The following is a 72,089-nucleotide window of genomic DNA, read 5'->3' on the forward strand; positions in this document are numbered from 1 at the left end:
TTCAAGACCCCCATGAAAAAACGGAAGAGGGAAGGAGTTACCCGGCCCGGAGGAAGCCCGGGGCCCCCATTTGGAGCCAGGCCCAGATGGAGGGCCCGACAGCGAGCGTCTGGTGGCCGGGTTTACCGCGGAGCCCGGCCGGGCACAGCCCGAAGGAGTGACGCGGCAGCCCAACACTCTACTCCCCATGGGCTCACCACCTGTGGAGGAAACCGATGGGGTCGGGTGCGCTGCTACAAGGGTGGCAGTGACAGTGGGGGGTCTAGACGGAACAGACCTGGGCAGCAGATGCTGGCTCTGGGGACGTGGAACGTAACCTCTCTGGGGGGGAAGGAGCCGGAGCTTGTGCGGGAGGTGGAGCGTTATCAGTTGGATCTGGTGGGGCTTACCTCTACGCACAGCCTCGGCTCTGGAACCAAACTCCTGGATAGGGGGTGGACTCTATTCTACTCCGGAGTGGCCCATGGTGTGAGGCGCCAGGCGGGTGTGGGGATACTCATAAGTCCCCGGCTGAGTGCTGCTACATTGGAGTTTACCCCAGTGGACAAAAGGGTCGCCTCCCTACGCCTTCGGGTGGTGGGGGGGGAAAACTCTGACTGTTGTCTGTGCATATGCACCAAACAGCAGCTCAGAGTATTCGGCCTTTTTGGAGACCCTGAATGGAGTCCTGCATGGGGCTCCTGTAGGGGACTCCATAGTCCTACTGGGAGACTTCAATGCGCACGTGGGCGACGATGGAGATAACTGGAGAGGCGTGATTGGGAGGAATGGCCTCCCTGATCTGAACCCGAGCGGGTGTTTGTTACTGGACTTCTGTGCTAGTCACGGATTGTCCATAACAAACACCATGTTCGAACATAAGGATGTTCATAAGTGTACGTGGTACCAGAGCACCCTAGGCCAAAGATCAATGATCGATTTTGTAATCGTATCGTCTGATCTGAGGCCGCATGTTCTGGACACTCGGGTAAAGAGAGGGGCAGAGCTGTCAACTGATCACCATCTGGTTGTGAGCTGGGTCAGAGGATGGGGGAAGACTCGGGACAGACCCGGTAAACCCAAGCGTGTAGTGAGGGTGAACTGGGAACGTCTGGAGGAGGCCCCGGTCCAAAAGATTTTCAACTCACACCTCCGGCGGAGCTTCTCTCACATTCCTGTGGAGGTAGGGGACATTGAACCAGAGTGGTCTATGTTCAAAACCTCCATTGCTGAAGCCGCGGCGGTGAGTTGTGGCCTCAAGGTCTTAGGTGCATCAAGGGGCGGTAACCCTCGAACTCCGTGGTGGACACCGGTGGTCAGGGAAGCCGTCCGACTGAAGAAGGAGGCCTTCCGGGTTATGATATCCGGTGGGACTCCAGAGGCAGTTGCAGTGTACCGACAGGCTCGAAGGGCAGCAGCCTCTGCCGTGATGGAGGCAAAGCAGCGAGTATGGGAGGAGTTCGGGGTAACTATGGAGAAGGACTTTCGGTCGGCACCAAAGTGTTTTTGGAAGACCATCCGGCACCTCAGGAGGGGGAAACGGGGAACCATCCAAGCTGTGTACAGTAAGGATGGGACCCTGTTGACCGCGACTGAGGAGGTTATCGGGCGGTGGAAGGAACACTTTGAGGAACTCCTGAACCCAACTACTACGCCCTCTTTGGTGGAGGCGGAGCTGGAGGCGGAGGAGGGATCATCGTCAATTAGCCTGGTGGAAGTCACTGAGGTAGTCAAACAACTCCGCAGTGGCAAAGCCCCGGGGATTGATGAGATCCGTCCAGAGATGCTAAAAGCAATGGGTGTTGGGGGGTTGTCTTGGATGACACGCCTCTTCAACATTGCGTGGAAGTCTGGGACAGTGCCAAAAGAGTGGCAGATCGGGGTGGTGGTACCCCTCTTCAAAAAGGGGGACCAGAGAGTGTGTGCCAATTACAGGGGTATCACACTACTCAGCCTCCCGGGTAAAGTCTACTCTAAGGTGCTGGAAAGGAGGGTTCGGCCGATAGTCGAACCAAGGATTGAAGAGGAACAATGCGGTTTTCGTCCTGGTCGTGGAACAACGGACCAGCTCTTCACTCTTTCCAGGATCATAGAGGGGGCTTGGGAGTATGCTCAACCAGTCTACATGTGTTTTGTGGACTTGGAGAAGGCGTATGACCGGGTCCCCCGAGAGATACTGTGGGAGGTGCTGCGGGAGTACGGGGTGAGGGGGTCCTTGCTTGGGGCCATCCAATCCTTGTACGCCCAAAGCGAGAGCTGTGTTCGGGTGCTCGGCAGTAAGTCGAAGGCGTTTCCGGTGGGGGTTGGCCTTCGCCAGGGCTGCGCCTTGTCACCAATCTTGTTTGTGGTCTTCATGAACAGGATATCGAGGCGTAGTCGGGGGGAGGAGGGTCTACAGTTCGGGGGGCTGCGGATCTCATCGCTGCTTTTTGCAGATGATGTGGTCCTGATGGCATCTTCCGTCTGTGACCTCCAACTCTCACTGGAGCGTTTCGCAGTCGAGTGTGAAGCGGTCGGGATGAGGATTAGCACCTCTAAATCTGAGGCCATGGTTCTCAGCAGGAAACCGATGGATTGCCTACTCCAGGTAGGGAATGTGTCCTTACCCCAAGTGAAGGAGTTCAAGTACCTCGGGGTCTTGTTCACGAGTGAGGGGAAGATGGAGTGTGAGTTTGGCCGGAGAATCGGAGCAGCGGGGGCGGTATTGCACTCGCTTTACCGCACCGTTGTGACGAAAAGAGAGCTGAGCCGGAAGGCAAAGCTCTCGATCTACCGGTCAATCTTCGTTCCTACCCTCACCTATGGTCATGAAGGATGGGTCATGACCGAAAGAACTAGGTCACGGGTACAAGCGGCCGAAATGGGTTTCCTCAGGAGAGTGGCTGGCGTCTCCCTTAGGGATAGGGTGAGAAGCTCAGCCATTCGCGAGGAGCTCGGAGTAGAGCCGCTGCTCCTTTGCGTCGAAAGGAGCCAGTTGAGGTGGTTTGGGCATCTGGTGAGGATGCCCCCTGGGCGCCTCCCTAGGGAGGTGTTTCAGGCACGGCCAGCTGGGAAGAGGCCCCGGGGAAGACCCAGGACTAGGTGGAGAGATTATATCTCTGCACTGGCCTGGGAACGCCTTGGGATCCCCCAGTCAGAGCTGGTAGATGTGGCCCGGGAAAGGGAAGTTTGGGGTCCCCTGCTGGAGCTGTTGCCCCCGCGACCCGACCCCGGATAAGCGGTTGAAGATGGATAGATGGATGGATGTTAAGAACAGGAGGGAGATCTCAGTCTGTGATTAAGGCAAAGACTGTAAGACTTTTTTGTAAAGACTGTTTGTATAGGCAGGCATTAACTGCACCATGCAGATGTTACTGTAATATGTAAAATGTGTCCATGTATAATGCATATATGTATGTATACACATGTGTAAGCAAATCTGAAAAGCTTTCTTTTCGACACAAACAATACAACAACAATCCATAGATATCTCAAGGACAATTTCAGAAATTAACCAAAGAAGTCTTTGCAATGGCATGACACAAATATGTTTTCCATCATTTTAATGTTTATAATTAGATCATGCTTCAAATTAGAAACAGTGAAACTATAGACCTGTTCAGCATGACGAGATGAGAATAGCAGAGAGGAAAGAGACAACAATCTACAGTATATTCAGACCACTGACAATACATTTTTTTCCTATTTGAACCAGTTGCTGAAAATTTGCCAACTGCTTGATGCAAAGCTTTCTGATCTCTTTCTCATCAAATCCAACAATTAACTTATTGCGGAGCTTGGGGAGTATTTATTTTGGTAACTGCCTGCAACACAACTCAGTAACGTGAGTTCAATTAAATTCTGAAGCCCAATGACACTTGAAACAAAATACTTTACCACAATAACTTATTATTTATTTCCTCCCTCTACACTATACTGAAAAACCTACCATTCATTTTAGGAAACAAATTGATTAGTTTGTTTGCAAATGCTTATTAGAGGTGCCACAACGCCATAACAAAAGAGGGGAATGCACACAACCAATTACGAGTATTTATTTGCATAAACAAACCTAGACGGCCTCTTATTTCAGTCATTTCAGTAGTGTCGTTGAGTCCATGATTGGAATTATGAGTATGAAAGGATCAGAAACACCTTGCAACGAGGACTTGAAGCTTAAATGTAATGCAAATTACCTGCAAGGTACGTGAGGAGTGCTCAAGATAGCTGATGATTTGATCACCAAAAGTCCTTTTCCCATATTGAATTGATTCAAACTGACCAAATATGAATGGTCGCAGCAAATGTTTGAGGTGAGTGGTTCATTGTATTACTCAATGCAAGGAAAATGTTCCCTTTCCTTGTCCCTCTCCACATGACTGGGTCCTAGTCATGAACAGAGAAGTCAAGCAGGACCTGGTATAGAAATTCCCTGTCTTTGTTGCGGACACTTCAAGGTCCTCTATTGTTGAAAAAACTTCCCTGCTCACCATGAGAATATAATGCCGCACCATTTTGATGGCGACAGACACTAAAAAGGTCAATAGAATGAAGTCAATTAATTTGTGCCATTAATATTCAAAGTGCAATGACATTGTTTGCTGAAACTGAATTCCTGATGAGTTCACATTGAACACATTTATTCTCCCCAATTTTTAATGAAAGACACAAGCACTCATCTTAACGGAGGAGCCGTTTTACACCAGCTAAACCTGCACATAGGCGACTTTTGACCTCTGTAGTCCTATTATGTCACCATAGGCACATGAAACACATTGCATTTTGTTTCAACCTCATGAATATCAATTGTGGGCATTTCTCCTTGTGTTGCTGCAACACGTAAGCTCAATGACATGTCAATGACATGTCTGACAATGCAACAATGTACCTGAAATGAGCATTGTTCAGCCTGTAACGTGTGACAGAACATTTATTAATCAAAGTCATATTACCAGCTCGTAGTTTTAGTTTGAGGCCCTTTTACTGGAAGGGCCTTGGAATTAAACAAACATGTTTCTTGTATGTATAGAGACAATTAAACATATGAGGAATGAATAATTAAATCAATCTCAAGAGAGCACATGGGTTGTATTGTTCTCAATTCTGTTTTACCGCCCGGAAAGACATCACTGTAGCAGGGTTTTGTTCCCCTTGAGCAACTATTTACCTCCAGCCTCCATCTATTTGTTTTCCCTCAAGTTGGATCATTTGTTGTCTCTGTTGTTCTAAGTGATACACATGAGGGAGTTGTTTAATTTGCAAATGTGACTTTATAAACCTTTGAGAAAAGATAATTACTAATGTTGTACAGTCACTAAAGATAGAAGTACATAGGGAACGGCCTCATCTTGTCTTTTTAACTTTTTGTGCAAACAAATACTTTTTGATGAGGTCAGTTATTTGCGGGTAGATGTGAGCTTAGCAGCTCTGTAATTGTTATTACTGATTGTGCGGAATAGTTTCTTCAAGAAATAAAGGAATTACATTTAAAAGCCATCGTCCTACCCAGTGCTATTTAATTGAGTGAATATAATGATAAGAGACATCGCACTGTGGTGAAGATGTTCACATGAAACCAGAGCAGAAAAGGAGGACACAGTCTCTGAATATTTAACGACCGTCACACTACGCCATCCTAATGAAACGATGTGATCAGCACTTGTTTTTATTCACAGTTTATGCATGATGCACTTCTCCCAGGAAAATGAGACGATCCATCGTACATTTATATGGATCCTCAGAGCTGAGAATGTTTCCAGTGAAGTAAAACCCAACGGGATCATGTGACATGCACGTACAAGGATATCAACTACGATGTGTTTTTTTATGTCATTACTGTAAAACATGAAACATCCTGTCCTACCAATGAAGATTCTGTAATGCTTCCAGCTTTAAGGAGATATTATATAGTTTTCTAGTAGTTCCTCGCCAGCCCATATATTAATTTATAAGAATATAGTGATCAAAACAGGATGGATAATTTTCACATTCGCCCCCATCTAAAATTCCTCTTGGCAGAACCCACAGAAGTATTCATTCACATTTGTCTATGTGGAGTATATGTGTGTGTATGTAACCATGTATTGTGCTTGATGAAAGGACGCTGGGGAGCAATTAGCTTTAATCGGGTTTCAACGGGGTCAGTAATTCCAAAAGCAATCACAATACTCTCGACTTTTTGACATTAAATGTAGACCAGGATCCAACCTCATTTCCTGGGGAACTGATTTGTGTTTGTATTCCATGACAATCGTGAGTAGAATTAAATGTTTAGTCATGCTTTATTTTACTTTTAAATGGCATTATATTAGTTTGAGAGAGAAAGGGCTCTGAATTATAAACTCTCAATAAATATAGATAACGTTTTTTCAATCGATAAAGACAGATGTACAATTCAGCCCAATATTCTGAATTGAATACCAATAACATGCCGACCACCACTCTTGTTTCCCCTATTTTGGCAAAATCTCCAGTTTTTAAACCTACTATGCATTAATTATATTGTATCAATCGCAACCACAATGTTGCCTTTACTTAATTAACATGGAAATGTATACTGTAAAAAAAGCGATAATTTTCTGAAAGTATTTGCACTGAACATAATAAATAAATTATGTATTGGTCCTACATTTATTTATTATATATATAACACGTTAAGTTGGAGCTGGTGCGCAGGTGGGCGAGAAGGTTAGGTGACCTGAAGCGGAGGGAAAGGGGTTATTGCATGGCTGGTGGAATTGGCTGAATGTGGGACGAAGATGTGTTGAACAGAAGAAAAGGTTACAGGGCATATGGTGGAGGGAAATGGTAAATCGTGTTTGAAAAGGTGGGGATGTGCGGTATGGATGGAGAGTAAGAAGGTATCAGTTATTAAATAGATGGATAGATGTATACTTTATTCATGCCCCGGGGGAAATGGGTGTGTAGTAGCAGGTACGGTTACATTGTAAACATAAAAGTATTCCGTATAGAATTTCAAATGCTCTATGTATACACAATACAATAAAACGGCTGAACATTACATTAAATGTAAGAATTAAGTAGGAACAAAGTGCACAAAATTCAAATATATACAGGGTATGGGAGTATATATGTATAGTAAATTATGTGAAATCAAGAGGAGTCAAATAAAAAGTATGTACATTGGAGTGGTATTAAATAAAGGATTCAACCACAGGCGATTTGTTGTTATTGCAGTTGGCAGGAATGATTTTCTGTATCTGTCCTTGTGACAGCACGGCTGGATCATCCTGTTTGAGAAAGTGCTCTGCTATTCCTGCAATATGTGGTCCGGGTTATCCAATATGGACAACTCTGTGCTCCACCTCGCAACCATCACGGCTGCGGCTACTGTTGTGCAGAGAATGTTAGCTCCACTTTGCCTTGAACCTCAGTGTCTTCAGTTTAGAACTTTTAAGCTTTCCGAGAGAAATTGGAAAGCCACTTGGGATTTTATTGAACTATTTTTGCAAGCTGCCCGAGGATAGTGATCTTGAAAAGCAGAGTTCACCAAGTTCCCCATTTCAGCAAACATTGATGGTTTGGACTTGAGCGTGAGAAAGGTAAATATATGATAGCTCTTTTTCTTGTGTTTTCTCGTTTACATTGTATAGGTCAAACACGTCAAGATAGGTGGACCAAAAAAGATACCAATTGATTGATTATTTACAGAAAAAATAATTAGTTTTAACCCTATAGTGAAATAATTCAGTCTGTATTCAAGGACATCTTAACGGCTGCTTTTTCACCGGTTTTCTTTTTAGCTCTGAGTTGTGTGTGTGCATTTGTGTGTGAAGTTCTTGTTTTTCTGTTCCATTGCACCGGGTTTATTGTGATTGAGCATTTATTCAATAAAGGCTTAGAGGGATTGGAAAAGAATCTTGATTTCTCTGTCGTTTTCTGTTCCCTATTTGATTTTGGTGTGACGGCTGAGATAAAGATTATAAAGAGCTGTGCAACCTTGCAAAGAAGTGTCAGGAGCTGTGTGCCTTTCATTTGACCTCCCTGCTGATTCATATGTAGCTCAATCTGTTTCTATTTTGATTCAGACGTCATGTGTCTGTATTCACTTTATATAAACGTGCCCTCAGGTTTCAAACATCTGATCCTGATGTCTTCCGTATGGTACTGAAGTCAACATCATCCAACTGTCCTCTTTCATTTATGTCCTAAGACCCTGGACTAATTCCAAATTTGCTAAGTAGTCTGATTTCACACATACATTACAACAGATTGTATTATATATCAACAGTCAAAGCTGGACAAACCTCAATAAAAAGCGCGATGTTCTGCAAATGGATGTTTGAAGCAAGGTGACAACAAACTTCATCTTTCACGGACATCTCACTGTGAAGGTTTTGGATAATCAAAGTTGTGAGTGAATATCACATTGTACGGTCTGCAGGAGACTTCCATCGATATTTCAGTGCTTGAAAGCAGTAAATACTTGAGACAATGACTCTCCAAACAGATGGGCTGCAATTTACGTGGATTTGTCATGTAAGGATAGGTAGAATGACTAAAGGCTATACCTGTCTGTCAGATTGATAGTTATTACGTAACTTTACATGCTAGCTTCCTGCTCAAGCTTATCTGATGGAGCTTGGAGATGACACATCACCCAGAACACTGTCGTCCTTATTAATATTCACTCTGCAGCCTTACAAACACAAACAGATGGCTTTGCTGCTCCTTTTTTTACGAAAACCCACAAGAAGTTGTTACAACTCTTGCATACGAAACACAACGAAGGCTCGTATAATTGGGTGTCACTCTGCATAAAGTCTGCATCTCTGATGGACTTTGGTTTTGAAAGGCGGCGATGCCTGAGCAAATTAAAAGGCTTTCTAACCAACCCCCCCCCCCCGGCTTTTGGGAGTCGGTGGACGTGAACATGGTGATGATGACGGTGATGATGTATAAATTCCTTTTTGTCGGAGCAGGCACCAGGGTGCCACTCATCCATCTGTGACGTTGTAATTTTCTGGAACGTGGGCCGAGTGCATCATTTGTCTTAAGTGTCAAAGGTACTTGACATCAGGGGCCCTCTAGCTCACATCTCAAAGAGAGCTTGACAGGAATCTGTCAGCCGATTTGGAGCCATTTGAGACAGGACTAATCAATCGTTTTTTATTGCACTTTTTTGCCCATGAAGATGACTTTTGGAAAACTGGAGCTAAGAGCAAAAGTAAACTACTACTGCTGCAGAATGCTGGAATGAGAATATGCGAAAATAATTACTGAAGCATGATGGGCTTTGACCAATTTAGTCCAAAGCCAGTTGAGAAAGAAGCAATTAATTTGGTCCGGTGTAAATCTTCATTTTGCTTGCATCTAAAATCTGTATCTAAAATGACAATTCTGCACACTTTATGTACCACCTTAATGTGTACATACGATTGGTGCTAATTGCATTGAGGTACAGCCTGTTTCCATTCGCTCCCCTCTTGGTCAAACCAATCTGGGAGAGAAACTTGCATTGCCGCTATTTCTGATAATTTATTTCCGTCTGACATTGTAAACATTCTGTCAAATTCGTTCACTCTGATCAAGTAGCAATTTCAACACATACATAAAAGGGCATTTTATTTAGTTTTTTGACATTTGTGCCAATATATCTGACATGCAATATATGCAAATTGACCTCTCTAATAAGCGTTTCGGTTGGTTCAATTGGTTCAGACTTTTTTTTTCTTTTCATCTGACAGTCTGCGCATCTAATTCTTTCCTCATTATGTTACTGATAAGGGCATGCCTATTGAGATGTCACCATACTGTTCTTGCGCTGCAATCAACCCATCCATTCAATTTGGATTCAAAATATCACATTCATTTCTTGAGGGAGATTGTTTCCTCTCCACGGCATGTGGATGCATGCACGCGTACACATATATCCGACTACCTCATCATTGTCATTCCGAATAAGACCTGAATGATTGATGGTTCCGCAATGTATTCATTCAGGGCCAAATGACAACACTGAGGTCTCTTAACAGCTCTTCTAAATGTCTTGCCCTCTGCTCTGCCAGGAGGAGGGGCAAAGTGCGTGAGCTGTTGATATTTTCTTCTTTTCATGTGACTATGCGACAATAGGTGGTTTGAGTTGGGGGTTGGTGGAAATCACATTAACAACCTAACGCAGAACAGGATCAAAGACCTATAACACCTTGCCTTCTGCCCCAGGGAGACGCTCATTCCCCACAGTTTGTGCACCCTCGATGTGTTCTCCCTGAGAGGTTGAAGAATGAGCTGCAAAAGCAGATCTGAGAAACTGTTACAGAGCAGCTGCACTGTGAAATTGATAGTAATTGAAATTGATTATTCAATCTAGGACACATGGGTCATTAATTATGTATCTCTCCCTTGAATCAATAATAAATCCCTCTCTCCAGAGCCTTTTACACTTTTTAAATCTTGTTTATGAATAACAATCATTACATTAAATTCCTTAATTAAAAATGTGTCGTCCCTGCCTAATCACTATTTGACAGAAAGTCATGCCTGCAAAACAAAAAATAACAATTAACTATGTATTTGTTTTGTGTCAATGTCAGAGAAAAATGGTCTGCCTAATCTACTGTATGGGTCCGTATTTTTCTCATAGTAGGGGTGTAACGATTCATTTTAACAACGATTCGATTCGAATCGCGATTCATGGTTGCTGATTCGATTCATGGACAATCTAGAATAATTTAGAACGATTCGATTCAATTCAGTGACTTGAATTCGATTCAGTAACTTTACTGGACAGGCAAACTTTCTATGATCCCTGTTGTTTCTTGTAAGGAAATCAGGTTTACATTAATTATGGATATTATAAACAAGCAAACAACAATTAATGGCAAATGTATTAACCTTTTATTTGAATCAAGTGCCATTTTCAATGTAAACATTACACAATAATTACACAATGTTTGGATCAATTTACAGAGCCCCGGATTTTCAACCTCATTGTAGGGTCGCACGTCTTTACAGCTAAACTTGGCAATTGTTACTGTGATGTTGAGTTTGGTGCTGGCGAGGCCTGAGGTGTCTGCAGAGCTGAGTTACCTGCTGCTGCTGCTGCAGCGGTGACGCTGCTAGAGGTCCTGACTGTCGGCGTTGTTTAATCCCACGGCGCCTTAGTAGATGGCCGGAAAGATTCGTCGTGTTTCCGTGTTTTTTATTTGGCTTCTACATATTCTACAAACAGCGACCGACTTATTTAGAACACCTCCGTGTTTGCAAAATCCCAAATGTTTCCATGCGCTGGATCGATAAGTTAGTTTGTAAATGTCTCACTCGCAGTCGTCTCTGCCACGCTGTGTTTTGTTGTTGTTCAGAGTTTCGCGCGGCTGCCGCTGCGTACTGATGACGTCACAGACAGGCAGACTGAATCGAGTAACGAATGCCGATTTGCGGAGCACAGATCGATTCAGTTGGATTGCAGGAATATAAATTGATTAATCGATTCAGTGAATGAATCGTTACACCCCTATCTCATAGCATTCTTTTTTTTCCCCATCAGTGCAGCATTTAGAGGGGATAACACAGTGCATGACGTAAATTAAGCTCAGGTCCTTTAATACACCCTTTGGCAGCCACGTCCAGGTATTCATGGCAAGCTTCATTTTCCGACCTACACACTGACCATAATATAGTTATTTATATATACATATATATATATATATACACATTGCGTCCCAATTCAATTATCCTGTACCAGTAGTACAGTATATGGCTTGCTCTCTATATACGTATTGTTATGGAACTTTTATCTACTTACATACAGTATAAAATGAGTATCAGTGTACTTTTTTCATTATTTACCATGCATGCCCATCATATATGAAATAAATCATCTATTTCCTCCTATAGCGATGCACTAATTTTAAATAAAAATAATGTTTATATTTCTATTAAGGCCATATACTTCAGTCGTTGTTGTTTTTTTGAGCTGTCTCAAAACAATTGCCCAAATTCCTGTTTTTCCTCGTTTCTTTTTCACATCCGATACCTCCCCCGTGTCTTTTGCACATTGTAATGGGAAATAATAGTATATGTCAAGAGTAGACATATTTTCTGGCTATTGACATCTTTGAGTGCACTTCATTTTGTCACCCTGCAGTGGGAGCACAACACATACTCTCTTTTTGAAATGTTCCATGGAATTGGGACAGAGTTAGTTTTTACATCCCATGGGTTTTTCTCAGCTTTTCTCTGAAACAAAATAGTTAAGATCTCTACTGCGAACTGCTCTGTATCAGGAAAAACACTGCATTTTAAAATGTGACATGTTGTATATTTCATTTGTTTCAGACAGAAAGTGAGAAAACGTTTTAAAGGCAGTATAAAGACTTATTTACACATTAACCATTCATATTGTTTGTCTTTCCGATATTTAAGTACTAGTACTCTGTCCTACGGAAGGGGGGGCATCGCTAGTAATCACGGGAGGTGGTGGTCCTGCAATCACAAACATAGTATTGCAGATTGAACAGGTTCTTCGTTTGATTAGTGTACTGCATCCTTCAAATGTTTTTTACATGTACTTAATGTAGTAATTTTTCCACTCTGAACACAATATCTCAATGAATATGTAGCTTTCGACAAAGAAGACGCGAACGACGTCAAATTACTCGTGGACTCTGGCCACGTATGTTATGCCCACCAACAACCACTTGGAGAAAATTACCACAAGCTTTTTTAGGCAAAGTGGTTTGCCACAATATGGCCTGATTGCGCGTTGATTACGTTTGTTGGTTCAACCTTAATTATCTCTGCTGTTTGGTACGCATTTTCTCTCTCTGATTGCTTACGCGTGTCACCAAGAGCTCCCGAGGAACAGCATACTGAGCGTGTCAACAGCGGCATTTCAAGTGCCACTAAGGCTCTTAAGGATCATTTCCCAGCACTCCAGGCTGCTCGGCATGTGTGTGTGGGTAACATTTGGATGGGGAGCTTTCTCAATAAACACACACAAGTGTACTTTTCTTACATCATCCTTTTTCAGTACCTGTTTGGCTCTGATAAATTGTCTATTGTCTTTGAATTTAATTGGACCCCATTTAATGTCTCTAAATAGATGATTAAAATCATTTGTTTGCTTCATATTTAATGACTTTTTCTATTTTAATATGGACGACTTAAAGCATAAAATGAATGAAATGAAAAAATCATAATCTTCAAATATATTCAGGGCCCGAACCTATTGTTGTCGTAAGAACCACGGATTGTTCACACAAAATGGGGAAGGGGAAAACTTTGATATCTCTCAATTGAAAATGACTTCTATGGAAAGGTTTTCTGTCAATGAGCTGTCACATCTCTTTGTATCTTGACCATGAAAGTGTCAAACGAGAGAACAAGACAGTGAATGATGTTGAGAAGGACCACGATTATGACGCCTTCTACTCTGATGAAAATGAGAGTGTCGACCCTTTTGCTGTCTCTCAACCACCACCTCTTTCAAAAAATGGAAGGTTATTAGGATCCGTGTCCCCACTCTAACAACAGGGTAGACTCAGTGCTACTAATGTCATCGAAATGGTTCTAGGCCCCACCGGATACGCTCTCAGCCAAGTCCATGACATCAAATCAGCATTTGAGCTCTTCATAGCAACATCAATCGAAAAGGATATACTCGAGATGACACATTTAGAGGGGAGGCGCATATGTGGGGACAGTTAAAAAGACTTGGATGTGGCCTACTTTGGATCACTCTTTTCGGAGAGTACAAGTTAAAAGGCAAAGCAACAGCAAGCCCTTTGGGCTAGAAGGGCTATATTTCGACCAGCCATGTCTCTAACTATGCTACATGTCTTTTTCCTGTTGTCATGCGCTTTGATGACGGAGAAACGAGGCAGGGCCGACGAGAGCGCGACAAACTCTCACTAATACGGGATGTTTGGGACAAGTGGGTTCAGCGATCAGTGGATGAATGTCTGGTTGCATTTCGTAGGCGCTGTCTGACAATACAAGATGAAAGGAGGGATGACAACTTGGACAAAGTCTCAGACAGATACAGCTAACCACGCATGACTGCCCGTTGGCACCTTCATATTCACATTTTTTTTATTGTTTTAGGTTTTTTGTGTGTTTATTTAGTGTGTTTACTCAGTATCATAGAAGAATCGCTGACACAATGTTCAGATGTACTTTTTAATGTTTTAAAACATAACGGTAACGGTTATGTGTTCCTCACTGATGCTTGGATGATGATGATATTCCTTTTTGCAAAAAAAGTTGTTTAAATTCATTGAAATTTTATTTTTTCTTGGGGATAAATTGACCCAGAAGAGAATACATGTTATTATTCTTAACAGATTTATTTGTGATTGTGTACCTTCTAAACCGCCACAGATTTTCAACATAAATAGTGACATAAATCATTACACAGTCAAAGTCAAGATTTGTGATAATGAACCAGAAAAACTCAATACATGCATATCATCATCTCATTTGATTTTGAAATACATTATTGATTTGTGGGCTTTTTCAATTAAATTGGTGTCAAATGAGGAGCACAGGAACCCCAGGAGGGATAAAACCTGCTATCTTGTAATATCATAAAGATACAATCAGCATGTAGTATCAAGCTCGATAAGTCAAGAGGCATGTCCTCACATGGAGATTAATTAGAGACTCGTCTTGATACCGTAGCTCCACACACGTAAGTAGTTCCTTTAAAAGGTAGTTTTCAAAAACAGAACTGCAAATTCACATTGCAAAAATACAGGTTGCTCCTTAAACATAATCATTTATAAAAAGAAAAATACAAATCAGAAAAAAAAAAAACAGGATTTGTTTTCATGCCAGAACTTGTTCTCTATACTACAACACTCACAAAGACACCCCCATGTTCACTTGAAACTTATTCATTAAATTATTACCATCATTGTAGTGCAAGTTAAGTAAATGTATACACCCCATAGCTAAAAAATAACTAAGTGCTATGAGATGAATTTAAAAAGGCATTTGTAAATAAATGCATTAGAGGCTTCTTAGTTGATTTAATGCAGGGGTCTCAAACTCGCGGCCCGCGGGCCAATTGCGGCCCTCGGGACGATATTTTGTGGCCCCCGCCTTCATATGAAAGTGTAATGTTAGTGCGGCCCGCGAGTTCTATATTGTAGCAACCTCGCTGTTAGCAGCCACTTACAACCTCCACCCCAGCGCCGACCGTTCCGTTCGCCGGTCGGACCGTCAGTGTCATCCCCCCCGTCGGCCATAATGGTCTGGCCCGCGTTCGGTCGAGGTGGGCTGCATCTGGCCCGTACCTGACTTGAGTTTGAGACCCCTGATTTAATGGATCACAGTGTCTCCCTTTACAGGCATAACATCAACTACCGTATAACCCGCATTATATGCGCAAGCGCACTAGACTGCCGTGTAAGACAGCATTAAAAAGTACAACACATACAAATATATTTTTCAACAATAACCGAAATCTGACAAAGCACGAAATATATACAAGACAACAGATTGAATGGTCCAAAAGAGGCGAGTAAATAAAAACGTGTCTTAGTCTTGCGAACGGTGTACGGCTGTTATTAGCGAGCTAACGCTAGCTTGATCAGCTGGATGACGAGTTAACCGCAGTGGAGGCTCCTTACGTTCCTCACTTCAAAACGGGACACCGTGGTGCTCCCGTGGCAGGTTACGTTGACTTTGCATATTTTGCCATTGACACACTTTCAGGGCTCTCACGTGTCACGCATTGAGCGTTTCAGCTACTCATTTCAGTCTTTAGTAACGCATTCCCGCCACGCAAAAAAAAAAAATTGCAGTTCGGTTCCTGTTCAACCTCCCCGTTGGCCGTAGGGTCACATCCACCCCAATGCTCGCACACCTTGGACGAACAGACGTCTCTGCCTGTGTCATGTGACTCACAACAACTGCCAGCGCTGCTGGCTGCTCTTTCCTCTACGTCGGCTCGTATGTGACGTATTAATCGCGCGACACAACGAATCGATAATGAAATTCTTTGCCAAATCTTTTAATAATTGAATTTTATCGATTTTCATCGATTGGTTGTTGCAGCCCTAATTCTGAGAAGATCCCATTACGTTTTTCTCAACCGTCTCTGCAATTGGTTGAAATTAGCTTTGTCCTTCCACATTCTGATTAATTAATTGTATTGTGTGTATTGTTACCCCAGCTTCTTTGTGGTTGTTCTACTATTTTAAGTTTGGCTATACGAACACAGTAGTGCACGCAAGTCCTTGTTTGTGCGCTCCGCTTTCTAGCTAACAGGCACCACTGGCCTCTGTGCTCGAACAGCAGCTACAGCAGATAACGTCCTTCAAACCGGAGCGCCCGTCCTCCTGTTCCTTCTCAAGAAAACACCGTTGAATCTGCCAGCAGGGTTTCTGGTGTTTGCATTGTGAAGGGTGTTGGTGCCGTTAGCTGCCAGCAAAAGTGCAAGCAGCTACCATTTTGAGTGCAGTGTGAAGGTAATCCCTCAGAGATTTAATTAGGATGAATAAAGGTCAAATTAATAGGCATTATGTTTTCGTCCAAGTCTTTTTACAACTGATTTTCCCACAATTTGAGTCTTCCTACCCTCATTTCCTTTACGAATTACTACAGGGTGAGCTCACTTCAAATAATTGCATTTGAACACAATCAGGATAATTAAGTCTAATGTTTGATGAAAATTGGTTAAGTAATATAATAATAATTCTATTTGAGCATCACAGCTCTGCATGACCTCAGTTATCAAGAAAATAAATAGTGCCAAATCCAGGTTCCACACAGACAGACTCAGACATTAACTGCAGAGTCGCGTCTTTGTAAAAGTGTGACACAAATCCAAATAATTTATAAATGACCTTGTCTAATGCCGGTGCCTTAGTGCTCTGATGAGTACATGTCACAGCAGAGGATTGTCTCATAAGTGATGCATTGGAAAGCCTGGCAGGAGGAACCTTAAAGCAATTCTTTTGTAATTGATGTTGCAGCATAAAATGGCTCTCAGTGGACCAAACTGATTAGGTTTTTTTTTTCTGCTGTCTAGCCAATTGCCTTCACCAACAGTCCCTCACCAGGTGAAATGACAGTTTCTCATCCAATTATCCCATTAAGCTTAGCCGCATTCTTGTGTGTCTTGTCATTTGTCTTCCATCTCATCTCTGAATGCGTGTTTGGAAACCAGAGCGGTCTGTTTATTAATATTAAAGTCTGAATATCGACCATCAATTGCATGATGCACAGCGGTGGAAACAAATACAGACAAGCTGCTGGAGTTATTCCAGAGTATTCCATGCAATCAATAATTTATCGGGATGAAAATGATGGGAAAACTACTTTTCTCTCCCTCCACCACTCCATATTTTCTGAATGCACTGCCATCGGGACTCTGTGGACTCAATGCAAATGTCGTGGTGTTCCACTTACTCCTCGATCCAACAGGGCTCATCAGATCTAATCAGCTGTGTGCTCGTGTGCTCGGCCGATTCCCCTTACTCGTAATAGATGCGGAGAAAATAACAGACATATATTGCTTTGTGTACGCAACCTTATTATTTCTCTTCAGTGCATGAACTTTACATAGATCTCAAGCCTAATAATCATTAATGATAGTTTAATATAATGTGCTTTTGATGATTTGTGAGCAACATTTGAAGTCAAGCGTGATGCAGTAGGATTTTGTTGGACTGTGGTGGTGAGGATGTTGGGTTCGATGTTTGAATATTTCCAGAAGCACAGTCCAAGCCGGTCTCATGCTTTTCTCCAGCTTTCCACACTCTGTGTGCTCGACTTACAGGGACACTCTCGTCTTGTGTTTACCAAGAAACATCTTCTGTTTGCTTTACAAAAAGGAATGGATAAATATAACCGAGCCAAATAAAACATAGAGGCACTAGATTCTCAACCTGTGGACTCTCACTCACTCTGTCTGTCTGTCTGCAGATCCACAGTCGATGCAGACCTTCTTCCTGATGGATAGCATTCATCCAAAACCTTAAGTAATGTCATTTTGCAATGCCTGACACTGGCTAATTAACTCAGGATTGATTTGTGTTTGCACCAAAAACACATCAGGCGGAAACCATCATCACATGAGTACTACATTGATGCTGCTCTGGTCTGGCCAGGAGAATTTTATTTATTTACATCATCGGAGGCTTCGAGGTGATCGAGTCAATCGAACCCGATGCACAGCCTTTTGTTCTCTGAAGTAATAAAGCAGCATATTGATTTATCGGCAGGCAGCAGTTACTTTTTTGCTGCTCTTCCTTTTTTGTGTTTCATTCCACTGCCGGGTCACCTGGGAGGAAAAGTTTGGTCTGTGAGCGTGCATGATTGTGCAAATATGAGAAGTAATTAATGCAGGAAAACAAAAAAAGGGACAGATGCGAGAGCAGAAGCCATCTCACAGAGTCCAACACTTTGTTTTTACATAAACACTAACAATAAATGGCTAGTTCACTAAAAACAGCTCTGCCTGTTCATTTTCAAAGAGACTAATTAGAAAAATGCTTAAAATGTCTGTCTGTTTCACCAAATAGTTAATTTCCCTCATTAATATTCACTGTGAAAAATGATGGTTAAATGGAGCCCTGGAGTTTCAAACAAAGGGCATTGACCAAATCACTGATGAAATGTGCCAAGTGATTACGCTGGTTCCAAAGACCACTGGAAATGCATTGTACTGAAACGTCTTACGGCAAATCCGTCTGTTTGAAGTATTTTACCGTTTCTAAAGTATTTCCCATTAACGTATTTGAGTAACTAAACATAACCATAATTTTAACAATAGCGAAATGTCCAAAAATGGTCTTTCAAGGCTGGTTTGCACATTTTCGGAAAACTTAATTAACTTAAATTTATTTAGTAAGGCATTATCGCATAGTTCCTTTTGGAGATTAAAACAAAAAATGTTGTATTCTTAGTGATACATTTAAAAAACCTGAAAGTAATTGCACATATTTGCTGGAAAAATTAAGTAAAAGATCTAAAATGATTTTAAGACATTAAGAGACAATTATTCATTTGATAACAATTCAGATAAGTTGATGTTTGAAGAAGTTACTGGAGAACTAATGCAACCCTTACTGGAAGCCTGCTCTGCTTCAAGGAACTGATTTTGAAATGTACCTCTTCATTTTTAAATATCTAACCTACATTTCTGATTGTCTGATAGAATATGGCTGTTTGGCTATTTTAATACAACCATGTCAAAGATGCAACAATGCTGAACAGATCTTGACCGAACGGATTTCAATATGTTTGCTATTACTTTCTGGCAAATAAACATTTGCCAGAACGTAATAGCTAGTAAATTTACATATTAATTCATTTTGGTCTAAGTCGTCTGAAATCTTGTATTGAGGAATTACACTTTTCTGGCCTCCATTTTTCAAATTTAAGTTGCCCAAGAACATCATTAGCATAAAAATTCTGCCTTTAGGAGACATTTCCCTAATAAGCTCACTCAAAGTTGAAATAAGAGACTACAACCAAAAAACTAATCACTAAGGGAGACTCAGATACTTTTGATTGACAGACAACTAAATGTCAGAGCCTCTCTAATCCGAGCTCGCTTCTCGCAACCCTCTAACACCGCTGCATTGAAACAAGGGTGCAATGAAGCAGTAATGCCTCATGGCTCCTCACGTTTGCAGGAGAGGTTATTAAAACTGAGTCTGGTAATTGCACCATGTCCAGAGTGCTGTTAAACATCACAATTCTGATCATTTTACCTCAGGATTTTCGGGATTGTGCTTGAGGAGGAACATGTAACATACAGAGGGCAGAATTATTTTCTCACATCCCTAATAACTCATACTGTGGAGATGTTTCCTGCTTTGACCTGTTCCCCTTTTGTGCATCAGTTTTAAAAGTTTTGCAAATTAGTCCTGAGAGACCTTTTTTTATTGACATCACAAGTTGAACTGATGTCACACAAGATTCAGAAACATAACATGTCGCTCAATCTTTTTGACATGCTCTTTGGATGCTTTGTTGAAGCACTTATTTCCCCCTTGTAGCTGAAGAGGCTGTAACCAGGAGGTGACGTACTGACATTTGGTTATACATTACAGCACTCGTACATCTCATCAAACACGGCTCATCCACGTACAGCCCTTCCCTAGTAGCTTTTGACATAAGTTGGCTTTGAAGGGAGGAACAGAGAAATTGAGGTGATGATTATTAACCTTCAACAAATGTTCAACTTCCCTTTTATCTGCAGGGTCGCTAAGAATTGTGAATGTTAACGGATCAGAGGTGGCATCTTATGTCTGACATTAATAATGCAGGCAGACTTTGACCTTTGGCACAGAGGCACATGGTGTCTGATCAGTGATCAAAAAAGAATCTTTATCACCCACCAATATATTATCATTAATCTGGTGACATCAGTATAATTAATGCTAAATAAAAATACCTAAAGTCTGAGCCTGCTCCTGCTTGGAATTGAACCTACACAGCTGAGGCGTTCTGATTATTAAACCTGAATCCTTAACTAACTCATTAACTGATCTCACCCACAGCCTCATCAATTTGCGATGCCTGGGCAGTGGCTCTGAGCTTTAAACTATGACGCTCTGGGTACCTTTCTGAGCATCAGTTTTTTACCATTCCGTCACAACTTCTAAAATGCATAGTGTCTTTTCAAAATAAACTTCAATTCAACTTTTAAGAAAAGAGACATTTAACTGTCAGACAACTACATTCCTAAAGTAAATTTGCAACATTTATCAGCTGTAAGGAGGTCAGAGTCCTCCCAGCCTCCCAAAGTGAGTCAAGATTCAAGCTTTTGAAATCATAGTTGAGGAAGCCACAATAAATGTCTGGCTTAAGCACTGAGCTGGTTAGCTTGCTTCCTATTTGAATAGTATATTACGTTTAACTTTTGAAAAGTTATCTTTTGGAACTTATAGTGGTGGCCTCCAAAATCATCTTCTCAGCTGTTGAGTGTAACCGGTAAATAATTGTGTGTAATTATTGGCAAAGCAAGTTGCAGTAAAAATGTTTTTCTTAACCGAGTACCTCCCACACAGTCTTTCACACAGTTCAACAATAGTGACATGAGATGCTCTGCACTTGGAAATAAAGTGCTGTGTGCTGCCTGAGCTTAATTGGTATATGGTCCGCTACCTTGTCTGAAGTAACACGTCAGCAGCACAACAGCAGCAGCTGCTGTCCCGTGTCTCTCTCTGACTCTACTCTGGATGGGTTCAGATCTAATCCTGCTGTGCACTCGAGATGTGTTTGACAAAGCTCACACCCCAATATCCAAGCATATGTGATGGAAAAAAAATAATGCTGAAAGAACTGTAAAATGTCCAGGTGTGTAGTTGTGCAGCTGTGCTGGTCCAATTGCAATTGCAGTGGAACTGACGTTCCATCATATGGAAGACGGGAAAAGTTGCAACCACAAAATCCACTTTAAAACCTAGTTTAAAATCCTGGTCTGTAGTGGACTTCTGCCCTGTAGCCGCTTCCAAGCTGCATTTTGACTTGTCCAGCGCTGTATTAGTTTTAGCAGAGAATAAACTTATTGGCTGTACATTACTGGTGAGTAAAACTGCAAATAACAACCAACTAATATTCTAACTGCATGGACTTCACCTTAAAAAAAGGGAGCAAAATGGATTCAAAATAATAGCATCCACAGGAAGCTTGTTATTAAAAGTGCTCTTTACGAAATGCAGACAAAGACAAGATATTTAATTAATTTAATTTTCTTCTCAAACATACATAACTCAATATAAATTTAAATTGCAAATAGTCTTCAAATCATTAGCACTAACAGGGTTTTCGTTCCCTGCGGAATACTGTTTAGAAAGTTTTACAATAACCGAAGAAAAGGTCAATTCATTGTTTGACGTTTGTGCTTGGAGCAGATTTCCCCCTTGTTAATGTCTTAGCATGAAGTAACTTGAAAATGTCGCGGGAAATTGAAGTGATTGCAGAAATAAATTCAAATCCAAAGTTGACTGCATGGATGTTACAATAATTTCATCAAATTTGTTCACCCAGATTCTAATTAGTCATCAGTGAGTGAGAACACTTCAAACAAAGTTTAATAATAACCGGCAACAGCTGTAATCTGTTATAACATCATCATTTAATATCAATGTATCTACAAAATCTGGACTGACACCACTGTATTCTTGTCTTCATGGAAAGTACACAGTCACTGAAGCAAAGAAACATATAAAAGTTACAAACAAACAGACTTAACCATTTTTACCATAAAATGTCAATTATTTTGGTGTTGGTACTTACAGTATAAATGGGCAGGGTCATATTGAAACAGGATGGTTCAACTTTATTATATTTGAATTTTTACTGTTGGATTTGTTGTCAAATAGTTTTTTTTTTTTTTTTGTCAAACAGTTGTGCATTTTCCCGCTGGTGCATTCTTTATCATTTAGCACTGAAGGTAGTTGCCACGAAACAGAAGCAAAAACAGCTAGAGGAGTACATTCTTCAGCTGTCCACAGCGGGTTCTCTCCCGTTTTACCATACAGTTTGATAATCCACAGAGAGCCAGTGTCATCGTCACCACAATGGGGCCCCATTCTGATGTCCAGAAGTTGAGGACAGTCAAAATCTCCCTTCAGAGCAGCTGTTAACTGCACAACTTGGTGGTCTCATAATCCATCGCATTGGGCAGACGTGAGCTGAAGGCCTGTAAGGAGGCGTGGATGCGGACGACGTCACTGGCAGTAAGTTTCAGACGGTGTCGTAGAAGACAAGCAAACAGGTCCAACCGCTGTTGTCCCGTAGGGGACAGCCGGTTCACGCGGTCTCGTATTTCCAAGAGCTGAAGCATGGCGGTGTCCTGCGACCCCTGGGTGTACGGGTAGTCCAGCTGCAGAATCAAGTCGCGGATCGCCTCCGGGTCAAAGTGCATGCTGTAGCCAAAGACCTGGATGCTGTTGATCTTCATGTAGCCCAGGTTCCGAGCAGGGTCCGTCACTTCTAAAGGCTCGTAGTATATGCTGTCATTGGCTCCGTCTTGAGTCTTTATCCTGCTGCGAAGGTAGATGTGGATGGTTTCAAAGAAGGTTTTCCACTTGTTGCCCAGCGTCAGAGTCCAGTTATAGCACTCAAAGGGTAGGTCCAGCTTGGTGGCCTGCCAATCTGGAAAATTGTTCTCATTCACAGGGATGAACCAGCTCTCCGAGTGGCTCCCCCCAAATGGGTTGATGTAGAGAGTGAGGACGGGCTCCAGGGTGCTATTCTTGGTAAGGCAGATCTGAAGGGATACTCCAAGCAGCATGTGGACCATGTTGGACTTGTACTTGTTGCTCTTCAGCGTCAGAAGCATCCTTTTTCTCCACGAAGGGTCAAACCAGCTGTTTAGTCGCATATCATTGCTGATGAAGATCGCGTGGACCTGTCGGACACACAGATGAAGGCAGTGTAGATGTACAGCACCACACATTGAGATCGCATTGAGTACATTCATGAAGTGTAACATTTGAACTTTATTAAGCTAAAAAGCCAGATCACAATTAATTGTTTAAGTTTCAATAATTCGCTTTGCAATAGTCCAACATTGAGTTATTTTCAAGGAAAGGATGATTTGCTAATAAAGGAAACTAATGAAAGCAAAAGCTTATTGAAACATGCCGTCCTGGTCTCCCAATGCACACATGGGCTAAGATGGAAGCACAATTATGTTGATGAACATTCAAAAGGTAGGCTTGGTCATTCTTTGAAGAAATGTTTCAATTACCATTACATCCTGAATCAAAGGACAAAAAAATAAAATGATAAAAATGAATGAATGAAATGTGTATTTTATATATATACAAATGCAAAATGTGTCCAAACTTGTATGTACTGTATAGGTAATCATTCCATTTATCAACTCGTACTGCACTAGGCAACATACAACACACACTAAATAGTTTTTCCTTCTTCCACATCCAGTACCCTTCCAGATGGTTCTTTAAAATAAACTCAACCTACTGAGGATCTACCATTTCCAAGCTCAAGAAAGAAACTTTCAGCCAAACGATTTTTTTAGTTATATCAAATATTATGTTGAGTCAAAGTTTTATTGTATGAAACACATCCCGCCAGGTGTTGTCAAAAAATTCTTGTGTAGCATTAAAATAAATCTGTACTAACCGTATTCATCCTCGATACTTTGTAATACTGAGTGGCTCCCACGAGTGAGTAAATCCTCCCCTAGATACTGCTTTGAAACACGGCCCGGCTCTCCTCATACATTAAACAAAAGGCCAAAAGAAATGTGTACCTCTAGCCTGCGGTCACTTCTCTGCAGTAGGTAGCCCAGCTCCAAATCCTGAAGGTCCATCTCGAATCCCAGGTAGTTCTCTGTAGAATCCGCCACCATGGACCTGCAGGCCCCTTGCGTCAGAGAGAAGCCCGGGTTGCAGCTCCCGCAGCGGGTGTGGTTGTCCGTCGCGCACGCCGCGCAGGCCGCGCCCTCCCCGACGGAGCAGGGCGGCGGCAGTTGACAGGGGCTGTGGTCGTATCGGCAGCTGCAGCTCCGCAGCTCCTCGGAGAAAGCCCCAAGTTGGTTGTTCTCTGAGCAATACAGGAGAGACTGCAGGTGACTCAGCCAGTAAGACTGAGGCCTGCTCCAGAAAGGCAGCAGAGAGACAAAAGAGAGAGAGATTATTGAACAGGGCTTATAGGGTGACATGGTGATACATTAAGAGCAATGCATCCAGCTCGCAGACCGCTCTGTCAGTCTGAATCTGAATATCTTGCCAACTTTACCGAACTATGGAGGAGCCTGCGCATATCTTGTATATCACATTCACTACAACCTCATTTTTTCAAAAAGTCGATCCATATTGAAAGTTGGCAAGATATTCACAGATTCTGAATTTCTCCCCGGTATTTTACAAATACGGACCGGTCTGCGACCTGGACGCATTGCTCTTCATGTGCCGGTAATGATGGTAAATGATGGTTGTAGCTGGTTGTCATCTACGGTCCACTACGATTTATCTCATAATTTCAAATTTCTATCCCCTTTCTTTAGTGCGGAAATGGGCTTCTATAGTTGTGTGAATGCATCACTCCAGCCAATCCAAAGTCGGGGTTTGTAACCAATCAGGTGTACCGACCATGGTGACTGGCTCCGCCCCCTTACTGTAAAAAAGAAAAAAGAGAGCGCGTAGAAAACTCCTTCGAGCGCGAGCAGAGACTAACCTCGCGAGCGAGGAAGTTCACGCTCCGCGAGCGAGCAAATATCTCGCGCGAGATGGGCTTTTTCTCACGGATGTTTGTTTTACGCGCGCGCATCAACCTGATTTGCGCTCTCGAATTTTGACAGTGATTTGCCGCCATATAAGAGATTGTAGGGAAGTGGTGAAATATCATGAAGTGCCCATTGAGTGTTGCTTACATATGCAGAGAGATATTGGCGTTTTGAAAAGGACCAGAAATTTATCCTCCATCAGTTTGTGACTCAAACATTAGAAGTGCACTCCAGCCTTAAGCTTTCCGACTCTCGGAGATGCATTAAATTCCCCCACGTGGGCCTGAGTCTGATTACAGTCTGTAGCACTTTCTTGACTGATCCATTTGTGCTGCTCATCCTCTTTGCTAGCTGAAGAGAAGGGCTGCGCGGTGCATACCGCTGGCTTTCCTTTCACAAAAAAAAGAAGCCTTTTTCTTTGATGAGGGTTTATTGTGGTAAACTTTATGCTAATCTGAAAATGTTTGCCGGATTACATTTGGGGCATACTTCCTCTCTATCCCAATCTCATTGTGTTTGGCAGTTGGAAGCAGCTTTAGGTAAAGAAAATCACTGATTTGAATATCAAAACCCCCTTATGGAAAAAAAAAAAGCGTTCATGGGAAATGATGTGAAAGGGTTCTTCCTTTCCGTCACGCTCCACCTGTAGGCGAGGCCTTTCACCTCCGACAGCTTCAGCTGAGCAAAGCAGTCTCCAAGACAAGACTGCAGCTGTATTGTTGTTAGGTCCCTGGTGAGATTACAGCTATCCTGCTCCCTGCAACCCTTTCTCCTCTACGGAGATGCGTTTGAAGTTTCTGCGCCACTTTAAAAAGTAGCAGAGAAACAAGTTGAGCTACACCTACTGTTGTGATTATCATATTGCGATTCAGCTTTCGGTCTTTTAATTCTTATTTTATAAAATGTCTAATATAAGTTTCCTTCTCCTCTTCCATCCACCATTGTTAACTGTGCATTAGATAAAATGTAATCATTACGCAAATCATCGTCAACATGTTATTCATTACCGTTGTTACCGCTCATCATTTTCTTGGCAGACTCCCATTCATCTTCTGTCAGAGGTACTGTATGCACGCTATTTACAATAGCAAATGTGCCAAACCAGTCGATTTGCAAATGAAAACCATGTGGACAATGCTGATTAAGAAAAGAGTGCTGTCATCATGTCTTTGCCTTCTGGCAAGTTTTCCTCGGTGTGAATGCGCGTACTGTACAGTAATTGAAACAGTGTGAGGCTGCAAGAATGAAATTGGTCAGATCTACTGAATCCCTTGGCTAGTTAATTAAAAAGCTATTCAACATTTGAGACGATTGTACTCTCTCTTAGTAGTAAAGCCACGATGTGAGGAGCAGCATATAAAAAAAATCCGGCTGTTTGAAGCCCACGCACAAGAAAGGAATTTTCTCACTAGTGAAAATCATTTAAATGACAATGTGCATCAGTATGCCTAACGGCAAAAGTTCATGCAAGTGTGCTGTGCAACTCTGTGATTACCCGCCTAATAAAAGCCAATCTGACTGCTACTTAGACGGCCTTATTTGCTCATAATTGTCAGCGCAGAGAAAAAGTAGGCCCCAGGACACAAAATAAATCACAAATCTCTCATCTATCTCAAGTGCCTCAAACATGATGTTAAATGAAGGGTGAGGTTTTTTTTTTTCGAGAGCCACCGTTCATCTCCTGAACAAATATTCCCTCATCAATCTCCTTCCACTGAATATGGACGTTTTTGTGGAGAGAGAAAAGTAAAAGGAACGCTGCCCTCCTTCACGCGGCGTTTGTAAGACAAATACTGCCTGGATGAGAGTGAGGATGCTCCCACTCTTTTTCCTGGCAAGTGGGTGGGAATATCAGCTGCATTGATCTGTGATTAATGTTGTGAAGAGGATGACGGAGAAGAGAAAGAAGAAGAGAAGAAATCGAGAGAGCGACTGGACATTGAATAGGTCGCTGGCTTTATTTATGTGTTATGGTCTCTAGCATCAGTGCCATTACTCTGTAAACTCAGTTCAATCTGAGAGTAGTGTAAACGACAGTAATGGTTGGATTCATCACCTTTGACAATCAGCCCTTCAGAAGGAGGAGGCAACCGGGGGGAAAAATCAATCTTATTTCGGTCTTAAAACATAACCTTGAAATTTCTGAAACTGACCTCACCAGCATTGGCCAAACACTTAAACTCATCTATGGGCTCGTGTCTTTTTACTGACAAGCGGTCTCTTGCGAAATTGTGAAAAAAGTGTCCTCGCTCAGCACCACAGGCTGAGGAAACTAGAATTTCTTTTCTTTGTGGCCATGAAACCAATGCATGCTTCAGAGGGGTTTCATGGGGACAAAGTGAAATAAAAATGAAAAGATTCCATGAAGATTTCTCAGCCAAATACATTTTTGATGGAGAAGTTGAAGATTTATGTTAGAGCACCGATGTAAGCAAAGTAAGCCTGGTATACGGCTACTTATGTAGACACATTTGCATGTATGAAAAGAAGTCTCTTGCAGTCAAATCGGCAGGTTGTTTTGCATTTTCAGGAGGATGTTATACAAAAGAGATGTACGGTATGTCACTAGATTACCGTATAAAGAGAACTACATTACAGGAAGGCATGTTTGCTGCTGAAGGGTTACATAGGACTCATCAAAGACATGCGATTTGTGTTCCAGCGGCCGGTCTCACCGTTTTCCTGGTAGGTGCACTTGGGGCTGTCGATGACATCTTTTGCTGAGACTGAAGAGCTTGAAGATGACTCTCTGCGCTCGACTGGCGAGGAGCCGCATGCTGTTCTCCAACTGCTCGTACCGCCACTGGAACAAGTTGTCCATCGACCATAAGTGTTGGAGGCCTGACACGTTCAGAAAGTAGTTCTGGGGGAGCCTCGCGTAGAATGCCTTGAATTCATCTGTAACCACAGACAAGACACGGCGACATCTTAACATTTCGTCAATAAAACAGCTTTGGCATGTTTATTCTCATGAGTATTCTCTGTATCAAGTACCGAGACTTTATGAAGTTGCCAAATAAACTTTCAGAATTCCTTCAATGGTTTTACATTTAACATTTATATCTGCAGTACACTTGAGCAACATTAAAGAGCCCGAAAGTTCATATTCTTCTGATAAATTGTAGCATTGAATCTAGAAAGTGTAGTGTACATTCTGACTGATGAGAGTTAATGCAAAGACAGTGTGATAGCCCGGTGACTCCACCTAAATGCAATTATTTGGTTTCAATAATTAACATGAGTATGTATTTTATTACCCGTTACACCCCCTGACTTAATTCTGCCTCTTTAGAGTGGAGAGCTCTCTTTGTGTTTCAGGCCTGTCGCACCCAGCTTCAGTTCCGTAAATCCAAACCGGAGACTCATCAAGCAATCAGCAGAGAAATGTGGATTTTCGTGATGATTTGCTGGTTTGTTGATGGTAGCCAGCCGGGATAATCATTGGAGAAGTTTTGTCATTCTTGTTTTCTCCTGTTTTGTGGCTAGTTGGGGATTTCAGTGGTATTTCTGTCGGTCAGCTGAACCCGTAACTTTCTTGTTCACGTGGCCGTTTTGTTTTGGCTTTTGGCCTTGAATACCCCGATGTCACAGCTTTCGTTTTGTTACACCTTTTTGCCAACGTAATCTAGCACTTGTTGTGTTACATCCCGTGTACCCGAAAAATAGGCCATAAGTTAATTGGGAGCTGGTCCAAGATTTGTATCTGGGACCCCTTGCGTGGCATGAAGTAGATTTAATCAAACATACACATCTCTTAATTCATGATAATACAACTGGATGCGGATATGGCCGTGCAAATCTTACATTTTTGCACCAATTAAGGTGTATTGAGTATAAATACAAAAAATGTTTGTGTATATTAATACATTGCCAGTAAAAGTGGGTTGCTATAAAAGACAGCAGGTACAGCAGTTATTTTCCACTGTTGTAGTCGAAAGATGGCTGTATTTTTCAATGGCTTTTGAAATTGGACATCCCTTGGCAACCTGTTCTATTTTGATGTATCAAGTGCCTTAAATTCGGCATGTAGTGCCTTAAAAAGTCAGCTCACACACACCCTTTGGATAGTGCTTGGTAAGGCACAAAGGTAAACTCCAGATTGACACTATAGATGATAAGAAGTGATTATATATAGGCTACACACACGCACACACACACACTTCGAAAAATGTGTAATATATATTGATGGATGCAGTTTTGTCATCTTCATGTCATCGTCTTCTCCTAAACGACACATATAAGCCCTGCCTAAAAAATAAAAAACATAACTGTTTAGACTTCTGATTCTGTCAAGTCCTGTTTTGGCTCCACTTGGTCAAAGGTCTACAACAACATTGGTATTAGGGAGAATTGCCTGTTTGACCTTGTATTTCTTTTTTTTTTTGAATTTCTGGCATTTGTGTTATGGCCCTCGGGGAAGGACGCATTTATGACACTTGTAGTCGTCTTCATTCTGAGCACGCTTCTGCCCTCACTTCACAGCAACCTATTAAAACATAAACTTTAAAAGTAATTGCACTTAGGGATACTCCAGCCAAATCTGAAGAGTGGAGGAAAAAAAGAAGACTATTTGGATTTCACCTGAGTAATAATCACTAAGACAGGGTGACCGAGTACAGAAATAATAACCAAACATTATGCTAAGAGCTTCCGCTGAAACGCTGTTTCCCCGGTGATGTGAAAAGGTGGTCTGGCAATAAATGGCTTTCATTCTTGATTAATCTGCTGCAGACATTGTAAACTACCGATCTTTCTTTTTTTATTATTCGGCCCTGTTGCACTGTTAATTTCCTTCATGCAGATAGTGTTCCAGGACAGGATTCACAACCAGCTATCATAGATCCCCTATGAATCATAGAATAGGGAGGAATAGATTTAACGGTGCGGGTAAATGTTGAATTCATCGTCCCTCCCTCTAATGATTTATTTTCTAAAAGTTAGATTTTCTCTCCATGAGGTGGTCAATATGAGAAAACATAATCTATAATTTTCTCGACGTGTATCGTACCGGATTCCTCAAACTCTTGATATAGCGTTCCCCATGTCTCTGTGATCCGTTCCAGGCTCTCCTCCATGGCTTGGATGTCCATATAGGGGCAGTTGCACTCCGGAAACTTGCGGTCACAATGGCACCAGCAGTCATTGTCCTTGCAGAAAAATTCACCCTCTCCATTGCAGGCAATGTAGCTCAAAGCAGCCTGCACAAAGCTTTCTTTCAAGTAGTCTGGGAGGATCACCTGCAAGCCTGTGAACAAACAATGAAAGTATAGTAGTAATTTAATTGGGCTGAGCATACTCACTTTAAACAATCTGTAAATCCGATGTTCATCCCATGTGCATAAACTTTTCAGGTTAATTTAAAATGAAAATCCCCAAAGTGGTGAAAAACGGACAAACCTTGCAGCTGGACTTTATTTTCAGGGCTCTGAACCAGCACAGAGCTTACAGAGTCGAGGTTGTCATAGTTACTGCATCCAAGAGGACCAGTGCGAGTCTCTGTCACCTGGGCAACAACAAATGAAAGATGATTTATATCTCGTTATTTTGAAGGTGACTAAAATGTGCCTTTGTAACATAATCGGTGTCCTGTCTAAAAAGTTTTTTCTACATAATGCATTGAACTTGTGAATGTGATAGAATGTAAACCTGGGATGAGCTTATTTACCAGTTAACCCAGTGAGTGGGTGTAGGAGTGCTTCCCTGAAGTCATTTATGTGAAGTAATTCTACACGTTTCCTATTTTCTTTAGTCACTGATTTGAGACATTTTGATTGACCGTTGCCTCAAAAGCAGCTCCAGCAAAGCATTCTATTCGACTTAATTTGCAAGAGAGCAACGCTCTCCTTTTTCTTCGCAGTGACACGGGGCTGAGCATCTTACTGATTCTCATTTTTCTCTCTTTGTGGTTCTAGGATATTTTGTCCAGCAATTTGTCCTGGTCAGGCCTGTTCGGAGGACAGTTGTTGTAAAGTGACAGATGTGGCGAGACAATGAGGATGAGGCGATCAGTAAAACAATCAGAGGGCGGATGGGCTTAGGAACCGCAGATGGATAGATACTTTATTGATCCCTCAAGAGGGAAATTTTGGTATCACAGCAGCATGTACAGGGAAGAAAATAGAATAAAAAGATACACATTATATATAATATAATAAGATAGAAATATTAAATTAAATTAAATAAAAGGCCGGTGGAAAGGGGAAGAGAAAAGTCAGTGTGGGACTCTTTAATACAAACCCTAATACAGAGGAATAAGTAAAAATAAGTATCCTCTGTGAATGAGTAAAGGAAAAGATGGACAATTCAAGTTATTCCATGACAGTGATATTTGCATCATATTATAAATCCCTTGTTTCCATCATGAGGGATTTTAATGCAGATATGAGTGTGAGGAAATGAGAAAAACACCCCGGGTTTCAAAACCACATGAAAAGTGAATCTTTTTGAGGAATCATTTGATATGCCATACGGAAAAACATTGAGTGATGAGCAAAGCATTCAATTTCCGCTTAGCATAGCAGCTAAGGTATTCACTAGTAGATACATACGAATACTCAATGGACCAAGGGGGAACACTGGCCACTACAGTGTTAAACGTATGTCACTGATTTGTTCAGCCAGCCGAGAAAAGCAAACAACAAAAACATTTCAGAGGGAGCTGAGATGTGCTCCAACTTCATGGAATGCATAAAATCAAAATGGTTTGGTGCCACTAAATGCCAGTTGACACAATTACAGGGCTTGTGTAATGAAATAATGTGCAATATCCTGTGACCTTATGCCATAGGGTTATATCCGTAGGTCAGGTCATGTTACAAGCGTACTTATTTTAGGCTGAAGAATGCCATTTTTTGAACCCCAAAAAATAATCTGTTGCCTGTCTGCCATAACTTGCTATTAAATTAACTGCGATATTACAGAAGGCGAAAATTGGCAAAGTGGGAGGAGTTATTCTTTCATTTATTGTTGCATTTACAATGTTACGTGGCTGACATTTGGAGCAATTTCACATCTGACTGGACATGAAATACGTGAAAAATATACTATAAAACAACAGATTGTTGGCCCAAAGTTGTCCAGAACTCCGTAAGTGCATTTTGGTAAGAAAGATTAAATCACTGAGCATAAAACTAATCTTTTTAAGCGGCTTGTTGTGTGGGCTGCAAGCCAAGATTCACATCTTCAAAACATTTTCTTTCAGATTTTGGGTACGTTTTGGAACAAAATAATTGGCGACTGTATTGTGGGGTTTTGATTCCAACCAATAATGAATAAATAAATACAACTGACTCACATCTGTTGTATTCTCTGAGGGGCTCCAATGTTCCTACTTTAGGAAACCTTGAGACGTTTGAAATAGAAATTATTAAAAAAAAAACAGAATACACTTTTAAACTTGAAGCTACTTTAACTCCCAAATTGACACATCACATATTTATCAAATATAGTATCAGCCTATTGGTGTCAACTTGAATGCAAGAACTATGTCTAATTTCCTTTTTGCCTCTGATTTGGTCTCCACCAGCTAAAACCACTTCGAATGTCTTCTGTTTACAATTGAAAAGTAAAGTGTATTGCTTTCCGCAGCTGCAAACAAGTTTGATGAGAACAATGACTCTAAACCACACCTTTGTGAACCAAAACCACTTAAAATAATGAGAAATGAGGCTGCAAATATGGGCTGACAAACATATATCTAACAAAGAGTCTGACTCAAAAATAGGACTTCCAATTAAAAAAAAAGAAGAAAAAAAAGACAAGTTTTATTCATAGGTGATCTGCTGCTGTGGAATATTTGAATGTGTGGGCAAAACACGTGCTGTTCAACGATGTGACTGACAAGGCATGAATCACGGGGCGTTCACTGCTGAGGGAGAACAGCAATCTGCCCGGTGGTTTAAGTGCCAGAGTAGATATACGGCATGTTGATAAACTGATGAGAAGCAGGTGAGACTAATCTGCTTGATGAGCAGATTGCAGATGGAGAGGACGGGTGAGTGTGATGAGCACAGCTGGAGGGGAGGCCACGCCCCCACCAGCAAAGGCAAAAGTGCAGACTATCACGAAAAGCAGTCGAGAGACGCCAAACTGTAGGCCATTGCTTGGCCGTGATGATGACATAATACGCTATCACTGTGTGCAGGCAGATAAACAAGGCCGGAGTCAGGTGGGGGTATCACCAAGGATTCGCTCCATGAAATTGTAGCAAAAATGACCCTTGATACCAAAACAACTGGAGTCAATACTCGTTGTACATGCAGCTTGCTCAGGCTTGGTACTTCTTTAAGCGAGACAAAATCTCCCAAGCTATAAAAGTAACAGGATTTTCCTCCAAAAATGAGCTTAAATGTCCCCTTTTTCACGGCGCCAGCAGGGGGATCTTAGCCTGGCTTTGTCTCATTCATTTCTCCAACTTCTTTTATTTATTTTTTTTAGATTTCAGAGAGCAGTGCTTAGTTGTATCTCTTCTGATGCCGTGTGGGTCGACGCCCTGATGAAATGATGCACAAGTGTGGACCGTATCACCCCTTTGAATCCCTCTCCACCAGTGATGGAGGTGAATCATACCCCCTTTCTACTTCCCACCTGACAGTCACGCCAGATGACTTCCTTTGGAGCATGAAAGCACACTCTCTATTATTCTCTTTCTCTCTGTAGCTACAGGAAAAAAAGTATTCCCAAGAAATGAAAACGGACAAAAGTATATGCCTGTGCTCCTCTGATGCACCCACGTTAACGGCTAAAGAAATACCAAACCTTCCCTGAAAGCCATGTAGTGAGAGGACAGAGCTTTGATATAAGTACAGGAAGTCCGATTCATGTTCTGCTACAACAGAGGACGCTACACTTCACAAGCAAACTACCGCTGTGCTCTGAGGGGGAAAAAAAAAAGGCAGAAAGGAGGGTCATCCTCCACTCCGTGGCCCTATTAATCCCATACTGCCTCAAGGTGACAACTGGAGGCAGAAACCTGTCACGTGCCGTTTCTTACAAGATTCATTTATCTTCCCCTCACCATATGCACTCATCACCCATCTTCCTCCAGACTAGAAGTGCTCGCGGTAGCTGGAGATCATATCTCATCACAAGCAGCCTGATAGAAAACCATTATCTATTTTAGTGGCGTTTTCATAAAATAAAAAAAAGGTAATCATTCCCATCTTGCTTTTTTTTATGACTTATCCTATTTGCATATGACACCTGGAAGTAACAAACATTTAATATTGAAATGTACTAGAAATTAGGATCTGGGACTTGTGTGCACTGCGCATAGAGATTAATTGGTGTATGTCATTTTAAAACGTTGCTATGGAATTTAACCCCCTGTGACATTGCATGGCGATTACAAAAATATACCCCTCATACTGGGCATCACGCGTCAATTCATGCTCATTACTTCCATGCAGTCGTTTCAAAAGAAATTTCTGTCATCACAGAAAACAGCTTTAATTTTAATTAGTTCTAGGATACAATTGACGTATGTTTATAATATTGAAAAGGTTAAGAAAATACCTATACATAGGTAGGCCTATGTATTTCAAGGCTATATTCATCCATTACAGTAGTGTTTGATATGTATCATTTTGTTAGTTGATTGGAGGCCTTTCTTGATATTTGATTTGCGTGTACATATAATGTATCTATAATTAGCCACTAAAAATTATATTGCAGTTTAGTCATTGTAATTTTGGGCAGAATTCCCAGTGAACGTGTAAAACTAAATTTGGTGCATTACTGCACCATGGTTTTTCCCCACACACTGCTGTTTTTGATAATTATTATTTTATTATGTTGATTGTACGTATGGGACAAAATATCAAATTCCATAACTAGTGATTTGCCTTGATAGGAAGCTTCTCTGGGCAGATTCCCATGCTAGCGTTTCCAGTTGGCAGTGAGAGGCAAATCTTAAATCCCCCAGAAATTATGTACTGTGATTTAATGCCGGCTCGTGTTGACAACCATAGCCGGTTTGCAGCCTTACAACAAATTATTTTAAAAAAAGAGGCAGTGAATAGAGTTCTTCCTCTCCGCTGCTGAAGAAAAGAGAATCTCTGACGGTCATCGTGGTCTAACCTACTTCAATTATACTCTTTCCCTAATTTTTTAGAAAAGGAACATGATCTTACTGGGAAAGGGTAAAAGAAGGATAACAATTTCCTGAATTAGTACATAAACAAAGGCAAACTGTTTTCATTATGTTGTTTAATAAAATTTGAGAGAAAATGCTGTAGGAAGAACAGCATTCAGTGGAAACCGTAATCTTACAAGATTACCAGCCTTCTAGCTTTTTAATAATATTGGGTTTGGGCTGACTGAAGATTTTGAAGAGGATTTGAATCTTTTAATAATCAATGAATTGGTGTGTGAAATGTGCCCCAAGAACTCCAAAACGGAGGCAAAGAAGGCCTCACCTTAATGGCAGACGAGGCGATCTGGATGTGGTGCAGCTTGCGCAACGTGCTCTCCCTGTCGATGAAGTAGGAGGCAGCCAGCTGGTGCAGAGCTTCCAGAGTCACAGTGGAGGAGTTACTCGAGTAATCGCTCGCCTCCGCCTTCTTACTCAGTTTCCTCTTGTCAACAAATATCGTTAAGGCCTCTTCTCCTGCGACGAAACGCAACATTTAAAGAAGAAAATGACATTTCTTTTTAAAGAATATAGAGGCCGAGCTCCACGTCTCTGATAGAAAAATGAAAGAGTTAATCACGCGATGTGCTGCATCTGCCGCAAATCAATTGTCAATCAAAAAGCGAGTCAGCTGTACTGATTTTACACTTTTCTCTCAACTTTCTATTATGCTTTGAGTTTCTGCATATGGCAAATCTCTTCACGACAGCTCATGTTGACTTCATTGTTTGTTCACAATTCATTTTACACACATTTTCAAAACCTGCCACATACATGCTTCAGGAGACACACACACACAGACACACAAAATTCCAGGTTGTAAAGAGAACGTGAGCAACAAGGGGGCGTCTGAAGTTCAGACATTTGACCACGACTAGGATTAGCTTTTGTCACCCTGTAGAGCTCCAGATCGTGGCAATCAACTCTCCATCGGTCTGGGGGCCACAGTGCAGTGCCCTCTTTCTTTAAGAGTACCCAAGACACTGCAGATCATATTCCTCATCATAATGCAGTGTTAATGACTCGGGGCCATTTTCCTGCCCGATTCTTTTCTTGCTCAGCGGCTGAGGGGCAACTTCTTTTATATATCAATGTATTTATTCATTTCATTAGGTCCATATGTTACTGAGCGGAGCAGCCATCCATTCAGAAGCACAGAGGCATTTCTCTGGCAATAATCCAAGGTAAACTCCTCATTCTCCTCTCTTCATACCACTAAGTGCTGGCTGAGAGCCAGCGTTTGGGCTGCATCGGCTCAGGCAGCTGGCAGCGTTGCATTCAATGCAGCCACTCACAATCGTGACCTTTTTCCAAGCAAGAAATCAGGTCTAAAATAATTGACAAGTGTTGCTCTGTAAAAGCAAATTGGTTACACAAGACTTGCAGGACATCTCTGCCATTTTTTTTTCTTTACCATTAATGCTTCTCATCAAACTCCAGGAAAGCAAAAGGGGGTGACTGACTGGTTAGAGTACACCGGCTTTTATTACAAGTATTCATACTGTACACCTCTTAAGAGCCATTTATGTGCTGCCAGGGGCAAACTATTATGCTGTGATGTGTTATTTAGTTACTTACTGTGACTGTGTCCATCTGTTTTCATATGCAATCCCCCAGGGAGCAGACTCTAAAAGCTTTTATCAACACACGTACTTCACTGAAGCCTACATCATCTCAGAGAAAAGTCATTCCTAAAAAGCACCTCTCTTCTATATCATAAGAAAAAAAGTAATTGCTAAAAACACCTGTCCCAATACGGTAAAACTGCAATAGTCGACCCAATTGGCTCAATACTGGAACACAACCACACTGGTATCATCTAAATGACCGACCAGCTGAATACTATAACTGAGGATTGCATAATAACTCCTGTCAGGTGATGAGGGTGGCCATTTTAAACGGCAAAACACAGGTATTCAGGATTTCTGTGGTTTTAGAAATTGTCCTTCTGTTATTGGGAATGACAGACAAGTCCGGCTCGAAGGCAATAACTTTTTAAATAAAAACAAACACTCAAGCCACTGTTTACCTCCTAGTGTAGCTGACAACAGAAAGTGAGTCCCATACTTCCTGATCAGATTGTCAGTTATCATCTGGGTGGTGGGCCGGCGGCCCAACAATCGGATGTTCCTGATGAACTCAGGGGTCAGAGGTAACGAAGACTCTAAGAAATCTCTCCTCTCCACTGCTAAGTTGTTCACCTTCCATCTCCCAAACTCCCTAGAAAGAAGGCAAAAAAATGAAAAAGTTACTGAATTAATAGTGGAGTTTATTTACGAACCAAAAAATATTAGCTGCTTTTCATTACTTCAATCATTAACTGTATGTCATAAATAAAAAAACATAATTGGACATTGTTTGAGCACAATCATTATGCATTAAACAAACATGATAGCTGATTGTGTAGAGGACAAATTCATCTCCGGTACCTTTTCTGTTATCTCTTATAGCGAGATCATATACGCACTAAAGCTGAGTACGTAAGCAGAATAAATTGTCAGAGGAGAAAGACAGAGAAAAATGAATAGAGAGTAGTAAATTTAATTTGTAAAGTCACTCCGTGCTTTTGCAATGTAAGGGATCCCTAGAGAATGCCAACACAGGCGAAACTTAAGTGAAAGTGAATTGATGGAGGAAGAGACAGAGAGAACTAGAAGATTAGAGAAAAGACAGGGAAAAAAAGAGAAACATCCACTGACTGAAACCCAGAATCATTTGGAACTACGATTGTCACCTGGGACAGAAATGTGCTCTTACAATAAAGCTAAAAGATGTTTTCCCTTAATAGTCCATCATAGAACAGATATACATCAAAATAAATGAAGCACAAGGTGGTACAAGAGACGGACCCCATTTGCTCAAAGAGAGGATGTCTTCTGTCCTCGGGGGAGAGACAAAGTAGGATCATAACTGAATGCAGTGTGAACAAAAGATCCACTCAAATGTAAAGGCAGTTCCTTAATGTGTGTTGCTGTATATATATTTTTTTTTCATGAAGAATCAGAAATTAGCTTAACACATAAGAGAACCACCTACAGGAGAAGAAACCTGTTTAATATCTTTAACAAGAACTAAATATGCACTTGTAAAAACAAAGACACTGAAGACATAATCATCTCCGATGTCCTAAAAATGATGTTTCTGGTATGGGCCATTTCTAGATTTATGCAACATTGTTGTTGTTGTCTGCAAGCATTTCCCCTCCATCACCAATCTGGGGAGCAATGATTGTATCAACACATGTGAAGCCAGCAGATATCACAGCTGTAATTTTAACAGGAGAGGCTTCAGGACTGCAGTGCCAATTTTTATTTGCTGACTGGCACAACCCCAACATCACTTTCATATCACACTTGTATGAGAAGAAAATAAAAGTTCCTCGAAGAGCTGTCTTCTTTTTTAGAGAGCACTTTGCTGTGTTTTTTGAGTTGCAACATCCTGATGCTTTTTTAAAATAACATTTTACGTGTAGCTTGTAAGCCACAAAGGACCCACTTAGACATGATTAATTGTCTTGACCGAGGGATTGCGTTGGTCAGATTACATTGCGAGAGGAGAAAAACAAATAGAGCGTGAATTTATGTAGCAGCATTATCGGTCAAATGTTGCACTTCTCGCTCTTCAAAATAAAAGCCTGACTGTTTTAATCAGAATGGGTTGAACAACCTTAGCTGCTCATGATGGATGGAGGGAGTGTGGCCTTTTGAAAGGGTATACATCACATTAAACCAGGAGTAATGAGGAACGCTCAAACACCCAGATGTTTGATTTATACAAGGTGTAAATCCCACACACTCCACCTAAACTGCTGCCCTGAGAGGTTTTTTACAAGAAACATAAATTTCAAATTCGGTTTTCTAATCACTAAACAACCCACCGATTCACACAATATTAAGCAGAACGTGTAGGCAGGCTGCGGGAAGTAAACATAATAGTGTTAAATGGATATGTGGTACCTGCTGACCTTTTTGCTGACACTGTAGTATTTAGACAAAGCCTCTCTCTCGCGCTCTCTTGCTCAGATGCATCTAGTGTAGCTATTAATCTTCACCTTATTTCATGCCATACAAATAAATGACCTCTTCAAATGGGACACAGTGTCTCCCGAGTTGTACTTTGGGGGCTTGGAAACACTAGTTCAAAGCCACAGCACGTTCCGTATAAGCAAGCAGGGAGGGAGTGTGGGAGAAAGATGGCGGGGCAGGTACGCAAGTTGTATTTGCAAACCCCTGCTGCCGTTGGTTTCTTCAGTTATTGTTGACTGTGATAAGCTGGCCTAGTCTTATCTTAACCCCCCCCCCCCCCCCCCGATGGACCAATGGTTCGTCCTGCAGGGAGAGGAAGAAAGTAAATGGGTTTCACCACAGAGTCAACTTTAGGGGCTGCAATCCCCCTTACAAGCCGCTAAGTCATTACCATTATCAGTTGTGTTGCTCCTTCCCGCCAGGGTAACACTTTGAACGCTATCAACGCACAGTTGTGTGAGTGCTTGAACTGTCTCCTCTAAGTTAAAGGCGCCTCTTTTTCATCGAGTCTGCTTCGACTATGGTGGACAGTGACAGAGTTAATTTACTTAATTACTGTTCAGTATTGAATTTGTGTATATATTTCCACTCCATAAAAAAGATAAAAGTGCAAATGTACACTACCCTGTTAAAATGCCAGTCACAAAAAAAGGAAAAGCCGCCCCAGTGCACCGTTGGCCAGATGGCCAGTGAACCCCTGGTTGCCAAACCACGGAATTTGGCTCATGACCCCATTAAAAAAAATGAGTGGGATTATTTGTCCTGCGTCAGATGTCATCAAGTTGTTAGCACACAGAATGACTTCCCCTTCTTCTGAGATGGTTTGATCTTAAATGACGTTGAAGGCTCAAGGCAGGATCCAGAGCATTAATATTACAGCAAACAAACAAACAGCTATTGATGCATTAAGCATCAAATAATGTAATGTTATTTTTGATAAAACACCGAAGAAGGATTTTCAATGCAGATATTTTTTTTTTGGAGTTTTTAAATTCTTCTGGTGATTTTACATAAAACTAACTGAAGAAGCACAACTGCGCTTCTGTTATTTTTTGTATCCAGATATATTTTCTGGAATTAAGCCCAACCTTTCGAAAGGTTAGGAATATTGAATGATCATAGGGGATTTTCCACGGTTAAATGTTTTAATATTAAATCTTTATTCCATAAAAAAAACATGCGTTAACCAATGCAATATGTTTAGAAGATTTCAACACACTGCCTTCACCCTGCTGAGGACGGCTGCTCTCCCTTGGCAGTCTTTCCTCTGAACAGGTGGCTAAGGCAGGAGGCCCACATTGTGTTTGCAATGGGTTTGCTCCAGTGAAAATAGTCATAACACACACACACACACAAACACACAGACAAACACACAACCTCTCTCCTATTCCCCACAGAGGACTTTTTAAAATGTATTTTAAATAGAAAGGTGGTTAATCAGACCTGAAGTGCTCAAACACTGTAAATTGAAGCCCAAATCCTGATTATATTTTTCTGTCATTACACAATGTATTAAGGATTAAGCCAAGAAACGGACCATACACAAAAAGACTGGACCAGACAATCTTATTTTCTATCACAAAATCACAAAAAAAACTCATACCTGTTTCTAAACCTCAACAATGATGATTCACAGTTTAATGAATATTCCAAGGTTTCAGAGAAAGCACAATTAAAAATAAAGGGTTGTTTTTAGATGTTTGGCATTAAGTGAGCAAGGTAAGTGTGCTATGTGAGGCTGTTCATCGTTTTTTCAGTGAAAGTATTGTAAATGGATAGCACAATAAGTAAAATGCACCCAAAACATTGCATTCAGATACAGATCCATTCAGCCAAACCACCTTTTGAGGGTGGTCACGGATGTGACCATATTGAACACAGGTTTAAGAGCAAGTGCTTCTACAATAGACGTACTAGTTAGATGGAAACACATAATCAAGGTTTCCAAACCAGCGTTTGGAACAAGAGGATGTGAACAGATTTGAATCAGTTCTTATCATTCACATCATTGTAATGTAATGTAAAATCATATACAATCGGGATATTAGACACAAATAGATGCTTTTCTGCTGTGAAAAAAATGTTCATATAAACCTTTTTTTTAAGTTGCAGTGATGAATGCATTCATTTACTGTCGCTAGTTTGTGTTTCACTTTGCTCATTTTATCCAATCAATGCATCCACTTTCTGTAGAGCACCTGGTACGTTTCTTTAGAAATGCTCAAAAATGAAAATGTGTTTTGTTGATCAAAGTAACATTTATGTAAGTCACTTTTTAACAGATGTTTCTCTTCTATTATTCAAAAGAATCCGCCTCAAACTGTGAGCAGTCCATCCAATAATGAACGCTTCCCTATGACACCCACGTTTAACCTTTGGTGAGCAGTGGCAGGTATCCATTTACAAGATGGAAAGATTCATTCCCTACTTTTGTTTGTACACAAGGGCTATAGTTTAATTTAAGGACTTCTGTTGGCAGAAATAAAGTGTGGGACCCTTGGCAGGATGTTGCAGTCATCCAACTTTCTTATGAATGAACCCTATGAAATGTTTATTAGGCAGCCTCAGTGTTAGCCTCCAAAACCGTCACGTATCTCACCCCACCATGAGGGGGTATTGAAACAGAGCAATAGTTTAGCAAAACAGGAAAAAAAACGGATATTTTTTGTTGTATCCCTCCTGTTTTCTTCAGATTTCTTTCTGCAATTAAATGGGACTGAATTTAATTTAGAAAGATTTACAAGCTATTTACTTTTTAGGTTAGTTTTTCCCTTTTTTAATATCATCACTATTAATCAATGCCATATTGTGGTAATCTAGGGAGCTTTAAACACAACCTTGCAGCTGACAGAAACCTCTCAGGGGATTCTGTGATAATGCAGAGTAATAAGTACTAAGAGCTCACTAATCACTTGGCCACATGATAAGACTATTAATCTTTCCGCCCATGCAGCTCGGCTCCAACCAACGCCTGCCTTTTGCCAGAGACGGAAATATTGAAAAGCTCCAAAGCTGCAAACGATCACCAGAGCTATAAAGCATCCTCGCACCGATCCATAGATGTCAGGAACCTTGTTCGTCTCTTTCCAGAAGCCCGGCCATTATCCTCCTAAATGACGATGGTTATGATTCATGACACAATCTCCACTAATACGGTCACACGCCGACACTTCAGACTGTGTTGCTGTCATGACAAATCATCATTTTTTCCAGGTGCTAATCAACATATCTCAGTTGACCAGCTGATCAGGTGACCCCCCCCCAAGGGGTTTTGGAAGACAGCCGACCGTGATGCACAGCCAGCAGATAAGAACGTGGCCGCAATCACGATGATTCTGTCTAGGCATGTGCTGGATATCTTGTGAACATCAACTGCGAGAAGCCGTTTCTGCATGACGAGCAGGCGAAATAATGTCTGCCTGACTAAACACAAATTGTGTTTTCATAAAGCATATTGTCCGCCGTGTCTATAGAACAAAATGCAGTTGTATTATATCCTCGCTTATATCGTTTTCCGATGGTACAATAAAAAGGTTGTGCAGGAAAAGCAAATGAAATACTAATAAAGACTCTGCAGCTGTGAATACTACTGTCACACTACGATGGGGTTGAGATAACCTCATCAAACGTGTGGTTAGGATAAAACATCCTTTGAATGACCTCTTCCTAAACTTTAATCTGATCTTTCCCCAACATATTCCAGCAGATTTATGTTTGCAAGTTAATTCATTCACGACAGATGGAGGTTCCCTCCCTTTCTTGTCTACAATTTATTTCGACTCCAACTGATTTAACTCCAGTGCATTTAATTGCAAGCACTATCATTTCCATTAGAGTGCCTTAATAAAGCCGAGGAAGGAAGGGAAGGACTTATGGGCTGAGGTAGCAGAAGTTCATGATTGAAATTAATGATGAAAGACGCGTCTCTTAATCTAAATTTCTCTTACTTATTATATATTATTTATTGGTTAAAAATATATATTTTTAATTGTAATAGAAAGTAAATGAAGATGCGGTTCACTCCTCCTAATGCCAAGAATAACGCAGTTGATATTTTAAAACCTTTTAAACGTCTACATATGATGATCACTTCACAGCATTTGGAGAGGAAGGGTTTTGAGGGTTGTGTGTCTGAATATTTGATATTAAACAAACAAAAAGTCTCTTAATTAGAGTTTGAGGCAGCAAAAGCTTTATATTTCCCACAAAGACACGGCAGTGGTATCAACCTTTTTCCTTTCTCCCTTGGCAAGGAAGCTGATCAGCCTATTATATTTTCCTAAATGTTAAACTATTCTGTAATGGACGAGGCTCATTCTGTTGATCATGTAGTCATGTAGCTTTCGTCAGCATAATAGGTAAAGTAGTATCTGCTCAGCTAGCATTACTGTCTTCTTCTAACGTCCGAGTAGCGTGATAACTCCAAAACTAGAGTGACTAATCCAATTGAAGCAGTGACTGCTGGCATCTTCATATGGCCACTAAAGTTTCTTCTTGAGCTATAAATCAATAATGATCCTTGTGGTCATGGTAAATGAGCCGGATGATACAGCTCTCAAGTATTTGAGCTTTTGCGTGCGGTGGCTGTGGCTCGTGAATTTGTGAGGTACACTAATCTAAATACGTAAATACATGGTGTAATCATATTAGGTGCAGCATGTGGCCTCAATTTACACACTGCTCATCCTTCAAAGGAGTAGCAGGGAGGGCGTTTGAATTGGCTGCCGTGAGATTCGCCGCGCTTAATATAGGAGTGGTAAAAGTACACGTTAACGCAGTGAAGTATACCTCCTTCCTCCGGCTGTCACCACTCACCGGTATATCTTGTATCTGGTGGAGAAGCCCTGTCGGTTTTTCTCTAGAAAGTCGATGTACTCTGGGGAGTGGTGGAAGGGCCCTTTATCAGACAGGAGCCAGTCCAGCGGGCCCCCGGGCTTGTCATTGGGGAGGCTGGCAGTGGCTACCGCTGCTGCCGCTACCGCAGAATGTAAACACACCCAGCAGTGAAGGCCGAGGCTGACGACGCCCCATAGAGCCATCAGAAGATGGAGGGAGCGAGGAAAGGATGGGGGGGGGTTGATGGTGGGAGGGGGGTGCGTTCAGCAGCCAAAGCCACTTGTCGTTCGCTGGCTCCTCCACTGGGATGAACGGGGGACATGCACCATCACCTCAACGCCCCCCGAACACCTAGAGGAAACACAAAAACACGCATGTGAGGATAAATATGAACATTAAAGACAGAAACCTTCAAATGTTTCACTTCAGCAGCTCCTTTTGACTGATAAGTGCTTGAATTGAACATTGTTTGAGGGAATTTTATTACATATGACAGGAACAGTTTGTTGTCAAAAATGATGATAACTGATTATTTGTGTCATTTATTTAATAAATGGGAAGCATTTAATAGCAGAAGCTTCTTAAATGTTACTTTCTGCATATTTCACTGTCTGTTCACTCTGAACAATAAGTAAAAAAACAAACAGGCGAAAATGTCTATAATTGTAAACCCAATTGCCAACCAAATTAACTGATAATAATTAATTATGGCAATAATGCATGAGTGGAAAAAGTTGAACATTTTTAGAACATGAACATTTATCAATGTTAAGCAAATATTTAGGTGACTCATAAATAGTGCTTTCATAAATAGTAGTTTCCACTGTGTGCACATCGCAAATACACTATATTTCCTTCATCACAATTTTGATAATTGAAAATAAGTTGGGGAGAAAATGCAAATGATATTCCTAATAAAACCCCTGAGCACCACTTTCACACTACAAGAGTACTCAAATAACCTAATTACATGTTATGAAGGACGAAATGACCTTGGAATGAATTTGTCTGGTCTTTCCTTCCTTGTCCCTTTCATCTAATTCATTCCCACCTGATTTAACTGCAGTGTATTTCAGTGCAAGTGCACTATAACGTTCGCCAGGCTTTACTATGAATCGGTTAGGAGATGGTCGAATTATGGATGCGTTTGAAACCAGCACTAAACAGTAGAAACATTCTAAAGAACATGATGTAGGACACAGTAATCCCAACAACAATACAAGAAATCAATGATACTGTTGCAGTGCATGCGGGGAGGTTTCAAGCCTTTGGAAGCTGTAACGTTAATCGATATGAACTAGAAATGGTCGGTTATCTCTATTAACACGTTTTAACATCCCACCTCCACTGTTAAATTGATCCGATCCAAGCAACAATCAACCTGTTTGATAAAACTGTAAAATGAAACATACAAGATAATAATATTTGTTGTAAAATAAATAAAAAGTAAATTGAATCACCGCTGGTAAATACTTCACACATGTTTACAGAGCTGATTTGCAAAAAAAAGAAAAAAATATTGATCAATTATGAATGTAATCTTTAATTGCAGTCCTACACAAAACTCAACTATTAAATTGATTTTCTCTGAGGCTGGTTGGGAAATATTGACATCCAATCAGAGGAAAACACATTAACTCAGTTAAATGCATTACGATGTGCTTAGAATCAATCGTCCTTTGGGGAGAGAACAATTTAGCCCCTTTTTTAAACGAGGTATTTCACTTTCATATGGAGTCATTACTGTCTGAGTGGGAATTTCAGTTACGAGACAAAACCTTTTTAATTTGGTAAAAAGGGACACATTTTTAGTAATAGTAATGTAATATATTTAGTAATAAAACACCTTTCTGTCACACCTTCCCTTTGTGGTATTCTGAAATAAAAGTATTGCCTACTACGACTGCTTCTAGACGGGAAGTTATGACTTGAATTGTGAATATAGCGTATAATTGCCGCACTGTTGTCCTCAAAATTGATCTACCATAATTCAACAGTTATTTTGCTGTAACACGGCAACTATAAAGAGTTATTGTCATGCAGATAAAGGAAGAAATGCTGTCACACAGACACACCATAGTTGTTAAATACAAAGTTTGGATTGGTTTGTTTTTAAAAAAATGACTGAGTTCATACCGCTGTCCATTGCTCACATTATTCAATCATCTCCCCCACAGTGACATACATTTGCCGTGTGTGTGTGTGTGTGTGTGTGTGTGTGTGTGTCTTGGGGTGTAGGAGGGATTTGAGTCCCATTACAGTTTTCTGATGACAATCTGTCAGGCTAACTTAGCCACGTGACCGTGTGTGTGTGTGTGTGTGTGTGTGTGTGTGTGTGTGCAGATATGCGTGGGTTTCGAAAATCATTACTCACAAAAAACATGGAAGACGGCACAGGAAGAGCTTGCAACAGCTGGAGGTGGATGGGAAGAGCAGAGACAGATTTGAAATGTAATATTCAATAGCATTGGGTGCTCCTCCTGCATGCTTACACATTCAATCAGTGCTTATCTCTTCATGTGGAGGATTTTAATGGAGCAGATTTAAGAAGACTGGAGGAGCTGGTGTTTTGGAGACTGACTTCAGTCTGACACTGCTGTCATTGTGCACCTGACTTTGCGTTTGCATATTTGCTTGTGTGTGTTTGCATGGACACAATATGTTCTACGCGAGTTGTTTTGATAATTTTTTTGTGAAATCGTATTTTCACCTGAGCTGCTTTATTCGGCTTTGTTTCCTCGTGTCTCGTTTAGTTTTAACTTAGAAAATGAAGAAAGATGAATGCGGAGGAACCATAGATATCTATCTAACGTCACCCACAAAGCAACTAGGCGACAACTATCTAGTTGAGGATTTGGGTGTAGTCAGTGACAGCTAATTCAGCCTTTAACCTGTAGCCTCAAACATAGATGAGGATTCGGCTGCGGACTTCTGAAAACCATATATTGCCTCAGGTGAGGTTACTCAAGGCCACAAAAGGCTTGATGCAACTTTCTCACCACAAATTCAGTAGACGGGTGGAGTTACCTTGGCAAAAAGTAGGTTGCAATCAAACCGAATAGTTTAAAATTCTTGGCTACAGAACTTCTGTCCGCATATCGAAACAAAGATAACTTGCATATCTTCCTCCACCAACAATTGAATACTTAACAGCCAGAAAAAAATGACCAATCTTTACAAAAAAAGGGTGTAAAGATTGGATGCTGGGAACCCCCGACAATCGCACACGGCTTCCTTGTTCCTGAAACAAAAACTAAAGAGAATTTTTTAAGTGTTGTGTGCTTTGAAAGTACAAAGATGCAGCATAAATTAATCTTTGTGATAATTTGCTTTGCCTGCGTTTTTCCCTTCTACTGATATTAGTTGTAGAAATGACTCATTTCAAATAATAATATTGGGAAGAACGGGAAGGTCAATAAGTATCATAAACAATTTGAATAACACACTGTCAGCACCAACGGGTCCAGACTGTCATGGTCCAACATGCCAGATCCTTCTCAGCAACATGGTCTGGCTCTTCACATCGTCATTCTGGTATGAGGGTAAAAATGTCTGTATTTCTTTCAACAAATCACATTTTTATAGTTATATATAGTTTATAGCCTGTTATTGTCAAAGGATGTCATACACTATATATGATGTATACATGGAGTGCAGGCATAGATCTGCCATATGCAGCAATATAGTAACCCGACACTGAAACTGAGAAACATTTCCCTCATTCTCACAATATTTTTGTATTTCTCGATGCAGTTAAACTGTAACAGTACACAATCCTTAATAGTTGATTCACACAGAGACGGCACCTTCTTCCTGGGCTGTCTAATATCTTCTGCTGTCCTCTAATCGGGGGGGGTGGGGGGACAAAATGTGACACTAAAGTTGTGGCTTGTTATTGTAACACATCAGGGTGGGGAATACATCTCAGCATTATAATGCGTGACGACGTGTCTCCGCTGCAATAGAATTGACCTCGAAACAGTGACAAGTGCATCTGTTGTTGGACAAATCCAAAAAGTACCCTTTGCCTCCAATTTGACGCAACATTATCGCTGAAAAACAGCCTTGCTTTACATGGTGCATGTTGCGCATAGTGACCTATCGCAGAGGGGAGTGTGTGGTGTGATGTGTTAACAGCAAAAAAAAGAGCACAGAGGTCACATTAAAAGGACTCTTTAATCCTGTAGGATGCTACAGGCAGTCGTCCAAAAAGCTGATGCAGGAGCAACATTTTCTGTTCCGCGCTCCTTTTTTTTTTCTCCCTCCTCTCACAATCCTTTGTCTTCTGCCGTTGTCTCTCCTTCCTCAAACAACCCACAATCGTCCTCCTCTGCATTCTCAAATACATCTAAAACCTACTTTGGACTCGTATTATCTTTGTTTTTTTTGGAGGGAGGTGGGGGGAGGGGCTTCTTACTATGACAAGTCCTGTCTGTAAACATTCATTGTTTTCAGACAGGTCCCTGCCAACCCAATAATCACATCATGGCCCAAACAAAGCATCCGCTAAGCCGTGGAAGCCTGGAAGAAATCAGATACATGCCATTTTCACTTACAAGTCCGTTATGTCACATTTCCAACCTCCATGCAAACACTGCTTTTCATCACACGATGTTAAAAAATTCTCGAGGCAAGGAGCCCCTCACATAATGTTGAAACAACAAATCAAATGTTGGGTAATACAACCAGGAATTTTCAATTCAAGCGAGGAGGCGAGCAGCCGTGCTGCAGCAGATCCACTCAGATACGATTTTGCACAACGTGGGCCACCAATAACCCGGGGCTGTTTGGAACCTCTGTGTGAAATGAAAGCTCTGTTTGTTCTTGTGAGGTCCTCCTCAATGGAATTTTTAGCAGAGTGCAAATGATAAGGGAATAGATTTTTGTAATGAGGATTTCATTCCCAGAACAGCTAAATGCAATATCGGTGAAAGGTACTACTTGGCATCAAACAGAAAAATACAGCGCTTTAGTTATCCTTGTAGACTTTAGTTACTGAGTGATTCATTATGAAAACTTTCTCTCACAGCACCAAGGTATAAAAAAAAGAAATTAGATGTCAGGAGTATTTTTGCTACTTTCAAAACAATCCGTTACTTTTCTTTACCTTTAGGGTTCCAGTATCTCTGGCAAAAAGTCCCCACCTGCACAATCGACTCTCGTGTCACGCACAATTTCGCTTAATATATATTTTTTAAATGTCCCACATTTGCACAGGATATATATAGCATCACCTTTTTATTCCGGTAGAATGACAGGACACACATCTCTATTTATCTTTTTTAAATGACACCCATATGGTTGTTTGTTTCTTTCTGAAGGGGAATAAATGCGTTTGGAAGTAATTTATTTTCAGCCAGGTGGAGAGAGAAAGGAGTGTGTTAAACAAATGGCCGTTTGAGTGAGGCAGAGCCAACAGCGGATCAAACTCGACAACATTTTTACGCCCACTGCACGTCATAATGACATGCCATATCCAGTAAGCACCACTGAATATGAAACTCAGGCAAAAATACTTAACAAGTTTGCTGGGATGGATCCTGTCATCTGCCAAGTTTTAATATCTAGTCATTACTTTGTTCAGGCAGAAGTTCAATTTCAGAGCTAATTTTTTGCTGTTCAATTAAAATATATGGTACATAGTTGTCATGTTTTAAAATGAAGATCTGAGACGGATTTTAGACATTTTCCTATGAGACAATGATAACTCCATCATGTCGACAAGAGAATTGAACAACTTTACACAAAAAAAATCATTCAAAGAACCAAAGCCATTTCAGATTGTGTCGGAAAAAACAACAGTCAAGCAAAAAGGAAAACATGCTCCTAAATTTACTCATATCTGGAAATGTGGTTTCCTGAGGCATGGTGGGTGACACAGTGAGTCAAAGGCATCTTTCATTACCAGCACGATTGGTGGTCACATTAAGGTATGACGAGCACACTGTCGGCCCGGCATGTCCTGCAGCTACTTGGAACATCTGAGTGAAATGACAACTTCCTTTATTTCCACACCTTTCCTTGTTCTGTTTAGTTTTTATAGATATACAAGAAAGGCATAAGAATAGAAGAAATAATACGTATTTTTTTAAAGATAAAAAATAGGTATTTTTTAGGATCTTTTTTTCATTTAAACAAGCTTTTTGATTGTCCTTCCCTTCCAGTCTGTTGTATTTGTGATAAATAAATTCCTGTTTCACAAGATGTTCTGGAGCACATCTTTGAGGCACTCCCTGTTAACTTTGTGTCAGCCATAATGATATGTTCCCTCCAGTTACTGGCCACTCACTGTAGTGTTGTAGTGTCTTGACAACCACCTTGTCTTTTGGAGGACGCAGTCAGCTTGATCAAATGTAGGAACTCCCAAGTCGGCTCTTTCTTGAGACAAAACCGAGCATTGAAACCCTAAGCATGCTCGCATATTGTAGGACAATGTCACCTACCTAGACCGCGAGTGTGAGTGCGGGTGCGACATTTCTGTATATGGAACATATTTTCTTTTTGAAAATGAATGAATCACTTTTGGTAGTATCTCAAATTGTTAACACATTTTAAGGAGAGCAACGGTAGAAAAGGAGATGGAGGAGGAAGCATGCTTTGTGGGGTGTGAATGGGGGGGCTGATTAAAACATTTCATTAGATTTAGTTGTAACTTGTCTTCGAGCCAACCCCAAAACCATCCTCAAAGTAGGGAAACAGGAACTGATAAACTTTACATCTTCCCCTCAGTGCTTACTAATGAGTTTTTTGGCCCTAATTAACCCAGTTATCTTCCCTCCTACAACTGTCAACAATACCTCTCATACAGCACCGCGGGTAAAACACGGCCTTTGTGAAAATTGCATATGACTGCCAGTTGCACTCACCCGGCTGTCTAACAAACAAATACTAAGGCTGAGGGTCCTAGGAAAACGACACCAGACAGAAGAAACAGTCCCTTTGTTGCTCACATGCACAATTATGAACATACAGCTCTGCAAACATGCAGCAGCAGGCCTTAAAGCAGCAGGACATGAACAACAACAATAGGTTGCGGTGTGAATTAAATGAGAGAGTGATTACAGTGTTGGTGTGGGAGGGTGTGCGTGTTTTAGCTTAATGTGTTTGTAGGTGTTAAATGGACTTGTCAGCCTTGTGGAGATGCTATGGATTTAATATAATGATGGAAGGTTCTGAAAAGGAAAAAAGACAAACACTTTCTTTCAACCGTCCTAGACCTATTTCTGTCTAAAAGTTTGCCTAAGTTTAAATGGAGAATTAAGTAAGAGCACACGCTGAATCATAATGTCATGCGTATTAACTCTTATTTTAATAATGCTGAATGAAAAGTACAACGTGTATAACATATTTTAAATGAGAAGAAAGCACGAATGGAAGAATAGTTTTGTCAAGTGACCCACAACACACGTGTTACCTTTAGGAAATATAATACTTGGGACGAGAATAAAGGAGGATTTAAGGTGACGTTGTTAAACAGTTTCAAAGTCTGCTTAGGGAGTTGTGTAACTATGAAGTATAAATCAAACCACAATCTTCCCATCAGTCTAACCATAGCATTTTCACTTCAGGGCACAGATAATATTTTCAGTAGTGTTTGTAACGATTTTGGAAAGCAGATGATGAAAGATGCATCTGATAAAAAAAAAAACATCGGAAGCAGAAATGACCAGAAAGGTACTTCAGCGAATCAGATCACAAATCATGTACCTGGTGTTGTATGGTCTATTCATCAGCAGTTTGTTTGCCAAAAGTCATTCACAAACTATGTGTTATCCCAAATAATGGTATGTTGGATCTTACAGTCCCCAGAGAGCTCCAACTGCCCAACAAACTGTAACAACAAAAAATAAATATAGGAAAATAGACCCAATTGTTTGTGTATAAAAGTACTGCCAACATTAATCCCCGTTACAGAGCATATCAAAATGTCTTGCTTTATACCTTTAGACTCTGAGACCCCAAAGTAAACATGCCATCAGTCATCCAGTCCAAATGTCTCGGTACAGATACAATGCGTGCGGTTCTATTCATAAGTGTATGTGACATCCGTTTTAACGAGTTCAGACTCTATGCACAGTTTGAAATCTGCATGGCTATTGTACATGAAATAAATGGTAAGTTCAGAGTTAACAGGGGTAACATTTCCAATAATTGCTACTTAGACTGTACATTTAACATTTGCCTTTTTTATATTGCCGCATGCCGCAGAGTGGGCAAGTACATAGAGTGAGGCTTCTATAAACAGTGGAGCAAAAAGCCTCTTCTGCGGATGGCCTTGTACAAACAGGGACAAAGGTTGCTCTTAAATTAAAAAGGGATGGTTTCCCCATCACACTTTTGTCCCGGGCGTTTGCTGTCGTTGTTATTCATCTCTTTTTCACTGCTGAATGGCTTCCTGCCTTTACACAAATCAAGCAAATGTATTGTTAAATTACCCCTATTCTATTCTCATGTCCCTTCTTTGTGCTAACGATGAGGTAGGCTAGGGGATGCAGAAGGCATGAAATGTATTCAAGCTGTAATTCGGAAGCTCAAGTTTGCTGTGTTAGGGCAGAGACGTTACATTTTCAACTCAAAATGTTCCACAATAACAATTAGTCATCTATGAAATCCAATTGATATCTAATTGATATCCAATTAGCTTTTTGTTTTTATATGGACGGAAGATGAATTGTTTTGAGCATCACAACCCCTGCGAAATGACTTGTTTGACTGTTTGATTTGGTCATTATGGTCTGATAAACAGTCCCGAAGACCAGCGCTGTTAAATAATGTGATCGCTATTCAAGTTAGCATTGGGCTAAAACAGGAGTTCGCAGTCTTGATCCAGACGTCCTCTTTTTCCTTCAGATGTGTCAGATTAGAGGGCAATCGCGTATTGCTGCCCTCTACAGAGTATCAACAATGTTATTCATAATTGTGTACGTAGTCAAGTGCCGATATTCCGTTTGTTTCATCATTCTAGTTCAGTTCCGGAGGAAGTCTGTGGTGCAACGGGGAGAAACAAGAATTGTGTCATACAAATATTATACACAATGATTAACTTGCTGGTCTATTTAAGATGCTGTCAAAAGGAGAATAGTCTTTTTAAATTCACATTTGAGCACACATATTATTTTGTTAAATATGTTGGGATAATTATCTTTATTGATACAAGAAAATATGGTAATTATTGTCAATCCCAATGCCAAATCTGTTTTCTACAGTTCTCACCACTTAAACAAAGTGATCCCTGACATCTTGTCCTGAGAATACAACAACACGAGTTGTTGTGATTTGCCGTAACAGTAACTACGTCAGGGATGAGTCGTTGGTTCAATATCACAGGTGTTCTTAATCTGAGAGATTGTATTTTAACGCACGTGTCAGTCTCAAATCCCTCATTGAGACGTTTTTCCTCCGCTCTTTACGATTTTATCGTTTTTTGCTTTATTGTCATCTACTCATCTAAATTCTCTCCGTCCTATCGCTGTTCTCCATAAATTTAGATTGAAGTCAAACTCGTTGGTTTGCTCATTATCATAAAATAATGGGCTGTGGATATTGAGGAGATCCTAGCAAAACTTGATCCTGAAATACCGCCCAAATCTGCATAGTCAATCATTTTCTCCTTTCGCACCTTTCCTCCAACTCCTCATCTTCTTATTCCAGACTTTATTCTTACCTGTCTTTTCCAACTATCATGTCTCAGGACAAATATGTGATGATCAAATATAGTGCTGTGGTATTTCACACGGCAAGGGCCCTCATTCATTAAGTCCAACACTGAACTTCCCATCCGCCCACTAGCCATCGCTAAGCGATGGAGAATCATTTTGCATCACACTGATACTGCGCAGTCTTTTAATTCCCCTGTGGTGTGTTTACAGTGACTGTGAGAGGAGAGGGAGGGAGAGGGGGAGCAGATTTCTTTTTGTCCCCTCCTTCCTCTCCCATTCTCTCCTCAACCATCACACCTACGGATGATGCGTCATCCGGTCCTGTCAAACCACCAACACTAAACGGTAAGAACAAGGAGCCCTCTCAGGCTTCTAATTCCTCCTTTTTGGCATTGGCCTAAAAGCCAATATGTGGCTCTCCGATCAGTCACACTCTCAAGTAAAAGTGTTTTTCAAGCTCAACTTGTCCTTGCGTTCAATCACAGGCTGCTGGTCTTATCATCAACAGCTTGAGGAAAAAACACAAACAAAGCATACAAAGCAGACACACAGGCACCCGGCCTGCTTGGACAACCTAACAATGAGAAATTGGAAGGTATTTTGTTGAGCTGGTTTACTGTTTGTGGGGCAGGTGAGCAATAGAAGGAGAGAAATCTCTCTCTTCATGGAAGGAGACAGTGTGCCTTTCAGGCCCAGACACGGTCGGGTTCACCAGTCGCACAGGATGGATGAGGACGCGGCTTCTCAGTGGCCGTGTTGTGGCCCTATAAAAAGTCACGGGCTTTGGCACCGCTGCTTAACACTGACAAGTGGCAATGAGAATTACAGCAGTGATTCACTATTTTTTTTTGTTTTTTCTCCCAACATAAAGCTCAGCAACAAAACCCGCCACTGCAGCGGGGCAGTCGCTCTCAAATAATGGTTTGGTATAGAGTTGAATTTAAAATACTACCAACAAACGCCCATTCACGCCTGTCCTTGGACCGGTGTGATTGCATTTATAATGTTATTTATCTTGTTCTAGGGCATTTGGCTCATTATCAGTGGCTCCGCTGGCGGTCCCATGAGGCTGCCCTGACTCATGTGCCTTTCTTTGAGGGTGATGCTCGAGGGTGAAATGTATAATTATGAAATGAGTAGACTTTTTTTTTTTTCTCCTTTCTTTTTCAGGGCCGAGTGTCTAAGTGGGCTTTTCGGCGTCGATGGTGCTTGGCAAACCTTTTCTCCGTGCACACATCAGTGTTCGGAGATCTGATCCTCTACAGGCGAGAACGCCAATACACCCAAAAGAATATAGATTAGCGATGTTTGCTGGGGAGGCTGAGAGAGGGAGGCAGCGTTAGACGGGGTTTAGAAGGGAGGAGATGGGTGTAATTGTGCTTATGTATATTATGATTGCAGGTGTGAGCCTGTACTCATGTTTGTCAAGATGAGTGTGTGTGTCTTTGGGGGGTTGCATTGTTGTTCGGCCTCAGAAAGCATGTCACACAAGTCACAAAGCAGCAGATGTGAGAGAGCTCCCCCAGTGCTGGTAAGTAACCCCCCCCCCCACCCCACACACACACACTGTACAATACCCAGAGGTCGGTTGTTTAGATGTTGAAGGATCGCAATTCATACAGACTCCGCAAAATCCGACCAAAGCAAATGCATGCAAAAATAATTTGCAGAACTCACCGCGGTTTGGAACAGCAGATAAAGTTGCACTCAGTGTTTTCCATCCTCTCCTCGAGTCTCGGCGGCTCTCAACTCCCGATATCCTAAACTCATTTCACAGTTTTGCCAAAAGGTTGAGCACTCCCAAAAAGCCACTCTGCGGGATCCTAAAAAGAGGTCAAAGTGATCGGCGTGAAAAGGCTGCCCGGGACCAATCCGTCGCGCGGTTCCACCCCCGCTGAGAAACTTTGGCTGAGGTGCGCGGGGGGAGGAAGGGGGTGAAACGTGTCTTTATCCCCGCGTGTTTCACTTCCTAGAAGCCGAGGCTCTGACCTTCTTTTCGTATGTGGATAATGACTTAACAAAATGAAATGATCCAGCATGCGATGTGGTGAAGCGCGGACACGGGCAGAGGAGGAGGAGGAGGAGGAGGAGGAGAGGGAGGAGGAGGAGAGGGAGCGCGAAGGCTGCTGTCCATTAGGAGATACAAAAAACACACGCGTTTACGCAATTCGTTTCAGCCGTCAACCCGGCGCGGTCCGGGCCGTCGGACACGTGCAACAAAAACGCTGCTACTGAGACGCGGTCGGCCGCCCCGCGGAGAACCGCCAAATGTCCCGTTGCGAATTCTGCCCCAGCGGCGTTTTCATGCGTATTCCGCGTCGCTGTGCGCAGGAGCGCAGGATGGAGCCGGATACTGGAGGAACTGTCAGGCGCTCGGCAGCGAGTAGCTGCGGGCATGGGCGCTCTCGCTTGTGTGTCCCCCCCCAACTCCCCCCTCTCTCTCACCAAGTCACATGCTTAAGACACAAGTAACCCTCTGTAATAGCCGCCAAAAGGAGCGTCGACTAAGGTAGGCTACGTGGAGAGAATGATAACAACCCCCCCCCCCCCCTCTCTCTCCTCATTACTTTAATATACAAAGCACTGGCGGGAACTGAACGCAATGGCAGTCTTGTCAATAACTCCAGAATAGTTATTTTCTGTTATGTATGATGGGAACAATGGGAATAATTAGATGTCGCCATAATTGCTTAGCTGGCCCGGTCCAAATTGTCCCTGCCTGTGGAGAGGACGTCAACATTTAAGTCTTTATCTGTCCAAACTGTCACATCAGTAAGAGGGGGTGTTGAGCATAATGCATAATCCGCTTTGGTTTTGAGGAGCGTGCCCGTGCATGAACCATAGGTCATTAACGTGACACCGCACAGGAAGATCTGCTAAAATCACCCTGCGGGAAAGACTATGGCCAGTGAGGAGGGGGGGATAGATGCTGGCATTTTCATAATGACTGTGACAGCACCGATTAAAGTAAGAGGGATCAGTGCTGTTTAACTGAAATCAGAAAAGGGACCTAATTTCATTTCAGATTGCTGTGATCCAAACTCGCTTCAGAGCGTGTAGGATACGAACTGGTCAGGAAGGCAGATCATTTTGTCTGGATTACACATTTTAAATTCTACCGTCATATACGGACATTACTCATATAAGCCCGTAGTAACCGAAAGTGAATTCTGAATTGTTGGAAAGAACCTTACTTATGAAGTTTAATACAAAACTTTATTGCAATCGGTCTTTTTTTATACAACTGAAGCATGGTATGACTACTGATGAACCCAAACCTGAAACTAAGGTGAATGCTGCATCACATACAGTACGATGTGTCTCCACGTCACTTGTTCACTCTTGATTCTTCCGGGGATACAGAACAGAAACTTGTTCTACCCAGAAACAGCAGAAATGAATGTGTGAAAGCAATCAGGTCTTGGAATTCTAGAGGGGCAGCAGCCTCGGCGTGGTGCTAATTAACCCAGTTCCCCATGTATTTCAGTGTCCATTTAGTATGCTCCGATGTGCTGCAGCTGTCCGCGGTTGTGTGGTTGATTTATGCCGCTTCCCACTAGAGATTTCTGCCAGATTCGTTGTGTCACGGAGTCTGTTCTATATTGCTCCTGTCAATTCTTATCAGCACGTTGCCACAAAAACTGACAACGTGTAAGAAAAATGTCATTAATTTAGTCATTTCTCTTAAACATGTTCCTCCGTTGGTGTGCTACCACAGGAAAAGAGTACTGTCTATGGTACTGAATCACCAGCCTCACACTGTTTGGAGCCCCACAAATCAAGTTTAATTTTCAGGATAAAAAAACAAAACAGTTAAATAAGTGATTCAGTGTATCGCTATTAGCAAAGCCCTACCAAGACTGCTGTCTTTGCATAACAGCAAACAAAACCTAATTACCAACCACTTTAGGTGATTGTGTTTTCACTGACAAAAAACACTTCATCAGAACCAACATTTTACTGGAAATACATACACTTGATATATATTTCATCTCCTAAAAGGGCCTCCATGTTAGTGTTCCTTTCTTCTTGGGACTGAAATGCCATTAGTTTTGCTATCAACCATTAATGACTACCATTAGCATATTAATGAGTGATGTTCATGAAAAGGATCTCCATCATGTCTGGTGGAACTGGAGCAACCCGGTGGATTTGCCGCTCCAGTGTCTGATGAGCAAGGCTGTGTAACTAATTTACACCTTAAGCACAGTCTCGTTAGAGGACCTGAGTGTGTCTGGAGAGCGTCACATCCATGTAAAGCTCCTTCACTGTCTCAGCGGTCGCATAATGTTTTCCCCTCAATAGTAACATTTAGCCTGTTTTTTAAACGTTCTTATAAAAGTACTGTGTTCCTTTCAAAAGGGAGATCACGTACTTGTCAGAGATAGTCAGTTATGAATCAATTTTTTTTGTGGTGGTGGTTACGGTTCACCAGCAAGATAAAAAGTTTGTTTTGATTTAACATTTTTTTACAATAGCCACTTTAATGCACAACAGGATTTGCGTTTTCAACCCATTCTGTGCCCCGTCTCAGTGGATCTTACTGTAGCAGAATGCCTGACAGTCAAGCTCCTGCAAACTCTTGAGGCAATTCCTCCACAGTTGCACACAAGCTGAACCCCCCCCCCCCCACCCCCGCCCCTTATAATTTGACCTTAGCCGTCTCCAATATCCCTGCGGCAGCCATGAAGGACAGTTGATTCAGATAACTCCATTCCACTGGGCCTGTGAAATGAATTTAGGTCTGTTCAACTAAGGGCCCATTCATTTTGCCTCCATTTCACCGTCTATCATTTCCCCAGAATACCATCAGACCAGCAGTTATCTATTCTATATTTAAAACAGCTAGGATTATTTGGTGCAGGGGAGGAATATACCTCATACAGATTACCCCAAGATATCCTGCGTTACCTTCTATCTATTGCTGCACTGCTGATTCAATATTGGAATATAAGCCGGCGCCAGCAGCATCATGGCCTGTTTTTTTTTATTGAGCATGCCTATCGTTGCATTCCTACGACAAAAGGATCACGAAAAGACAAACTTTTAAACTACTCAAAGGGGAATGTTCAACTTTTATCTCATCACACAACAAATTATGTTCCTTTCCCTCTTGACTTTTTAAGAAAATGAGTAGGAATCATCATTATTTAACCTTACCCTTTATCTCAAGAACAAGCAATTGAGAAATACCTAATGGTACTCAGGGTTAATGCTTTCGTCTACCGAAACTCTCATAATATCATATCCAGTTCCCAAATGCACACTACTGTTGTACTTATTATACAATAAACAACACTTTGCTTAATGGCCAATATGGGGTTTAATGATGACCCTGATGGGAAGAGGAATTAACTTGATACAAGCGGCAGTGTTATAAAAAGGTGAGATAACCTTGTTTTTTGGTGAAAGGAACATTGGTTACACCGTGATAGTAATCAGTGTTTTCATTCACGATATTTATCATGGTATGACAGCTCCAGTGCCTAACACTGTGGCTGATAATTCCGTAGGATTGCAGGACTGATAACACCACTATGGATGGGGATGAGAAAGGTAAGCTGCTTTGTCTACCCTTGAGTAAACACCGATCACATTTGCAATATTAGAGCCATTCTTCCTGTTCATGTGATGCTAAAGAACTGCAGCACTTGAGTAGTGTTTTGAGTCATAACTGAAAAGAGAAGTAAACTCATGACCAACAAAAGTTTTTTGGCACATATCCCTGGACAGTCTAAGAAGAAAAAGAAGAACAACAACTACAGTCAAAGTGCCCTTAGGTTAGGCACTGAACTTACAACCACCCCTGCTGAGCTGTTCATTGGCTGACAAATCAGCTGTATTACACATTTGACAAATAATTCCCACTGCAACCACTCTCATATTTAGTTTATTCTGTTTTATGTTTTAAAGATTTAAACTCAAATATAATTGTGCTCTATAGCCCAGCATTATCTGCCTCCTCTGTAGTTACATCATCAGTCAGTTCACTGACAGGACGAAATTGGGATTCCAGATGTGGTTAAAGCAGTCTGCTTTCAAACCTAGAGTATGGTGCGCTGCAGGAAGCCTATCGTTGAAACCCAATGAACAGATAGCTTTGAGATTTGTCAGAAATGATATAGCATTGTGAATGAGAGGGCTATGGCTTCTCCGTTACTCATCCATCACCGATGATGTTTTGCAGATAAAGTACTAGCAGGAACAAGCTCTTGCCGAGAGGCTGACCTCGTTGATGAAAGCAAAAAACTCCCCCATGGCCATCCCGGCATACACGGCCTCCTCCTATCAATACAGCAGTCAGAGCTTCTCTGTCTCTGTGCACGTTAACTCATATCAACACTATTACTTGTTGGGGGTGGTGTGTGTGTGTGCGGTGACGGAGAAGAACAAACCAACCATTTGTCTTGAGACATGGGATGGAAAGTCCCCCCTCTTCAACATTAAGTTGAAATCATGAAGTACTGGGCAGCGGATGTGTCTTCACTACCCTGTACGTTTAGAACTCTAACACACTGGCTAGCCTTGCACGCTGGACTAAACAAAGGATGAACTTTGATTTCAAACCAAAGCATCTACGTAGTTAGATGCAGGAGAAATATTATGCTTGGGCGTGAAGTCGCAGTGTGTAGATTTTGGCCTCATATATGCTGAGTTTGCATTTGGGTTGTTGGACTACACTGTCTGAAAACGGCAAACAGCAAATTTGCGAATGGCCCCACCTATCTTTCATTTGGAGAATAGCAGGGTGTGTGTGTGTGGAAAAGGAAAAACATTAAAGTTGGACGCTAAACTACTTTATAATCAACCTTCATCAGGTGACTCATCTTTTCAAAGGTAATAACATGACCGTTAACAACAATATACTTGTAATCATCATCCACCTTTTTAGATATCAATTTTTGAAATATGACTCAATGTTACATTGTTTGTACTGTAGCAAAGCTTTGCATTATGCCTGCATGGAAGTATAGTACATGCTTAAATATTTTGTAAATGTCCCTGCACAGAAGAAATATACAGTATGTCAAAGATTGAATAGTCTCTTACAGCATGTCATTGCACTGTATGTTGTCACAGGTTTCTAATCATACTGAAAAAGCAGGTTTGTACATGTAAACGAGTGTCCTGAAAACTGAATGCGTTTCTTGTGTGTACTCCCCGTGTGCATTCTTATTTTCTAACAGATGTTCTACAGCCAGAAGAGCGTAGATATGACACAAAGCGGAGTGCAAGTTGTGCAGATCCACTCTCAACCTGTGGTATGCAGAGGGTTGAGCGTCAGAAGGAGGGACAAGTTAAGGCGTGTGAAGTGACCCGGTCCACGTTACCCCTGTCACTATCTGTATTTCCCAGCTTGGCCAGCAATAGATCCATTGGCCCCTTGCTGACAGAGATAGTTCAAGTCAAAGAGAACCAGAGTTTTGTGACAGAAACGGAGAGCAATTGGGGGAAAAGCAGACAAAGGGGGGGAAAGTGCATGACTCTGCAAAAAGGTTTCGCACCATTACAATTTAATTTACAGCTGGTTTTGGACAAATCTGTAAGCTCTTTAGCAGTAGGCAGAGGTGGTTGGGGATTTGGAGGACATAACAAATTGACACCCTACTTCTCGGCACTACTGAATCATTAATTACTCCTACCTCTACTTAAGCTGTCGACTCAGTGATGGCTTTGGCACTGTGTTGTCCAGAGTTAATTCATCAGAGATGAGGTGGCTGCTGCGCTGTTTGCCCAGTCGGCAGTTGATTCTTTCTCTGTCATTAAAATGCACAGGCAAACATTTTATCAGCAAAGCAGTACGAGAGCAGGCCATGCATGTGCTTGTGAGAGTAAGTCCAAGAAGACGTTTCTATGGATACTGATTTGAATAATTAATCAAACATAATGTGCCGAAGACACTGCTGCTTAAGTACTGCTTTCTTGAAGCTGTAACAACAGTTATATTTGGGGTTTTCATTTGTCAAATAGTGAGGCAGATACTATAAGAGTCTTTGCTGGACACTATAAATGTGAGTAAGAGTTTAATTCCACCTGAGTGTTACCCCTCTGCGAGGAAGAGCATTTGTTATCCTAAAAAAAGGGAATTTCTAAGCAACAAAAAGCAGCAGTGCACACAACTATGGATGGAGGTGATTAATTCCTTCTGAGGACTACGAGCCCCGAGTAAACACAAATTAAAAGAATATCTAAAACCTGGCTTTACCCATTCAGGTATTGCTAAAACCATTGCTACCAATGGTGCATGGAGCGAAATTGACTTATTTCTTTAGACCATAACACCCTTAAATCTTTCACCCCAAATTAATTACTTCAATTATAGTGGAGCTTAGTAGAATAGATTTGTATTTCTTTGGCCACAAAGCAAAAGCCAGTCTCTTTTTCCAGCTATACTTCACCAGATTATTGCCTTGCAGCATCAATCAATAGGAAAATGTGCATTACGCATGTGTAATATTGTTAAGAAAATGGACTGGTAACAAATGAATTAAAATGTTGTTACATATGCCACAGGTTGAATACTAAAGTTTTTCGGGATATTTAATTTGTCTTTTGCTTTCGAAAGTATTTTTACATTTTCAACCTGAAAACTGCCTTTTGAAACATATCTGCCCCCATATCTCTACGTGGGCAGAGCAGTGAATATGTTTCTCAGATTTTGTAACTTTGGAATTTTTATTGAAATTCATGTAAAACCATTGCCTGGATAACTGACTGAGTAGCAATGTTTAGCCATGTACTTTTTAACGTGTTGCTATTTCCAGTTCATTTGTATGGTCTTTGCAATACGATTTTGAGGGTCATGAAGTGGCAGCAGAGTGAAATGAGTCTTGAAATGAACTTTCAATACAGACATTGTTTTGTAAATATTTAGTTAATACTGTATTACTTCCATCTATTTTCAAACTGGCTTGAAAGAAACACTACAGCTACTAAGACTTTTCGAGAATGTTTTCTGAGAAACTAAGCTATCGCAAATCTTTGGCATTATTATTTAACCCTGATACAGTCAAGGGATTTCGGGGCCGTTTAGAAACCGTGATTGACAGGTGTGTTAAATTACATAGAGCTTACAGAAGAGGCTTCTTCCCTCGTGGTTTGACCGTAAGTAATTTTCCCTGAATCTGGTGCAAGCATTCCCATGTTCAACAGCTCTAAATCACCACAGTGAAGTCAGTGCTGAAAATAAATAAACGTTGAGTGCCAAGTTAATTAATAGAACCCCAGCTGCCTGGGCCTCTTAATGGTGTACAATGCCAAGGAGAAGATATTCTGCTGTGTACATGTGTGTTCTGACAATAACGTGTTGGCGTCAGGGGGACATGCACTTATTGGCCCTCTCATCTGCTTTGTTAATTTTGTTTACCGAACCATTGCATGCCAAAAAATGCCTGAAAAGATTAATTTCGGTATCGAGGCTCTTGGGGTGTCCGCGTGCTGTCAGATCCAGAACGATAGTTTTCACATTGCTGAATTTGTGTCTTCTGGAATCCAATTAGTCATAGACGGGACATTTCACAAATAATAATCTTATGATTCGTTGCTGTTGATTATCTAATCTTTAATAGTTTCTGAAAGTCAATTGTGTATTTGCATCTATTTTTAACAACCGTGGTGGAAGATTTTGCACAGACAATCGGTAAATAAGAGTTTGTTTCCTTGCAGGGGAAAAAGGGTGACAACAGCTACAGTGGGAAGAACAAGTATTTAATACACTGCCAATTTTGCAGGTTTTCTCCACTTACAAAGCATATAGGAGTCTAATTTCTATCATAGGTTCAACTGTGAGTGACGGAATCTAAAACAAATCCAGAAAATCACATTGTATGATTTAAAAAAAAAATGCTGTATATTGCATGATATAAGTAGTTGATCACCTACCAACCAATAAGGATTCTGGCTCTCAAAGCCCTCCTGTTCCTCCACTCATTACCTGTATTAACTGCACCTGTTTGAACTCCATACTTGTATAAAAGACACCTGTCCACACACTCAATCAAACAAATTCCAACCTTGCCATAATGGATAGGACCAGAGAGCTGTGTATGGACATCAGGGATGAAATTGTAGACTTGCACAAGGCTGGGATGGGCTACAGGACAGCAGGCAAGCAGCGTGAATTGTTAGAAAATGAAGAAGTTCAAGATGATGGTCAATCTCCCTCGGTCTGGGGTTCCATGCAAGATCTCACCTCTTGGGGCATCAACAATCATGAGGTAAGGTAAGGGAGCAGCCCAGAAGTACACAGCAGGACATGGTCAATGACCTGAAGAGAGCTGGGACCACAGTCTGAAGACGCAACCGCGCGCACGGTCCCTCTGCTCAAGGCAGCGCATGTCCAGGCCCGTCTGAAGTTTGCCAATGACCATCTGGATGATCCAGAGGAGGAATGGGAGAAGGTCATGTGGTCTGATGAGACAAAAATAGAGCTTTTTGGTCTAAACTCGCCGTGTTTGGAGGAAGAAGGATGAGTACAACCCCCAAGAACACCATCCCAACCGTGGCGCATGGAGGTGGAACCTCATTCTTCTGGGGATGCTTTTCTGCAAAGGGGACAGGCCGACCGTATTGAGGGGAGGATGGACGAGGCCATGTATTGTGAGATCTTGGCCAACGACCTCTTTCCCTCAGTAAGAGCATTGAAGATGGGTCGTGGCTGGGTCTTCCAGCATGACAACGACCTGAAACACACAGCCGGGCAACCTAAGGAGTGGCTTCGCAAGAAACATCTCATGGTCCTGGAGTGGCCTAGCCAGTCTCCAGACCTGAACCCAATAGAAAATCTTTGGAGGGAGGTGAAAGTCCGTGTTGTCCAGCGACAGCCCCAAAACCTGGATCTGGAGAAGATCTTTATGGTGGAGTGGGCCAAAATCCCTGCTGCTGTGTGTGCAAACCGGGTCAAGAACCACAAGAAACGTATGCTGTCTGTAACTGCAAACAAAGGTTTCTGTACCAAATATTAAGTTTGGCTTTTTGGATGTATCAAATACTTATGTCATGCAAAAAACTGCAAAATAATTTAAAAAATAATCATACAATGTGATTTTTCTGGATTTGTTTTAGATTCCATCACTCACAATTGAAGAGTACCTATGATTAAAATGACAGACTCCTACTTTGTAAGTGGGAAACATTGCCGATTTTGCAGGTTATCAAATACTTGTTCTCCCCACTGTACGTGCTAAGTAGACGGCCAAGAACCTTCCTCCTCTCAAAACAGGGCCGGGCAGTTCTTATACCTGCAGGTGGCCTCCAAACCAACTTGTGTCTCTACTGCCAGGAGACTGTCATCTTATCTCAATTCTCTACACCATCCCAGCACTTGCAATCTATAACCTTGTTCGTTCAATGAAACGTCTTGGATACATTTTTGCCATTGCACAACACACACACACACACACACACACACTGCGTTGGACCTCAATTTTCAATTAAGGCGTTTTGAATTTGGAAACTATGGGGAAAACAGAACAATGTCTTTGTTTTGCTGAAATGATTTAAAGAAACACTTCTTGAAAATTGGTAGAGAGTAAAAAAGGTAGAGAGTAGAGAAGTGAAGAGTATACACTTGACAAAACAAGTGACACAACAATGTGTCACAAAGCGGTGACTATGAGATAAACAGAGATATTACTAAAATAAAAGGGCCAAAAGTATTACAAAATGTGAAAAAGTAAACCTGTATTTGACCTGACTTATTCTAAAATTGTATATACAAAACATCAAGAGAGCAAATTCCCTAAAAAGACAAAAATGGACATGAAAATTTGAAAAGAAAGAAACACACATTTACAATAAATGAGTTCCTCCTTTTAGAGATAATGACTGCCTTTGAAATTACATTTGTTATCCTTCACTTACAAAGTAGTTCAGAAAACCCTCACTTCTCCTTTTCAAAAGATATTCCACCTCCCTTTCATTGAGGGAATTGGGTAATTGAAAGGCTAGATAACAACATGTCTCCATTGGGTGAAAAGCATTATCTTATCCAGTTTTGAGGGAAGATAATGAAAGGTCAAACGACTGACCACGGTTGTGCCTCTATTTGCAATGTTGTCCCCTCTGATAAAACCCCATGTCATCAAGTTATTCAATTGACTGTTTTACATGTTGTAAATTTGTGGGAGGCAAGGTCATAAATCCTTTCGCCTGCCTGTAAACACAATCACTTAAAAGAATAAGGAATTGTAGAGATTAGCCGACAAATCTCCTTTTGACCAGGGAAAACGGTTTGGCTACGCTCTTGTTTGGTCTGGACCCTTTTAGAAGGAGTGGCACACATCCTCCTTTACCCTCTTACATATGATTCTTGGATGTTTAGTGCGCTGGGAAGCGCAAGGTTGGCGGTTCGGACCCTGTCTCCCCCATGTTCCATGTCGAAGTGTCCCTGAGCAAGACACCTAACCCCTAATTGCTCCCCAGGCCAAATATAAAAACCATGAGTTAAAAATGCAATGTAAGTCGCTTTGGATAAAAGCGTCATCTAAATGACCTGTAATGTAATGTAATGTAGTGAATTAGTAGTATGAAGTGGCAGGTCAAATTGAGAAACATTGCCCCAAGTATGGTAACTGTTGTCAGCTAATGGCTCTGAAATATGTAGGCATTTTCTCCCAATCAGAAGCATGCAGAATATTGATTCCTTTTTGCCCGCATCAATCATGGTGATAACTTCCCCGTCACATAAGTTACTGCGAGCCATCGCTCAGGCCTGAGACGGAGAGACGACAAGACAGTAAGGGACAGATATCTATGGGCCCTTTACCTTGACTGGTTGTTAAATTCTTAGTTTTTTTTGTTGCCAGGAGTCAGTGTGTGATGTCAATAGAGCGAATAAATAGACTGATAAAGACTTTCCTTTTAATTGTGCAAATTCATCTGTCCCCTGTTTATCAGTTATCGTAACACCACAGGTTTTTGGGAGGCACATGATTACGTGGAGTAACTTGTGGTTCTATTAGTCCTTCTTTGGAAAGTAGGAAGCTGTTGTTAAATAACAAATAAATCGTTTTAATGTTCTCAAAGCTCCAATCAATCATTTCTATATTGCCTTTTAAACATGATTAATACGTTTATTTAAGACCCACAGTTCTGGACTTTCAGAGAGCAATACAACAGGTTTAATAGGCTAAGCTAATTGGGAAAAAAATAAAATAAAATGTGTACCGTGTTGCTTAAGCTGCATTGTTGTGGTTGTTAGTTTACGGCTGACATTTTCTTTTCACAATCAATTAATCTTCCAGCTACATTTTCTATTGCCTAGCGTCGGTTATTAGTCTGTATATAATTTATTGCTTTTTCTTTTTTGTTAATGGAGCTGAAGTGGAGTAAGCAGCTTGAAGACACCTGGAGTAAACAACCACAGTCCTCACTCATCATCCTGGCAAAGAAAGCTGACATTCAACTTGCACAAAGGTGCAATATAAAACATCTGGATTTGCAACATTACCGGCTGGCATAGCAGTGAATGGTATAGGACCTGTCCTAGCTGGTGATTAGGACTACCTAGCATAGCATTGACACCCGTCTACTGAGCATTGGTGATGGTAAAGAAAAGATGGACCAGTTAAGAGGAAAGAGACACATAAGTAGCAGCTGCTGAACCACCAGACCTTTAAACAATCGTCTTTCTTCTTGCTGTAAGAGTCCCTCAATAATCTTCCAACCTCCACGAAGATTTTGTCATTCAATAAACAAATAAAGCTTTTTAACATGTAATTTTGCAACATAAAAGAAAAGAAAATTGTAAAAGCTAGCATTAATATATATATATATATTCATACTTCTATTTGCTTAATCAATTAATCATCAATTGTGTGTAGCTCTATATTAATTAACGAAACGATTAAACACAATAACACCTACAGATTTATATGATGCTTTAGTCTGTCAGCACTTTCCTCAACCTCAGTTCCATCAGTTATGGGATAAACCCAGTTAAAGGCCCCTGACGAGCATCAAAGACCAGACCAACGTGATGTCAAAGACATTGATGAGACTCTCACGCCCACATCAAGTTATCTGTTCATGGCTCGTACTCTGTCAATTTATAAAATGAGTCTTTAAATTAAATAAAACTTGAAAAAACATTATAAAAGAGACCCTGGAGTAACTCGATCACACTTGGGATTGTATTCAAGTTCTGTGGCAGTCATGAAAAAGGATAAGAATTGCCTTTTCATAGGCAATAATTCCATGGCAAGCGTACTCTGTCTTGAGAAATCGCTTGCTCTTGGTTGCATAGAATCACTGAGAATGCCATTAGTGTCAGTTGTCTTGGAGGTCTTTTGTGTTCTTTAATAACTTCAAGATTCTTCCAGATATTGATATCAACTTTAACTACACACAATTCTAGGGAAACAATGGCCACATTCATTCATATTGATCATCCTCACACATTTCGGCAAATTCAAAAATGCCTCAGTCCTAAAGTATCTACATCAATATCCAGTCATCAAAATGTTTTTACAAGTGCCATAATGTTTAGGTTTTCCATAGTCGATCAATGCAATTTCTTTTTTACAGTAACAGTAACAGGAATGTATGTGGAAGTCAATTTAGTGTTTTTCTGTCTGGCTGACAAGCTGTCGTCTTTGTTGACAAAGTCTTAATTTATATTGTTCCGGTAAATCCCGGTCCTGCACACAGATTGAAACGCCGAGATTTGACCCGTGGCTTACTCGCAAGCCTCTGCAAAATGTTGCTCACATTTTTTGCACGTTTGAGCAAATAAGAGTGGCAAAAGGCAGGAGGGTGAAATGTTTATTTCTAAATGATTTTGACCGGTATACAAAGGGCTCTGTTCTTTCTCTCCTTGCAGCCAGCTGTGAGTAAACAAGTGACTGATTGCTTTCCTGCTGTCAAAGCTTCCCCTGGGACTGAAAGAAGATATGCGTATGGCATGTTTTGGACGGCATGTTAAATCATAGCAGTGAGTTGCACTGCCTCACGTCTGTAGCAACACTTTTTAAAATGCCGCTGCGTGTCATATTAAAATGCCTGCACAGGTGTTTTCAGTTTAGGCTGGTTAGACCTCTGCTCAGGCTCAAGTTAGATATGAATGAAACAGATGCTTTAGAAAGTAATGAGGTGTTATCAGAATAATAACAAAAGCATTCCAACAATCCTTTATCCACGTCAGATGAGTTTATGTACCTTTATGTACCTTGTACCAAACTGGAAGACATTTCCTGGAAAGCATCACACCATTTGTATGCCAGTCGAATTTACCAAAAGGTAATTGGCAAAGGACACTCTAAGCTATGCACACAACTCTATAAGCTCTAAATCAAGAAAAATGAGTTGAACCTCCCCTGTGTACAGAGGCTTTAAATATAAGCACCTATTGTTGATTATAGCCTCCATTACATACCAACCTCCCATTCAGCCTTTAAAATGTGATCTTCAATGACGCACATGAGGATTGTGTTTTTTAAACACTTTCATTCAAGCACCAGATTGACTTCATCCGTCAGAAGCTCAAGGGAATCGAATTGTTATCTCACCACTTTGGCTTTGCTCGCATTACAAGCAAATGTGGCCTGAATCCCATTTGTTTGCTCTCACATCAAAGGATTTAAGGATAATTTATTGTTAGTCTAAAACACAGGTAGTATTTTTATTTTACACAAGAAAGAAACAAAAATAAAGTGATGGCCATAAGTGTAACAGTCGATGTGATATTACTATTTGAAGACATTTTTAGTAGAGGATCATGTCAGCGGTTTTGGTTTAGCCCATCATCTGAAACTTTGTAAATGTACAAATGTACGTTCCACGAGAAACTGGTGCTCATTCACAAAAGTATTCATTTGGGTAACATTGTTGATGATGTTGCGTATAATATAATACGACATGCGGAAAAGCCGAAAATTATACATCGTGATTCACTACCCCAGGAAAACAATTTATACATTATAATGAGGTTTACCTTATTTTCAAAGAAATAATGCCTTATTATTAAGCAAGAGCTGTCATTAACATGGACTCCTGCTCAGATCGGGAAGGCTTTTAAATGTCCTTAGAAGGCCTGTGTAAAAGTCGTCGTAAAATGCCATATGTCAATCATTGGCTGACACAAGTATCGAGCTGCAGTCAGTTGGAGTCCAAAAGAGCCTGAGGGGGGTGATGGTGACGTTTCCTTTACCACATAACACTCTGAATTCAAGTCCTCCTCCTTCATCTGGTTAGGGTAGAATGACGGCCTTTGGTAATCCCGTTGGTTTGTAAATGAGATCTGCACCGTTACTGAATATTTCAACCTCTTCACGTCTTCCTGAACTTTATGTGGATAATATAATTAGAACACAAACTGAAAAGCGTGTGAGTAGACATTGTGTTTCCTTGGTTGAGGCTTTTGTGCAACATTCAACTTTCATACATATCAATGTCTGTACACAATCAGTTGAGAAGGCTCTACTAGCTGAAACAATACTATTTCAAGCTGTAAATGGTTTCCAATCAGTGCATCGTGAATATAATTTGTAAGTTATTATTTATCAATTTCATTTGAATTGCTCTTCATGGCCTTCAGTTTTTTTATACTTTAGGTGTTTTTTATATGTTGAACACTTTATTGGCGCAAAGCACAGCCAACAGTGTTGAATGAATGCAGTCTTTTGGTGATAGTTTGTCTAGAAGCTAAGTGGGGACTTGTGGCCCAGCTGGACGTGTGCATAAGGCGAAATACTGTACATTGAAGGATGTGTTGGGAGCTTGATTCCCACACTGAACAAGTCACCTCTGTTTCTTTCCCTTTTAAAAGCCACCAAGAGATCTGTTTTCCATAATACAAAAGAACTCGAAAACCTCTTGAGTAGAGGCTGATGTTCTTTTGATGGGGGTGCGGAATGCTGCAGTTGTGATCTTCACTAAGATGAAGCAGTGTTTTTGATCATATAAAATGCATTCAAATATAAAATAATAATAATAAATCATATACAGATTGTTTCAGCCTGAAATATAGATATTTATATCAATGTGCATTCATAGATGATTATTTCCCCTTTTAAATGTATTGACTATGAGTCACTTCTAAATGCTTTGACATAGTGGTTATAAACAGTGGAGATTATGTTTTGCTTCGGTTACTCATCTGCTGAAGCGCAGGTGATGTATTTACAACTCACATGGGTACAAACACCAGTTAAAGCGGACTTGGTAACATGTTATTTCTTGCATACCTTCATTGACAAAAACCTTCTGAACGCCCCATTAAACAATTGGATATTGTATAATGGGCCGCAAAGGGTAGAGCACTTTGTACCCTTCAATTTCAATCATGAAGGTTGCATTTATTTCACTACTTTTGGAGAAACCTTTAGCAGAGGACATGTCTATCAACCCGTCTTGACATATTGGCTTTGAGAGTATGGACTATAATAGATGCAGCTCTTGGAATTGAGATGCCGCACTGCAGCACTGCCAAGTAAAAGTCTCAGAGTCTCCCATTGTGTCCCCACATGCAGTCCTGTTCTCCCCTGTCTCAGCTGCTTCTAATTAAAGCATACCTTATCATCCCTCATGCAGTTTTTTTCTATGTGTTAGCTAAATGAGTGCATTTCGATATGTAAAATTAAAAAACTATAAATAACATTGAAAGCCTGCTGTTTTTTAAGGGGGGATTCAAACCCTTTATCCCCACACATGTGCACAACCTAGTTAATACTAATATCTTTTTTTTACAGCATATAACGCTGTTCGCCAGCCCATCCCTCAGATTGCAAGGGTTGCTTCAGATTACTTATTCCCTTTCACATCTTTTTTCCTCTGCATTTTCTGCTCTCCCTTTGTTATCTTCAGAGTTCCTTATATCCCAAGAAATCGGTGAGGTTTTTTTCCCCTGCATAACGGCTACCGTGATGTACTTTCAAAGCTTCTGTTACTCTTCGATGCCGCCCCAACCCATGCATGTGACCATTCATTGTACAATATAATACCAAATGATGACGTGAAGCAAAGCAGAGAACGATAAACAATTACTGAAACACACAGCTGTTCGCCAGCTTTTGGGCTCACCCATCTCTGCTTTTCATCAATGTTATCAAGTTGTGGAGAATCACTGCAGAGACAACGTGCACATAGATTAATGTGTCCTTTTAAACTAAAGACTGTTTTCCTGGGAAAGACGATCTATTGTCCGGCAGTTTTCAAAGCAATTGTCTTTGCTTGCTTTTATCAATAGTTATAGAGGGAGCCTGAATGGAAGACATGGTGAATCAAGAGTAGTTGTTATTTGGGTTGACTATCAGGTGTTGGTGAGTTGTTGCAATGGCGAATCCAAAAAGGGAAAACCACAGATG

General features: G+C 41.1%; 1 protein-coding gene across 1 annotated transcript; it reads right to left on the reverse strand.

Moving 5' to 3' along the window:
• Window positions 1-21,612: 21,612 nt before the first annotated feature.
• Window positions 21,613-56,270, reverse strand: LOC120824136 (BMP/retinoic acid-inducible neural-specific protein 3). Its single transcript, XM_078107955.1, has 9 exons — window positions 55,465-56,270; window positions 44,108-44,479; window positions 37,297-37,487; window positions 35,554-35,744; window positions 30,536-30,641; window positions 30,147-30,383; window positions 27,814-28,036; window positions 24,164-24,506; window positions 21,613-23,293 (listed from the first exon to the last, which is right to left on the reverse strand). The coding sequence occupies exons 2-9, from the start codon at window positions 44,329-44,331 to the stop codon at window positions 22,523-22,525; spliced, it is 2,286 nt and encodes a 761-aa protein (XP_077964081.1). The 5' UTR covers window positions 44,332-44,479; window positions 55,465-56,270; the 3' UTR covers window positions 21,613-22,522.
• Window positions 56,271-72,089: the final 15,819 nt, after the last annotated feature.

This window comes from Gasterosteus aculeatus, chromosome 8 (genome assembly GCF_964276395.1).
Source record: "Gasterosteus aculeatus chromosome 8, fGasAcu3.hap1.1, whole genome shotgun sequence".
Classification (NCBI taxonomy): Eukaryota; Metazoa; Chordata; class Actinopteri; order Perciformes; family Gasterosteidae; genus Gasterosteus; species Gasterosteus aculeatus.

What these genes read in the sequence shown, in the direction of transcription:
- LOC120824136 (XM_078107955.1), bottom strand. Translation starts at nt 44,331, where the DNA reads ATGGCTCTATGGGGCGTCGTCAGCCTCGGCCTTCACTGCTGGGTGTGT. An exon ending in TCGCCTCGTCTGCCATTAAG is followed by an intron (nt 30,642 to 35,553) that starts GTGAGGCCTTCT and finishes GTTGTTGCCCAG; the next exon opens with GTGACAGAGACTCGCACTGG. An exon ending in GTGCACCTACCAGGAAAACG is followed by an intron (nt 24,507 to 27,813) that starts GTGAGACCGGCC and finishes TTTCTGGAGCAG; the next exon opens with GCCTCAGTCTTACTGGCTGA.